Genomic DNA, 72,089 nt, shown 5'->3' on the forward strand with positions numbered 1-72,089 from the left:
CTAGGGCTAAAGCTTTGCAGAATTCTGTGGTCAGTAGACATGGTGTGTGTGGGAGGGTTTGTGCTGATTTTCTGGGGTAGGGGTCTGCTATACTGGTTCTCTGGTACACTCAGGTACACACAGAAAAGTAGTACCAGCAGAGCTCATTGGAGTGGGGCTTGATGTAAGCAGTTTAGCTAGCCAGTATTGATGTTGTGTTATTTCCTGAAGTTAGTTTATGCTGAAGGATTGGGGAGGGAAATGGCACTAGGCAGCTCCTTTGTCCCAGAGAGAGGAATTCATGCTTGCTGCTCTCAGGGGAGCCCTCCCAGAGAAGCCAATAATTTTCTCTTTATGTGTCCTAGGTGTTTTTCAGTTTACTGTTCTCACATCGTCTGTGTCCAGGTTGCTTGCCTGCTTAGAGCAGTTCAGTACACTTTGGGCTTTATCCCAGCCAGGTTGGCTAAGTTTCAGAACTCCAAACTTTAGGGATCTGGTGTACAGGGATCTATGATTGTCTTCTGGGGTAAGGTTCTGCTCTAGTAGGATTGATGCATGTTTGATCTAGAAGGGCAGAGCACAGGAGTATGGGTTTTGGAACAGAACACACTAAAGAGTCAATCTCCAGGTTATCTGATCTCAGCAGGTGTCTTTGCACTTATGCTGAGGAGTGGAGGAAGGAAATGGCACCCACTGGCTCTTTTTCCCCATTGAGGATGATATCTCTCTCAGATATGCTTCAAGAAGAAGGAACCATTTCTCCTGGTTCTTCGTAGGTGATCCTCAAATCATACTGTCTATCCCAGGTTACCTGCCTGCCTTCTCTATAGGAGCACCACAGCACCCTCATGACTCTATACTAGCCAGGCATTAGACCTCTAAGTCTCCAGTCTTTGAGCCCTGCTAGTTGCAAAAACTCATGAAAATCAGCCACTCTTGTTTTCCCAGTTGATAGCTTTTTTTTAATAATAAATTTATTTTTTATTGGTGTTCAATTTGCCAACATACAGAATAACACCCAGTGCTCATCCCATCAAGTGCCCACCTCAGTCCTCGTCACCCATTCACCCCACCCTCCGCCCTTCTCCCCTTCCACCACCCCTAGTTCGTTTCCCAGAGTTAGGAGTCTTTATGTTCTGTCTCCCTTTCTGATATTTCCTACCCATTTCTTCTCCCTTGCCTTCTATTCCTTTTCACTATTATTTATATTCCCCAAATGAATGAGAACATGGCTTTGAGGACGTGTTTTCCTGTGCCATCTTCTGTGTGCCTCTCTCTCTGTCTCTCTGTCTCTGTCTCTGTCTCTCTGTCTTTGTTTCTCTTTTGCACATGCTTGTCTGCTTGTGCACCTCTCTCTCTGCAATCAGGGCTCCCTCCTTTTCATAGCAGCTGTGATTAGTTTCTCCCACAAACCATATCTCTGCATGTCCTATCTTCCAGGGTGTGGCCTCTTCTCTCCCTTTAATTGTGTGGTTTGTGCTGTCAGTCCTCAGATCAATTTTTTGAGCATTCAGAATTATTTGTTATTTATCTAGCTGTGTTTGAGGGACAGGCAAGCCTAAGGTCTTCCTACTACTTCACCATCAAACCTCCTCACCCCTCAATCTGCTGTCTTTTTTATCTTTGTTCCTCTTGATGTAATGTGTCTCTTTTCTCTGGATGCTTTGAAAATTTTCTTTTTATCAATAATTTTGAATGATTTGATTCTCTTTATAAATGGTTTTGACTGGCTGTTGTTTTCTTCATATTTTTTGTTCATGGAATTTTTTGAGCTTCTTGGATCTGTTGGTTTATAGTCTCCATCAAATTTGGAAAATTCATAATCATTTAAACAAGGTGTTATTTTTATTTTTTTATTTTTTATTATTTTTAAAATATTTTATTTATTTATTCATGAGACACACACACACACACACACATACACGCACACAGAGAGAGAGAGAGAGGCAGAGACATAGGCAGAGGGAGAAGCAGGCTCCAGCAGGGAGCCTGATGTGGGACTCGATCCTGAGACTCCAGGGTCACACCTCGAGCTGAAGGCAGATGCTCAACTGCTGAGCCACCCAGGCGTTCCCAAGATGTTATTTTTTAGAGCAGTTTTAGGTTCATAGCAAAATTGAGGGTATGGATTTCCTATATGTACCTTGCTCTCTCTACACCCCTGATGGCCTTTTCCTTAATCAATATAATTATTACTGTCCGCCCCCCCCCCAGAGTGCTACATTTGTTGTTACAATTGATTAACCTACCCTGACACATCATCATCAGCCAGTGCATAATTTATGGTTTATTCTTTGTATTGGACATTCTATGGGTTTGGGCACTGTATAATAACATATACCCATCATTATGGTATTATACAGGTATTTTAATCCTTAAAAATCTTTGTGCTCTGACTATTCATTCCTGCCCCCTCTCAACCCTGGCACCACTGATCTTTCAGTATCTTCATAATTTTGCCTTTTCCAGAATGTCATATAGTTAAAATCATACAGTATGTAGTGTTTTCATATTAGTTTCTTTCCTTTACTGATAGGCAGGTAAAATTCATCAAGCTTTTCATAGCTTGAAGCTCTTTTTTTTAACATTGAATTCCATTGTCTGGATATACCATAGTTAATATGTCCATTCCTCTACTGAAGGACATCTTGGTTGTTTCCACGTTTTGGCAATTACAAAGATAGCTGTTAAAAACATCCATGTGCAGATTTGTGTGGATATAAGTTTTCACCTCCTGTGAGTAAATATTAAGGAGTATGATTGCTGGATTGTAAGATATGAATATCTTTGTTTTGGAAGGAACTATCAAACTATCACCAAAATAACTGTATCATTTTGTATTCCCAACAGCAATGGATGGGAGTTTCTGATGCTTCGTACTCTCACCAGCATTTGTATTGGTGGTGAATTTGAAATTCTAATAGACATATAGTAATATGTCATTGTTGTTTTAATTTACATTTCCCTGATGTCATATGACAAAGAGCTTCTTTTCATATGATTCTTTTCTTTCTGTATATCTTCTGTTTTACTCAAAAGTGTTTGTTTTCTTATTTGGAGTTTTAAGAGTTCTCTATATGCTTTGAATAACAATCTTTTATCAGATGAGTTTTTCACAAATATTTTCTCCTAGTTTTTGACTTGTCTTCTTAATCTCTTAATATCATTTTTCATAGATCAAAAGTTTTAAATTTAAATTAGTCTAGCTTATCCATTATTTCTTTTATGGATTGTGCCTTTGGTGTTGTATCTAAAATGTTATTGTCAAGCCCAATGTCTTCTAGGTTTTCTCCTATGTTATCTTCTAGAAGTTTTAGAGTTTTGCATTTTACATTTAAGTTTGTAATCCATTTGAATTCATTTTTTTCTTTTAAAATTTTATTTATTTATTCATGAGAGACACACACAGAGAGAGAGAGAGAGAGAGAGGCACAGACACAGGCAGAGGGAGAAGCAGGCTCCATTCCATGCAGGGAGCCTGAAGTGGGACTCAATCCCAGGTCTCCAGGACCACACCCGGGACTGAAGGTGGCACTAAGCCACTGAGCCACCCGGGCTGCCCTGAATTCATTTTTGTGAATGGTGTGAGGCTGTATCTGGATTCCTTTTTCTCTTTCTTTCTTTTTCACATGTGATGGTCCAGATGTTCCATCATATTTATTTTTTTATTTTTATTTTATTTTTTTAAAATTATTTATTTATGATAGTCACAGAGAGAGAGAGAGAGAGAGAGAGAGAGAGAGCGAGGCAGAGACACAGGCAGAAGGAGAAGCAGGCTCCAGGCACCGGGAGCCTGATGTGGGATTCGATCCCGGGTCTCCAGGATCGCGCCCTGGGCCAAAGGCAGGCGCCAAACCGCTGCACCACCCAGGGATCCCCATCATATTTATTGTAAAGAATCTCTTTGCTCCATTGTACTACCTTGCTCTTTTGTCAGATTAGTTGACTATTTTATTGTGGGTCTTTGAGCTGTCTGTTCTGTTCATTGATCTATTTGTCTATTCTTTCACCAATACCACGCTTTTTTTGTTTGTTTTTTTTTGTTACTCTAGCTTTATACTAAGTCTTAAAGTGAGGTATTGTTGATTACCTGACTTTATTCTTCTCCTTAAATAGTGAATGGATATTCTGGGTCTTTTTTCCTCCCCATATAAACTTAGAACCAGTTTGTTACATCCACAAAGTAACTTGCTGGGATTTTGATTGTGATTGCATTGTATTTGTAGATCAAGTTGGGAAGAACTGACATTTTGATATATTTTGCTATATTTATACCTTAGTATTTAATTTTTTGATGCTAATGTAAATATTAATGTTTTTAATGTCAACTTCCACTCATTCATCACTAGTGTATAGGAAAGAGATTGACTTTTGTATATTGACATTGTATCCTGCAAACTTCCTATAATTACTTTTTAGTTCCAGGATATGGTTAATCAGTTCTTCTGGATTTTTCCCATAAAATTATATCATCTTTATGAATAATAGTTTTATGTTTTCTTCCAAATCTGTATACTTTTTGTTTCCTTTTCTTATCTTATTGCATTAACTAAAACTTCCAGTATGATGTTAAATGGAGAGATGAGAGGAGACATCCTTGCCTTGTACCTGATCTTAATGGAAAAAAATTTGAGTTTCTCACCATGAAGTATATTAGTTGTAGGGTTTTTTTTGTAGATATTCTCTATCAAGTTTAGGAAGTTCCCCTCTATTTCTAGTTTACTGAGATTTTTGTCATGAATAGGTATTGGATTTGTCAACTTTTTTTTCTGCATCTATTGATATGATCATGTGATCTTTCTTTTTTAGCCTGTTGATGTGATGAGCCACATTAATTTATTTTGAAAAGTTGAACTCATCTTGCATATCTGGGATCTACTGTCATGTTATTTAATTCTATTTATACATTGTTGGATTCAATCTTCTAATAATGCTTTGAGGAATTTGAATCTATGTTTATGAGAGATGAGATATTGGCCTATAGTTTTCTTTTCTTGTAATGTCTTTGTCTTGTTTTGGTATTAGGGTAATGGTAGCCTCACAGAATTAGTTAGGAAATTTCTTTTAATTTCTATCCTATGAAATAGATCGTACAGAGTTACATAATTATATATATATAATTACTTCCTTCAGCAGTGAGCCTAATTGGGCTTGCTTATTAATTGTTGATTTAATTTCTTTAATACATTTAGGCCTATTCAGGTTTGTTTCTTCTATGATTTTGGCAGATTGTGTCTTTCCAAGAATTTATCCATTTTATCTAGGTTATCAAGTTTGTCAGAATAAAGTTGCTTATAATATTCTTTTATTATCCTTTTAATGTCCATGGAATCTGTAGTGATGTTCCTTCTTTCACTTCTCATTCTAGTAAGTAATATTCTATTTTCTTAGTTAGCATAGCTAGAGGCTTATCAATTTTATTGATCTTTTCAAATAACCAAATTTTGTTGATTTTTCTCTATTGATTTCTGCTCCAATTTTTGCATTAATTTTCTTACTTACTTTGGATTTAATTTGCTATTTTTCAAGTTTCTTAAGATGGAAACTTAGATTATACATTTTATTTTATTATTTTTTTAAGGTTGTATTCATTTTCATGAAAAGCACAGAGAAAGGAAGACATAGACAGAAGGAGAAGCAGACTCCCTGTGGGGAGCCTGATGCAGAACTTGATTCCAGGACCCTGGGATCACTTGAGCCAAAGGCAGATGCTCAACCACTGAGCCATCCAGATGCCCCAGATTATTGATTTTAAATCTTTCTTCTTTTCTATTATATACATTCAATGCTATAAATTTCCTTCTAAGTAAGTACTTCTTTGGCTCTATTTTGCAAATTTTGAAAATTGTATTTTCATTTAATTGAAATATTTTAGAATTTCTCTTGCGATCTCTTTGTTGACTCATGTGTGTTGTTTAATCTCCACATAATTAAGATTTTCCAGTTATCTTTCTATTATTGAGTTCTAGTTTAATTTCATTGTTGCTTAAGAGCAGACATTTTATGACTTTTATCCTTTTAAATTTGGTAAGGTGTGTTTTATGGACCAGAATGTGTTCTATCTTGGTGAATTTTCCATTTAACCTTGAGAAGAATGTGTAATCTTCTATTGTTGGATGAAGTAACCTATAGATGTCAGTTATATCCAGTTGATTGGTGATGTTAAATTCAACTATGTCTTTACTGATTTTCTTCCTGCTGGATCTGCCAATTTTTGATAAAGTGGTGTTGAAATCTCCAACTATGATAGCTGATTCATCTATTTTTCCTTGCAGTTTTGTCAGTTTTTGTTTCATGTATTTTGATACTCTGTTGTTAGGGGCATATACATTAAGGGTTATGTTTTTTGAAGTGCTGACTCCTTTATGATTGTGATGTCCCTCTTTATGGTAACTTTTTGTACTTTAATGTCTGTTTTGTCTGAAATTAAGGTATCTACCCTACCTTCCTTTGATTATTGTTAGCATAGTATATCTTTCTGCCTCCCTTTACTTTTAATCTGTATGTGTTTTTGTATTTAATGTGAGTGTCTTATAGACAACATATATGTGGGTCTTGTTTTTTGGTCCACTCTGACAATCTGTCTTTTAGCTGGTGATCTAACCAATGTTGTTTATAGTGATTATTAATGTTTATAGTGATATTAAATATTGGTTAATACCTACCATATTCATTAGTGTTTTCTATTTGTTGTCTTTATTATTTTTCTTATTGTCTTCTCATTTTTCTGCCTTTTGTTATTTTACTTTATTTTATTTTTAGATTTTGATTTATCTATTCATGTGAGACATAGAAAGAGGCAAAGAGATAGAAGGAGATGCAGGCTTTCTGCAGGGAGCCCGATGTGAGACTCTATCCTGGGACCCCTGTGTCATACCCCAAGCCAAAGGCAGACAGCCGCTCAACCACTGAGCCACCCAGGCATCCTCCTTTTGTTATTGTAATTGACCATTTTATATCATTCCATTTTCTCTTCTTAGCATATTGGTTATACTTCTTTTCTTAAGTTTCTTTGCATATATTTATAGCTCTCCAAGTCTACTTTCAAATAATACTATCTTCACAGGTAGCATGAGTACCTTATATTACTAAAACCATCCTAGTTTCTCCTTCTCTTCTCTTGTATCATTGTTGTCATTTATTTCATTTATATGTAAACATATGTAAATATCCATAAAATATGTACAATGCATCATAATCAAATACTTGTTAGTATTGTCTTTTAAACAAACTGCTATCTGTTAAGAAAATTAAGAGTTTAAAATTTTTTTTGTTTAAATTCAGTTTAATTAACATATACTGTATTATTAGATTCATCAGTTGCATACAACACCCAGTGCTCATTACTTCAGGTGCCCTCCTTAATGCCCATTACCCAATTATGCCATCCCCCCATCTACCTACCCTCCAGCAACCCTGTCTGTTTCCTATAGTTAAGACTCTCTTATAGTTTGCTTCCCTCTCTGTTTTTGTCTTATTTTTCCTTTCCTTCCCCTCTGTTCATCTGTTTTGTTACTTAAGTTCCACATATGAGTGAGATCATATGGTATTTGTCTTTCTTTGACTTATTTACCTTAGCAAGAAAAATAAGTTTTTCTTTTGCCTTTATTTATTTATTCTTCATTGTTCTTTCTCATTTTATGTAGGAACTGTACTTGGTCTATGTGCTCTCTGATCTATAGTATTTTGTCTCTAAAGAAGTCTTCATATATCTTGCAAGGCAAATCTACTGGAAGCAAATTCTATCATTTTTTTAAAGTCTCTATTTCTTTTTCTCTTTTGAAGGATAATTTCACAGAGTACAAAATTGTAGATTGGTGGTTTCTCTATATATACTTTAATTATTTCTTCCACTTGCTTGCTTGCTTGCATGGTTTCTGAGAACAGATATAATCCTCTCTTTGTTCCTTTCTATATAAAGTGTTTTATTCATTTGACTCTTTCAGAATTTTATTCTTTATCTTTAATTTTCTGTAGTTTGAAAATGATATGTGTGGGTATAGTGTTTTAGGCATGCATCCTCTTGGTATCTTATGAGCTTCCTGCATCTGTGGTTTGATGTATGACATTAATTTAGGGAAATTCTCACTCAGTATTATTTAAAATATTTCTTCTGTTTTTTTCCTCTTTCTTTTCCTTCTGGCATTTGTATTACACATGTTATACCTTTTATAGTTGTCTCACAGTCCTTGGATATTCTGTTTTTTTTTTTTCTTTTTGTCTTTCAGTTTTTGAGGATTCTTTTGATATATCCTTTAGCTCAGAGATTCTTTACTCAGCCATATTTAGTGTACCAATAAGCCCATCAAACACATTCTCAATTTCTTTTAAAGTGTTTTTGGTCTCTAGAATTTCCTTTTGGATCTTTATTAGGATATCCATCTGTCTCATTGCCTATCTTTTCTTGCATGCTGTGCATTTTATCCCTTAGAGTCCTTATCATATTACCAATAGTTGTTCTAAATTATTGGTCTGGTAATTTCAACATCCTTGCCATGCTTCTTCAAATTGAATTTTTTGCTTTTTGGTATGCCTTGTAATTTTTTCTTGACAGCCAGACATTGTGTACTGAGTAAAAGGAACTGTTGTAAATAGGCTTTTATAAAGTGATGGTGAGGTGTTGGGGGAGGGGAAGCAGCCTATAGTTTGATGATCTCAGTCTTTTAGTGAGCCTGTGCTTCTGGATGTTGAACTTCTCAAGCATTTCTCAGTATTTTTCACTCCCTGTACATGGAACAGGATAGTTAGAGTTGTCTAGATTTGAGTATTTCCCTTCCTCTATGCCAGTTATGCTCTGATAATTCCCTAGCAGGGTTTTAACTGTTTTCTTCTGAGGTCAGGCCCTTTTGGGAAGAGCAGATATCTCTGGATATATCAAAATTATTTCTTTTCCCCTCTCCTTCTGGAAGCATGAGGTGTTTTTTTTTTTTTTTTTTCTCTGATATCTACTCTGAGAACCTGGTCAAGTCCCTGGAAATAAATCTCATAATATTTTGGTGTCCTTCTTATGACTAGATCCCCCAGAAGTTTTTAATTCACTTTTTAAAAAAGATTTGTTTATTTATTTTTAGAGAGATAGAAAAAGAGAGATCACATGAGTGGAGCGAGGGGCAAAAGGAGAAGGAGGAGAGAGAAATTCAAGCAGACTCCTTGCTGAGCATGGGGCCCAATGGGGCTTGACCTCACGACTGAGATCATGATCTGAGCAGAGATCAAGAAGTGGACATTTAACTGATTAAGCCACCCAGGTGCCCTGAAGTTTTTAACTCTTAAACTTAACCCTTAAACTTAAACTTCTTTTAACTCTTTTTTTTTAAGATTTTATTTATTTATTCATGAAAGACACAGAAAAAGGGAGAGAAGTAGGCAGAGGGAGAAGCAGGCAGGTGCTCAACTGCTGAGCCACCCAGGCATCCCTCTTTTTTTAAAAACATTTTATTTACTTATTTGAGAGAGAGTGAGAGAGAGAGAGAGAGAGAGAGAGAAGAGAGGGAAAGGGAGAAGTAGACTCCCTGCTGAGCAGAGAGCCTAATGTGGGACTTGATCCCAGGACCCCAAGATCACGACTTGAGCTGAAGGCAGACGCTTAACTGACTGAGCCACCCATGTACCCCAAAACTTCTTTTAACTCTAAAACTCAGCCTCCAACAATTCATCAGTTTTGGTTCAGATTTTCTACCTTGGCCTTGGTTCCTGTGGTGGTTTCCACTTGTGAGTCTCTGCTGTGGTAATCCACAACTTGAATTTGTCTGTCTCTCTAGTCTTTGGGGCAGTGGTTTGCCCTGTGTCCTTCCCTGTTTCACAGATCAAGGAAGAGTTGTTGATTTTTCAATCTGAACATCTTAGAACATTTGAGGTAAAACAATAATTCATGCCTCTTATTCTTTCTTGAATTCACTTTTTAAAAAGTGTAATAGAGGAATGCTTAGAATGACAAGTCTTGGTGTTGAAATTTGGAGAATCTTTAAATGTTATATGGCCTTTAGGAGAGGAAAATATTTATTTATTTTTATAATAAAGAGACATAAATTTGAGAGGGTCCTACCTTGATTCTTGTGGTTCTGAGGGCCCCTCTCTTATACCTTCCTCTTTGAAGAGAAGGAATCTGTGGGGCCAGGCAGCCTGCAACCTCCCACACCTCCTAACTAGACCATACCTAAGGCAATCAGGACCCTAGCATCCTTGATCCAATGGCTCTGAGATTCTAGGGCCTATGTAGGCTTCCTACCTCTATTTACCTCCTAAGGATAGACCATAGCCCTGGTGTGCACATTGCTAGGCCTGAGGGAACACCAAAAGCCTAACAGAGTTTGAACTTGAGGCCTAGCATGTGCATACAATGGAGTGGCTCACAGTGCTTGATGTATAGAGGAAGAATAGAACAGATGAAAGTCTTCTCTTCCCACACCACCATGTTCTACCATGAGAGTCTGTGAATTCTAAATTTAAACCTAGACTGCCATGTTATGAAAGTATGTTTTTAAAGATAGGGTAATGAAAGCTATTTTATTTAAAATTCTGTTTAGTGATAGGGGTACCAGGTGGCTCAGTTGGTCAAGCATCTACCTTGGCTCAAATCATGATCCTGGGGTCCTGGCATTGAGTCCCGAATGGGATCCCTCCTCAGTGGGGAGCTTGCTTCTCCCTTTACTCTTACTTATGCTCTCTCTCACTATCTCTGTTGGTATCCTTGCCTCTCTCTCTCAAATAAATAAATAAAATCTTAAAAATAAATAAAATTCTGTTAGTTATAATGCTAAGATGTTCGGACTTAAAGAAGTAGGTCTTTATTTGTACCCTTGCATTGGGCTCCATAAAGGTTAGATGTGGTCCTCCTACAATAAAAATCAAATTTTCAGAGCCTTATTTCAATAAAAGATTTCAGAAAGGAAGATAGATGGATCCTATAGTGCTCTTCCCCATCTTGCTGTTAATAAGGGATGGATGTAAATAGCCAGACCAATAATCCTGAATATAGTCAAATTTAGTGAGTGATAACCTTTCTCTTAGCTTTTCTCTAAGATTTTTTTTTAAAAAGATTTTTCAATTTATTTCTTCATGAGAAACTCACAGGGAGAAGCAGAGACATAGGTAGAGGGAGAAGCAGACTCCCTGTGAGAGCCCAATGCAGGCCTTGATCCCAGGACCCCAGGATCACATCCTGAGCTGAAGGCAGATGCTCAACCACTGGGCCTTGCAGGCGTCCCAGAGGATTTTATAAAATAAGATTTTAATGTGCTTTGAAAGTGGTCCAATCAGTATGTGTCTGCCATATTTTCACTGGGAATGTGGGAAGAAGGGGTCTAGAGTGAGGGGCGCTACAATAAAGAATGCTATTATTCACTTCAGGAGGTTCAAAGTGACTTTTGAGTGTGTTTTGGCTATTTTTCAAAAGATGGCTCTTTTATTTTAGCAACATGACTATGCTAGTTTTTAGCTGTCCTACTGCATTAAAGTAGCTTAAAAATTCACATCACTTAATAATCCAACACATGCAACCATCTGTTAAAAGCTACATAAATGTATGTGCATGGTTTTATTTTAGTTCAATGGCTTACTGCTTATTATTCTTAACACAACACATACCTACTTACCAAACAAACAGATTTTATGAAATTTTACCCAGAAACTTCAGATATCTCACCAGATCTTTAACTGAAAATTAACAAGAAGTATAACATCCTGACCTAAAAAATTTTGGTAATATGAAATGAAATATAATTCATTTCTGAGATTTTGCTTCCAGTTACCTTGATGCTTAGTTGAAATGTAAAAATAAAGGATAATTAATAGTAAATTTTCAATGATATTTAAGTACTTAGATAAAGGCAAGGTTAAAGTAATTTATAGTAACATAAGGGCCTTTCAAATCATGGGGGTCAGTTTAAAATGACAACATAGGATCTAGAAACAGAGGTCTTGGAATAGATTCCAGACTTTGCCACTTAGCTTCTCTTTGACCTTCAGTTTCTGTCTGTGAGGATAATAAGTACCGCCTATTTCTTAGGATTGACTTAAAGATTAAATAAGACAATTGTGTAAAAAAGTACTTTAATTCTGAAATTTATATCATACAAATGTCAACCTTAATAATGCTGTTCTTTTGGGTGAGGAAGAGAGAAGGAAAAAAAATAAGCACTATCTGTGGAATTATTTTCTTTATGTTATATTTGAAGAAATTAAGAGATGAAGTAATCTTTTTGGGATTACAGTTTGTAAATATATCTGACTCTGAAGTATGTATGTTCTTTTAACACCATTTGATAATTTATACTTTCATGAATTATCTTTTCTTGGAATATATTCAAGAGAAATATCCCTTCCATCTTCCCTTCCTTCCCTTTAATATGTGCAGGGTCAAAAAAACCTTGTTAAAGTAGACTGAGGCTTGAAGAATGAATATGTTACCAAGGCAACAGAGGATGAGAGAGAATTTAAAGAGAAAGAAAAAAAGTTGCACATTCAAAGACTTATGAGAGGTCATGTTGTACTCAAGGGATTGCCAGCAATTTAGTATGATTTGTGCTCATGTTCTGTGTATGTGTGAGGGGAGTGGCTTAGAAGTACAAGGAGTTATAAGGGATGAAGCTCGAGAAGCAGGGAGGGGCTAGATGAAGAATAGCCTTGTAAGTCAAATTAAGAACTTGGGAATGGACCCTGTTGGGGTTGGGGAGCTAACAGGGATTTCTCTCCAGTTGTTAGGGGAAAAGGTCATTGCAGTTATGCATTTTAATAAGTATTATTGGAGGGAGTTGATTACATTTCCCCTATTAATTCTTACAAAATGAATTTACTAAAGCTTACCACATTTGACTTAGAAAAAGTACAGAAGATACAATTTAAAGATCATTACAGCAATGCCCAATGGTCTTTTTAGATTTCCACTGTGTGGTCTCTGTTAAACTCTCTCAACCTCTCTTGGTATTCAGTTTCAAGTCTGCTTATGCAGACTTATGCTTATGCCTCAAATTCATTTTCTAATACCATAGTTCTCTTTTGTAGTCAATTTTAATTTCCTTTGGCATTTTTTTTGTTTTGTTTTGTTGACTTCATTTGAATTCACCCTGGCAATGATGGATCATTTTGGCATCAAAAAAAGTAAGAAATCATTGTCTCAGTGAAAATGAATTCCTACCATTGGAAATAAATGTGAATAGTTGATGAGTCCAGTTGTGCAGGGGATTTGTAGCATACTCAAAAGCTTCAGAAGCTAAATATACAAATGGACAATGGTCAGACCTATATTAAAATAGGACTCTGGCTTACAACCTGTAGCAACCAGTCCAAGATGTCAAATCACAGCTTCTATAGCAATCAGCCCTAAATGGCCAGGATTTGATCAATAGTTGACACATTCTCTAATTTTGCTCCCATTTTCAATGTAATAAATAACTGGAGAAAGGCAAATATCTGTTCTTCTATCCAATCTCATAGGATGCCTCAGATCGAAGTAAGCCTGCTCTGAGCTTCTCCATGCCAACAGCTTCTACTCTGGGAGTACCTGAAGCCTTCCCTTTTTCTATGTTCTTCCACTCCTCTGCCTGCCTTTGAGTCTCTGCCAAAATGTAAATGATGGTAGCTCTCTCCATTCCTTTATCAAGACTGAATAAATAGTCTTTACTCCTTCTGATTTGGGTGGTCTTTGTTTATTTCCATAAAATAAAGGCTCCTTCAGTAAAGGGATATTTGCTGACTTAGGTGGGTGGTTCTGGGCACAGAAATCTTTCCTGCAGTCTCCCTGGTTACAGTATCTTTTACAAGTACTTTAAGGGGTTCTTTAAATTTAGGTTTTGTTACAAAATGATTAAAGAAAGACAATTTAGGGTGATACAAACAGACTTTCATACTTCATGAAGCATACAGTCTCCTTTCAGAAAACTGCAAAATGAGGCAGAAGACAGGAAGCTTTTGCAAGATAAAAAATAAAGAACAAAGAAGAGAGAAATAGAAAATATCTGATTGGCTGGGGTCAAACAGTCAACTTTCTTTGGAGTGAGAAGGCCCAGAGATGGCTTGGTGTTTGGCTGACTGGATATACAGTTGACCCTTGAACATGGGGTTGAACTTCATGAGTCCAGTAACATGTGGATTTTTTAATACTGTAAATGCATTTTTTCTTCCTTTGATTTTTTTTAGAAACATCTTTTCCCCTGTAGCTTATCTTATTGTAAGAATACTGTATATAATTTATAAAACATACAAAATATGTGTTATTTGACTATATTCTTGGTAAGGCATCCAGTCAACAATAGATTATTAATAGTTAAATTTAGGGGGAGCCAAAAGTTATACAGATTTTTGACTGCACAGAGGGTTGGTGTACCTAACCACTGTGTTGTTCAAGAGTAAACTGTACTGCCCCTTTACAGGGACACAAAATTTATCTAAGTTATAGTTTGCTAATGTGATACTTCAGCAGGAGCAGCTCCATCTTGGGCCTAGAAAGCTATTCAAACAGTTTTATGATCACAACAAAAAAGAATAAATAAGATTGAATTCATATTCTGAAGTAAAACTACATGTGTCAATCAAGCAGGTAAAAAAATACATATAGGTGAATATGAAACTAACTGAAATGAAGATACGGTATATATGGTTTTAACCCTTATTTCACTAGGGGATTGGAGGATTGCTAAATTTGTGCCGTTATGTTTTTTTCTCTTCTGTCTTTAATCTGCTCTGTGTTCTCAGGCTGGACTTCCTGGCTACCTTATACTGGATCTTCTCTCCTTAGGTGGTCTCTGGCAAATGCTGTTCCCCTGCCTTATGGGTTCTTTCTGTGACTCATGGTAATAATGGTGGGGTTATATATAGAAAAGGAAAAATCAACATCAAAAACCTTATTGTTGGGATCCCTGGGTGGCGCAGCAGTTTAGCGCCTGCCTTTGGCCCAGGGCGCGATCCTGGAGACCCGGGATCGAATCCCACGTCGGGCTCCCGGTGCATGGAGCCTGCTTCTCCCTCTGCCTGTGTCTCTGCCTGTGTCTCTGCCTCTCTCTCTCTCTCTCTCTGTGACTATCATAAAAAAAAAAAAAACAAAAAAAAAAAACCTTATTGTTTACTTTACTTAAAAAGTGGTTTCCCCACTATTCAGACATAACTGATAATTATTTATTCTCTGGCCCTGTTAACTGGCTGTAGAATTTTGGGATAAAAAAAATCTTTAGGGATCCCTGGGTGGCTCAGCGGTCTAGCGCCTGCCTTCTGCCCAGGGCGTGATCCTGGTCTCCCAGAATCAAGTCCTGTGTCGTGCTCCCTGCGTGGAGCCTGCTTCTCCCTCTGCCTGTGTCTCTGCCTCTTTCTCTCTCTCTCATGAATAAATAAATAAAATCTTAAAAAAAAAAAAAACCTCTTTAAATGTCCACTCTTTGTGGATTATAATATGGGCTTATCTGATCCTTATCTTTCTCACGTTTTTACCTTTTCATCTTCCCCTCTTTTCTTCCTTTACCCTCTGGTCCCTGTTCCCATAAGTCCTTTTTGCCTCTCTCATAATTTCATCATATGCAAATGTTGTATCAGAAATCTGTGTTAAAAAGGGTCAGTCTGTGCAATAGGCTATTCCACTTGACCTAATGATGACAATTCTGAAAAGCTTTTGCTAGAAGAATTTAAAAACTGGAAAACATTTGCCAGAGGAATTTAAAAAGCTAAAATAGACTATTATTCTGTACTCTTGATAGTGAAAATGTGGTTGGTACTTTTAGCTGTTGAAGAGTTTTTTGGTTTTTGATTAAATTTTTAAAAAATATATTATGTCTCTCTTTTAAGAGGATAGCTCCCTGAGGGCAAAGATTGTATCTTATAGGAATAAAGGAATAGTGGAATTGCTAAAAATATAGTGGATATATGCTCTGCTTTCTCAACATGTCTTTCTTTGACAAATCATCTTTTACCTATTTTTTGTGCTTCTTGTGAGAATTTAAAACTAGTAACTTTGCCTTTATTCCTAACAATTATCACCTTCTCCCTTATTTCATCCACAGGGAAAAATACAGGACAAGCTTTGGCCAATCAAAGTATCCCTGTTTCTTGCAATAGTCATTGGTCCTAGGGCCAATCTGAAGGACAGGCAGAGAGAACTGGTAGCTCCTGAGGGCAGGACTATGTTATCCATTCATATGTATATTCATGGTATCTAGTTTGGCACTTGGTCCAGAACTGACACCACATAAATATTTAGGGAATGAATCTTGTAAATTAGAGAATGAATCTTGTAGTGCCCCTACAGATTCAGTCTGTAGGGGCACTTAAGTCTCCCTCCCTATATTTCTTTTCTCATATTTTCTCCATGTCTTCCTGCAATGTCCTTTACATTGCTCATTTGAATTGGCATTTTTAAAAAAAGATTTTATTTATTTATTCATGAGAGATACAGAGAGAGAGAGAAAAAGAGAGAGAGGCAGTGACACAGGCAGAGGGAGAAGCAGGCTCCATGTAGGGAGCCCGACATGGGACTCGATCCTGGGTCTCCAGGATCACACCCTGGGCTGAAGGTGGCGCTAATCCACTGAGCCACCTGGGCTGCCCCGGAATTGGCATTTTTGCTAGAGTCTCACTTTAGAGACAACCACATTGCTTAAGAAAAGACCCACTCTAACATTCTCTTTCTTCTGTTTCTGATTGACTGAAAGGGCCACAACCACTGGACTTGGAGGCTTGGCTTATCCGAGCCAGCATTGTTGGCCAAATTGCTGGTGTTCACTCAGTGCCTGCTCTCCCAGGTGGGGAGAGTGTCCTGACCTTCCTTCCCACCCATGTCCAACTCTAAATTCCAGCCTCATTATCTCCCAACCCTTGGAATTTGCTGATATCCATATACTGCCTCCCACATTGCTAATTAAACTGAAGATAAAGTCTTTTTGTGACTTCTACTTTTTTATCCACATCACAGATTAAATTTCTTTGAAATTTTAAGAAAAGAACAAATGAAAAAGGGATATATTTTTTAAAAGATTTATTTGTTTATTTTAGGTAGAGAGAGCACACGGGCTAGCACTCCTGTGTGTGCAAGTAGGAGAAGAGGCAGAGGGAGAGAATCTTAGACAGACTCCCGGCTGTGCTAAGAGCCTGAGGGGCTCCATCCTATGACCCATGAAATCATGACCTGAGCTGAAACCAAGAGTTGGCTTTTTAACTGATTGAGCTACCCAGGTGCTCCCAGAGAATATTCTTTTTTTTTTTCTTAAAGATTTTACTTATTTATTCATAAGAGACAGAGAGAGAGAGAGAGAGAGAGAGAGAGGCAGAGACAGAGAGAGAGGCAGAGACAGAGAGAGAGGCAGAGACACAGGCAGAGGAAGAAGCAGGCTCCATGCAGGGAGCCTGATGTGGGACTTGATCCCTGGTCCAGGATCTCGCCCTGGGTTGAAGGCAGGCACTAAACTGCTGAGCCATCCAGGGATCCCTGAGAATATTCTTTTAACACACACAAAAAAATACTTTTTATAATTTCTTGCTAACTTACTACTGAACCCAATTTCAGAATGACCTTTTTAATTTTATCGTGGTTCTCATCTTTATGCATTCTGATAGAGATTACAAGACTGAGAAATGATCTAGAAGTATGGAGGGATGAGGAGGTGTCTATGCACCTGTTGTTGGAGAGAATTAATAGCTAAGGTTAGGGACTATTGTAATCCTTCATTTTAACACTGATTCCCAGGGTCTTGTACAGTGCCTAACATAGAGTTGATGCTCAATCTTAGTCCTCACATTACTTCAAGGTTTTTTCTTTTCTTTTCTTTTTTTTTTTTTAAGATTTTATTTATTTATTCATGAGAGACACACAGAGAGAGAGATAGAGACACAGGCAGAGGGAGAAGCAGGCTCCATGCAGGGAGCCCAATGTGGGACTCGATCCTGGGTCTCCAGGATCAGGATCAGGCCCTGGTTTGAAGGCGGCACTAAACCGCTGAGCCACCTGGGCTGCCCCAAAGGTTTTTTTCATGTACACATTTTATGGCTGAAGCAGGATTATTGTGAAGATTAGGAATAATAAATGCAAGGGCCGATGTATACTAGATAATAATTGGGACTCTTAAGGTCACCCAGCCACTAAGTAAAAGATCTAATATTCAAACCCAAGTGTATCTAGCTCTAAAGCTGAAAGAGAGACTGAGGTCTTAGAGATACCACTATCTTGTTAATAGAGCATTTAATTTGTGTGGCCCTGCTGAATGAAAATGCTTTGCAGAAATCATGATGTTTATATTCATGCGCTATTTATCTTAGAGGATATTATAGATGAAAGCAGCTCTTTGTATTGTGGTGCTCTTGTAGGACTTTATGTTTTTTAATTATCATTTAAATGATGTAAGTCTATTTTCTGCACATAGTGGTCAACTAATCCATTGTTTTCTAATAGAAGCATTACAGAAGTTAACTTCCTGTTTACTATTTGTGCCCTGTGTCTGAGTTCAGTATTTCTTTGGCATTTCCTTAGAGAGCCTAGGGTCAACTGAATAGAAAACCAGTTGAGTGTCATAAATTGAGACAGAATGCTACGTCTTTGTATTTTATGTATACATTTAGGAAGGGATAATGACTTTTTCCCAAATAAAGATTATAAATCAATATTCAATGGGCTACAGAAAAGATTTTCTGGTTATGCCAGATACTAGTGTAATTGTTTCTCAAAGGAAATTTAATAAATATCTAAAATTGAATCTGTGCTGGCTGAAAATCTTACTTGGTGACTTGGGAGGCAGATCTTTAAAATTGCATGAAACAATAAAGACTCCAGTGTTCAGACAATAAGCTTGTCAGATAACTACATCATCATACAAAATAATCATCATACAGAAAATCAATACAAAACCAATTCTTTATTATAAAATTTATAAATCAGGAAATAAGTTCTATATGCAAAACTCAAAGACTCACTTTGCACATATTTTAATCCTTCATAAATTCCTTTGTTTCAGAAGATATATTTACCCTTTTAAGTTTTTTCTGACTGAATTTCAGGAAATATTTACCCATGTGATCTGACTATTTCAGTTTAAAATGTATTATTAGGCACCTTTCTTTATCTCTTCTCTCTTTAAACCCACAGTAATTATACCAATTGCTGGAAAAGTCTACCAGGTAAAATAGGAAAGAGGAGTATCTAAAAAATAAAAGAAATTACATATATATATACACACATATATATGGCTATATATATGTATATATACATATTTATACACATACATATATATATGTATATATACATATACACCATTAGTTTAATATAAGTTGGTGGAATTTTCAACTAGATTACACATAGAAGCTGATGGCCTGGGATCCCTGGGTGGCGCAGTGGTTTGGTGCCTGCCTTTGGCCCAGGGCGCGATTCTGGGTACCCGGGATTGAGTCCCACGTCGGGCTCCCGGTGCATGGAGCCTGCTTCTCCCTCTGCCTGTGTCTCTGCCTCTCTGTTTGTGACTATCATGAATAAATAAATAAAATCTTAAAAAAAAAAAAAAAAGAAGCTGAGGGCCTATTGTATGCAATCCATTGTGCTGGCTACTATAGCAATAAAAGATGAATAAAACACGTTTATTGACCTCATGAACTTTGATCTCGCTGGAGGGACAAGATGTATATTTACTAAAAATATGACTGTGTAGTAAGAGATTTTTTAAGGCAAGAAATGTTAAAAGAATTGGATAATTATGACAAATTTCCAAATGTGTGAGAGAAAACAAGAGTGATATAGGGTTAGACTTTACCCTGAGAATCTTCTTGAAGAGGAAGAATTTGAATTAACTTGAAGTGTAGTTGCGTTCCAGATAAATTAAGAGGAGACATGGAGACTGATTTAACTGTTGGGTTTTCATTAGACAAAGGCTTTTACTACCAGCATAAAGATATTATAAACCTTTATCAAAATTTTATGACCAAATTTTGGCATTATTCTATTAGCAAATTATAATTTCTCTCAAGTGTGATTTAAAAATATTTGAAAATAAATGTGTTGTGTGCTTTTTAGTATATTTTTAACTGATTATAAAAGTGATTTGTGTTCATTATAAACTATAAAATGTTGAGAATCATAAAGAACATGTAAATACCTCCTAATTTCTACTGTTTAACATTTTGGCACATTTTTTTCTGCTATATTTTCTTCTAAAATATGTATTTTTTTCTGGTAATAAAAGTAATACTATACACTTACTATAAAAACCTATTACATAAATAATACATAGAAAGTAAAAATTTCCTATAATAACTACACTGATAGTCCTAGACTGGTATTAACCATCTTAGAACAAACTTTTTATTTTATTTTAAAGATTTTATTTGAAAGAGAGAGAGAGAGCATGAACAGGGGGGACGGGTTAGAAGCAGAGGGAGAAGCAGATTCCTGGCAGGGAAGCAGGGAACCAGCCCTGGGGCTCCATCCCAGGACCCCAGGATCCCAGGATCACGACTTGAGCAGAAGGCAAATGATTAACCCCGCCACCCAGGTGCCCCTAGAACAAACATTTTAGGGCTTGCAAACTCAGTGCAGCAGATTTTACAATGACCAGGAGTGGTGGGGATGGCCTCATACTTGAGAAAGCACCCTCCATCTAAGGTGCTTGATTTCAAACTTTGCTTGACAATAACCAAATACAATATATGACTGGGCTGATTTGGACTACAGTACCCTGTTTTGCAGTGCTAATGTAGATAAAACAATATAGACATTTTGTAACTTTTTCCTATTAAAAGTCATATAAGAATATCTCATGTCATTGAAATTTCCTTGTAAATGTATGTTTTGGGCCTCATAATATTCTACCAAGTTACTATATTGTGATCTACTTAAATGTTTTCATTTTACTATTGTTAAGCAGTTCTGTTTTTCAGTTTGTATAACATACATAAAACTTTGCACACCTGGATATATAGCAGGAACCGCAACAGCCCCAAACTGAAGTTTTCACTATTTCTGCTTTAACTATTCCTTTATCAGTGCATTAATGTATTACAGTGGAATGGAATATCTATATCCCCATGTAAGTCCCTATGCAGAGTTCAGAATCTTTCTGAGGTTTATTTTTTAGGGGGTGGGTGAGTGGAGGTAGTACCCGTATTTTTCCTAAATCTACCAGAAAGCAGGCCATTTGTCTTGTGTGGTTCCCAGTTCTTTCATCTCCTATCCCTTACTTAATTTACTTCCTTCTCTCCCTCTTTACTCAGTGCCACACTAGAAGACTGTTATCACACATACATAGCAGATTTTATAGCACAATAAATACTTAAAATTAAATATTTAGACATCTTTGTTTACTGTGATGTGGCCTTACCTGCCTTGGGTATTTCCCACTAGTAGACTTTCCTTTTAAGCCCCCATTCACTTCTCTGCTTGTCCCTGTTCCCAGACAGATGTCCAAGAAAACTCTAAATTTGTCTTACTTTCTTGTACAATAGAATTCAGCCTTTCTTTGTTTTCCTCTCTCTTATGCATAGACAGGTGGTATACTAGGCTTGGGGAGAAAATTTTGGATAAGACACAGAGCCTTGACCTTATAGAGTGTGCATGTGTCTTCTTACTTCTCTTGGATCTGTCTTATTACCATTACTTGTTCCTAAGTCATCATCCTCTCTTGGAAGGTTTTGGTAAGAAACCTTCTAGGTGGATTCTTATGTTCACTCTTGCTCTCCTTCAGATCTTTTCTCTTCTTTCCCCTTGCTCTTACTGCTGCAAGGACAGTCTTTTAGAAATGAAAACTTACCTTGAATCTCTGGTGGTTTCCCATTACATTTAGGATCAAAGTAAAACTGTTTAAATGGTTTTCAAGCTGCTCTGGGGTCTGTCCTTGTCTATTTTGCCTGACTTGCAGATGTTATTCTGTACTTGTCTCACTCAAAATAAAGTAGATATTTGTCATTGCCATAAACCTAATATCTGTACTTTCCCCCAGCTATGCACTATCCACATGTGGTTCTCTTGATCTGAGCTTTCTTCTAGCGTATCTTTGCCTAGCTGTCTCAAGTCCTGTTATAAACTTGACCTCCTCAGGGAAGTTTTTCATTCAAGGCTACTTCCCTCTCCTACATCCTCTAAAGTAGCTTATAATTTCCATTTCACACTTAGAGTTATTTTCTAAATACCTTTTAAGGATAATGTTTAGATTTAACATTTGCCTGTTTAAGAGTTTGAATACTTTATTGACTATTGATACACAGTGTCAAATGCTGTGACAACTCTACACTCAACAATATTTATATATTTTTAGGAAGATTTAGAAAGTTATATTTGTGTTCTCATTCATTTGGGGAATATAAATAATAGTGAAAGGGAATAGAAGGGAAGGGAGAAGAAATGTGTGGGAAATATCAGAAAGGGAGACAGAACATAAAGACTCCTAACTCTGGGAAATGAACTAGGGGTGGTGGAAAGGGAGGAGGGCAGGGGGTGGGGGTGAATGGGTGACAGGCATTGAGGGGGGCACTTGACGGGATGAGCACTGGGTGTTATTCTGTATGTTTGCAAATTGAACACCAATAAAAAATAAATTTATTAAAAAAAAAGAAAGTTATATTTGATCTTGGGATTTTTTTAGATCATATGTCTCTTCTTTAATATTGAAATCACTTCTTGCTGCATTTGTATGTATATGAGAAAATTTAGTATATAGATACATGTTTTATGTTTTTAGAAGTACAATTTTCAGGGCACTTGGGTGGCTCAGTGGGTTAAGCATCTACCTTTGGCTCAGGTCATGATCCTGGGGTCCTGAGATCAAGCCCCTTGGGGCTCAGGTAGGGTGTCTGCTTCTCCCTCTCCCTCTACCTGTCCTCCCTACTCATGTGCTCTCTCTCACTCTGCTCTTTCTCTCAAATAAATAAATAAAATCTTTAAGAAAATGCAATTTTTCTATGAAGTAAGCTATAGTTGCCTATAGAACAATAGAAATGAAGAATGGATTTTCATTTAACACATACTATGTCAGTTTCAAATCTTATTTTTTATGAACTTAATTTATTATTCCTACTAGTGTAGGAATAGAAGTCTGTAACTATTTTCTATGACTTTTTTAAGGTTGCTACTCTGCTTCTAAAAATATAATTTTCAAAGATTGCTTAATATTGTTGGTAGTCAAAATAATAATTTATTGCTTCATTGTGTAATGTTTAGATTATTTCTATTTTTACTATTATATATGGTGCTGAGATAAACATCTTCATGAATATTGATATTGACAATTTTTTATTCTTGTCTAAATGTAATTGCCTACAAGTAAAATTGTCAGTTCAAAGTGCCTGGGTATTTTTATTCCTCTTGATTTATTTTGTCCAGTCACTTTCCTAAAGGAAGTGAAAACATCAGTATGGTTAAAAGATTCTGGGACCAGATAGCCTAGATTTAAATTGTTTCACCAACTTTCTAGTTGCATGACCTGAGGCAAGTTAATTAACCTTGCCTCAATTTCCTCATCTGTGTTCTAGACTTGTGAGGATGAAATATATTAACATATGAAAAGTACTTAGAAAATTCTTGGCCTTGCACCAATAATATATGAAGATATGAATTTCATTGAATTTTCACTGAATTTTGCTTAAAAACCCCATTTTTAAAAAATAAAATGGTTCTGTTTTTGATTTACAGTTTAAGAAATTATTTTTTTCCATTAAGACTTTTTTTTCAAACATCACTTTGGAGAAAATGAAAATGGCTAGGTCCTAGACATTCCTAAAACTTGTGAGTTTCACTGAAATAAAGATCTCCTTTAACTTAAGATGAAACCCCTTGTGAGTTCTTGAAGGTCAGTTTCTTAATAGGGGTATGGAGTGCAAAAGAATTCTAGAAATCTTATTTACAAGAAAGTTGAAAGCAAATCATGTCTTTCTAACCAAGTATTTGTGTAATAATGTTTACAGGAACTCTTGGTAGTTTGAACCTTAATAAGTCTTTCAGATTGAAGAAAAAACTTCCAGAGATTTAGAAGAAAAGACTTGGAAATGTGAGAAAATGAACAAGTCAAAGTTATTTTATCTTGATTTTTATATGTACCTTTTACTTCTTCCATGAATTTGTGCTTCTATTGTATTATTGTGTTTTGCATGCCTCCCCACCTCCCCTTTTTTTTTCCAACTGAGCAATTTAAAACCAAAGATTCCATGAGGGAATAAATCACAGTATTTGGTAGTGGAATTAGATAGCTGTTTAGGAATAATGTAGACTAGTGGGCTACAACTGAGCCTACAGACAGGATAACAGGAAGAACGTAGAACTTTTTTTTTTTTTTTTTTTTTTTAATAAAAACCTCCTCTGGGCATCAGAACATAGAGAAAAGACATGCTACCTTTTTAAAGTGAATGTTTGGAAGGTAAAAGCAGTCTTGCAGACTAACTATTGTTGACACTGAACCAAGACAAAAGGAAAGAAGGAGGGAAAGAAGGAGAGGAGGAAGCCAACAACTGTCTTCTATATTATGCATTCCAGAAAAAGGTGAGAAAAAATGAATAGGGAGTATTGCAGATTTGTAGAATGGCAATGTCAAATTGCTATATCAAATCTTGTGGAAATTTTGTCAAAAATTTTTTTAAAAATTTTATTTATTCATGAGAGACACACACAGAAAGCGGCAGAGACATAGGCAGAGGGAGAAGCAGGCTCCCTGCTGGGAGCCCAATGCGGACTTGATCACAGGACTTTCCAGTATCAAGACCTGAGCCAAAGGCAGATGCTCAACCACTGAGCCATCCAGGTGCCCCATGTCTGAAATGTTCTAGTCTGTACCTTAAGGAATGTATTACCAACCTAGAAAAAGTTTACTGAGGTGCTGTGTGAAAGTTTTATATCGCTGAATATTCATTAGGGCAGCTTCACTGGGCATCTGTAGGTGAACTTGTTTATGGCATAAATAACAACTTTCGATATCTAGTGGGGGATACGCTAGGTTTCCTGAGATTCAAATGGAAGATTAACTCTGTTTAATGGAGGAAAAGCCTGAAGAAGTTTCAGCAGCCTGAGCCACCGTGTCTGTAGACATGTTTTTTTTTTTGTTTGTTTGTTTGTTTTCCCTCTGTTAGGTAGAAGAAAGAGCAGGAGGTGCTGGGGGCTGCAGCAGTGTCTCTGCAGCCTTGGGAGACTGAGAAGTGAGTATGGGAGCTTAAAGTGGAGGAGCAAGTTAGGAATCAGAGCAGGAAAAGCACATCACTGGGAGAGAGCATATTTTAAAGCCCATGGTAGACAGCAGGGCAGTGATGAAAGGGATGACAAGTGTTGTTCCCTAGGATGGACAGATCACAAATTCACGGCAGGCCAAAGAGTTGCAGAAAGTAATCGACCTTGGAGTTGTCACCGTATATTCTGGTCTTGACAGGTTTCTGATCTAGCCAGAGGCTTCTACACACTGTGCTGATTTGAGAGAGAGTATAAGTGCTCTCAGAATATAACTGAGCATTGGAAGATGGCCATTGTAAATAGAGGAGCTATAGAGTTTAAGACTCTACTGCAGCAGGCAGCCTAGTAGGGCACTCTGAAAAGGAAGCATGGTGAGAAGACAGTTTGTTCTGACATTGGATAGCCTAGATCTGGTCCTGCATCTGCCACACACCAGCTGTATGACTTGGAGAAGGTGAACTCTTTTTTTTTTTTTTTTTTTTTTTTTGAGAAGGTGAACTCTTGAGTCTCAGTTGTCCAGTATTCAAATTGGGGATATTAATATGTTTTACTCACATAATATATTGGAAGGCAGTATACGCCGAAAATTTTTTTTAAAGATTTTATTTATTTATTCATGAGAGACACAGAGGGAGAGAGGCAGAGACACAGGCAGAGGGAGAGGCAGGCTTCTCTCAGGGAGCTTGATGTGGTTCTGGAGCCCAATGTGGGACTTGATCCCAGGACTGGGATCATTCCCTGAGCAGAAGGCACATGCTCAACCACTGAGCCACCTTGGTGTCCCTAGGCTGAAATGTTTTATAGTAGTATGTTAATAGTAGTGTACAATACCTGCACTTTGGATTTTAGTGACCAGAGGCTTTATTTATTTGATATACATTTTTATTCAAGTTCTGTCTGATTGCTACTTAATCAAATGTAAATTAAAGAAAAATTTGCTTTATAGGAGAGTGCTGCATGTGAGGACAAGGTCCAAAAGGTCAAAGATCAGGGTTTAAGTTCTAGCTCTGTCACTTACTAGGTTGAGGTGTATGGCATTAACTAAGTTGTTTAACCTCTAAGATTGAATTTTCTTCATCTGAAAATAAGCTAATGATATATGTGCTGACAAAGCAAGCACTTAAAAATAAGAATAATTATAAACATTTTATATGCTTTGGAGGATTATTTTTAGATTTTATTATTTATTCATGAGAGACACAGAGGAAGAGGCAGAGGGAGAAGCAGGTTCCCTGCAGAAAACCCGATGTGGGACTCGATCCCAGGACCCCGGGATCACAACCTGACCCAAAGGCAAATGCTCAACTACTGAGCTACCCAGGTGTTCCTACTTTGGAGGATTGTTGATGGGCTTTCCCAAGATGGATTTCCCAAGGAAATGTTCCCTATCCATCTCTGGTAGAATGATGTTCCCCATCCATCTCTGGTAGAATGATGTTTATCCAAATTTCCCTAAACACAGGTGAGTGATCAATTGCCAGAGTTAATAAGGGACTTCAGCAGCAGCAGGTATAATAATTATGCATTTAGGTACAGATAGCAAATGGTTAACTTAACTCTTTTGTCTGATAGCATGCTCTGTTCTGCTTTGTTCTCTGAGATGTCATTTTGCTTCCAGAAAACCCAAGTCCTAAACTGAAGTATACTTTTGGTTAAACTTAATTTTTGCTTTATTAAAAATCTAACCCCTATACATTTAACTTGCCTCTTCAGTTCTCATAGAGTGACATTTCTGAATACCATATATTTTTTTAGGGTTAGCTCCTGGTATACACTGCCCTTGATTTAAATGAATGAGAGAGCCAAAATCAGAACAAAGAGAAGCAGGGCTTAGCTTCTGTAGGTTTAGAGTGTCCAATTCCAAGATATTTGTTCATTCGTTATTAACTTCCCTTGCTTATTATTTGGTTTCCTGGTGAGATTCGTAGTGTTGTCCTAGCTCATTCCCTGAAGGTTTACATTCTCTCTTTTGGTTGAGTACATTTTTATTTCTTTAGCAACATTTCTTTTGTTTTACATAGCCTCAAATGATATTTCTAATTCTCTTCTGATCTGTTGTATTTTTAAAGGAAAGAAACATTGTGTTAAAGGTAAAGAGACTTTGAAGCAGCATAACATATATAATTTATATCAAGGAGGGGTTGGTGAAACCATCTCTGGGACTGAAAGATTTTAATGTGTTTGAAAAACTCACATTTTTAGGATGCAACTGCATAAATGTTCTTTTAGATTTGCAAGCTCAATCAATTTGCTTAGGTATTTTTAGATGAGAACCATATAAGTATTTTTCATTTCAAAAACACTAAAACAAGATGAAAAGTGGGAGCTTATTGCTCTGGCTTTTTTTGTCTTTTAGTGGAGATTAGCGAGGCAACTGATTACATCTCCTGGCAGAGTACATGCCCAAACCTATATCTACTTCCTGCATCAGGACTCTAAACAGAGAAGAGTGGCACAGAAACAGCGAAGGAGTCCCATTCCTGAACCTGTGGCCCCAGTAGAAATGACTGAGAGTAACAGTAGGGAGGATTTAGGAACTCTTCTTAGACAGAAATTGAGCTGGGGGTGAATCTGAGTGTAAGTGTGTGTGTGTGTGTGTGTGTGTGTGTATGTGTGTGAAGTGAGTCAGGAGTTAAACATTTGCTCTCAGAGGTCATTTGCATTGAGTACTTACTAAGAGTGTTTTAAATGCACAATTTCACTTAATTCTCATTATAACCCTGGTAAATGATTTTTTTTGCTGGTGAGGGAGTTGAAACTCAGGGTGGTTAGGTAACTTGTTCATGGTCACACATGTAGTAAATGACAGTACTAGATTCTGACTTCAAAGTCCTAGTCTTCTTGTGTCACTGCTTTAAGGAAGCTTAAGAATTATCCTTCTCTAACACTGTGATACTTTTCAGGTTTGAAGACTGGATTTCCTCTTAGGCAGAGGGTCTTCCACTTATACAGATTGTCAAGATATTATCACCAAACATACGGTCTCTTATATGATAGAGAAGGCTCCTCTGGTATGGTACTCGATATCTGAATTGCTATGATTGGTACAAACAAACTTGTTATGCCATCTTCTTGCTTTTCCTCCTGGCTTTATCACCCCAGCCCTGGAATACCATTTTTCTATTCTCCCTTCTCTGGCAGACTAACTCCTACTTATTCTTCAGATCCTAGTTTAGATATAATTTAGTTTAGAAGCGACGTGGGACTTGATCCCAGGACTCCAGGATCCACAACCTAAACCAAAGGCAGATGCTCAACCAGTGAGCCACCCAGGTGCCCCTTTACATCCTATTATAATTATTTTACTTATTTTCCTATATACCCTGCTAGCTTGTTGGAAGAGGAAAAATGTCCCTGGGCCCTGTTATAATATCAGGAACTAACATACTGTATAGTACATCACAGACATGCAAAGTATCTGAATGTAGGCATAGCGACGTTAAGGCTAGCTAGGGGAGGGGTATTAAAACCACTATGATCTAGCCATTCCAAGTGATCGTAAGATCTGAGCAGAAACAGTGTGCTCACTATGTTAATACAGCGTCAAGACAAATTCCCTACTTCTCCTTCCCACCAGATGGCTACCCTAAACTCAATAAATGTTGAATGACACTGTGAGTGCATCACTTGAGGAGCTATTTAGATGTACAGAAAGATGAAAGTATGGGCTTTTATCATTGAAAATGCTTTTACCCCTTTCTTTCTCTTCCCTTCTCTTCTCTCTCTCCTTTTTCTTTTTATAGGACGATAGAAAAGAGACAGAAAAGAATTATTGGTTCTGGCTTGTATTTACTAATTTTTATTTAGAGATTATTTAAAAATATCTGAACACAATAGTAAAAAATAGTATTAATGCCAATATCCTAAAATGGGTTCAAATAGATTTTTATGCAAATAACAGCTTTGAACAGGGATCTACTGATAAATGCCCTCCCACTGAGCACTGAATACCACTAAATAATTACTATGAATTTAATTCTTCGTGTATTAGAATTAGTGTCTAGGCCCTGGTTCTAAATAGTTCCAGTTAATGGTTCAAAAATCTAGAAACAATTGGGATTCTTGATTTTGTTTAGAGGTAATGATCTTGTCTTCTGTGTACAAATAATAGTTTACGTAAATATTTCTTCAGTGAAGAAATTGATAAGCAGTGTCTGGGAACCCAATCCCACTCATTACCTAGATTAAATGTTTTTCCCTCTATGTGTCTTTGATGTTATCTTTCTGCCTTCAACTTTAAACTTGTGAGAGGATCCTTATTATTTCCTGGCTCAGAGAAAGGTAGTTTACCTTCTGACAGTCACAAAAACACAGGAGCTAGCTCAGGGAAGGAATACAAAGAATAGGAGAGTGTAGAAACATATAATCTTTAGCCATTAAGATGCTACCATCTTTGAATGAAACTTGAATTGCTTGACTTGACCAGATTTTCTTTTCCACCCATACCAATATTCCTTTCAGAACTATTGATAGGGACACTGATATCCAAAGGGTTAATGTTTAGTAGGCTATAGTAATTGGTGCCATCTGTGGATCTGGGTATTAAAATCTCAAGGATTTCCTCATCAATCTGCAGGATTCAGTGTTTGGAGGAAATCCTTACTCCTCTGATGGCACCACACTATCCCTCCAATAGGGAGAGGAACAGTAAACAGAGGTGAATTTGAACACTAACACTGGGGTTCAGAAGTGGATGGAGGCAGCATCAAGGGGTAACTACCCTGGAGGGAACCTGAGAATGATCTTAATGATTCACAAAATCATGGGTTTTGAGTTTGTAAATCGAAACATGGATTTTTCCCACCTTAGACTCATAACAGGAGAATGATGATGTTGATGTTCAATTAGGAAATTAACATCAAACACATTTCCAGGATGTGGAGAAATGACATGAAATTTTACATGCCATTTAGAAATTCTCAGATTTGGGTGTACCAAGACTTCCCCTGGGTATACCACCAATCTTTCAGAACACGGTTTTCCTTCATTGACTTTTTCAACATGTTGGCTTGAATTTTATGTGCTAAAAGCCTTGTAACTGCAGAACAAGGTCTTTTTTCCTTTTATAATATGTTGTCTTCTATTTTTTTCAGTTATAGCATTATCCCTGAATGGTGTACTATAGATTGAATCAGAATGTCACAGCCAATAGATGGCATCCTTCCAGTCTGACTTGGCGTGACCTAGCACAGCACCCTATAAAAACCTGGTGGTCAACATCTTCCTAATTCTCTGCTCAAATGGGGCTGTCATTTGGGGAACTTGTTACTATTAAAGAGGCTATTTTTGTGGGGGTTAGGAGCTGGTTCTTGGGGACTAATATATATACCTGGATAGAATATCCCTGCTCTGTGTTTTTTAATCCATCTGCCAGGATGGGGTGCACACTGGACCCTGGGACCAATCAGCTACAGCTGTATTTCCCTCTGATGGCAAATTTCAGTGGCTTACAATATCCAAGGTTTATTTCCCACTCTCATTTCATTGAGCATTGGTTTCAGCTTTGCTGCCCAAGTTCCCATCCCAGGACAGACAGCCCGCTTCTGGGACACAGCAGTGTCTTGACATAGGGAAGGAGACTGGGGTAAATCCATGATGGCCTTTAAAGTGCTGAGATGTGACTCATGTTACTCTCTCATTTCATAGGACTTAGTCAACATGGGAAGATTTATAGTCCTCTTGTACAGAAGGGCTGATAGTACAGCAGTTATTCACACACTAAAACAAACTACCACAGGCTTTCTCTAATTTTATCTCCTACCTCACTTTCATATATGAAGGATTCTAGTCCTACATAGCTATTTTCACTTTGTGAATGCACCGTGTACTCATCATGACTTTCCATTTGCCTCTCCACTGCCTAGGATTACTCTTCCCTTATTTGTCTGGTATCTTTATTTTCTTTTATGTGAGCTCTCCTGGGAAGTCTCTCCTAATCCTGTCAAGGAGTATGAAGTACTCTTTCCTCTCCCTCATGGCTCCTGGTACCCAATTTTGTCCTACTGCTTTTTAACCATAATGACCTCTTTTTTCTCAGACTGTGAGGTTCTTGAGGACAGGATATATGTCTTATTTACTTCTCATCTCTAGCACTTAGCTCAGAACCTGACATGCACTTGGTACTCAGCATTTTATTGAATATTAAATAAACAAATAAATACATGAAATAATACAAAAACAGATACAGAAAGAAAATTTCCACCCCAGTTCATTTATGCTAGTGCTCTCAGGCTATCTGTGACAGAAGGACCATGTTTAAAATGCTTAATTTTATGCAAATCAATACTATTGTAAACACAGTAAAAATAAAAAACTGGAAAAATGACCAAGTGCACGTTAGATTGCTATCAAAGTTTCCAAATGCTTACTCTTAGTTTCTGTATTTATCTCCTTAAAGACCAGTAACAAACACTTTGTGGTCTGTAGACGCTGTTTTGGATAGCACTGTAGTACTGTTAGATTATTTTTTTCATTCAAAAGTATTTACTGAATTCCCTTGTGTGCCAGGCAGTGTTTGAGTGAAGGACATTCAGCAGTAACCAAGACAGACAAATATCCTGTTCTAAAGAGCCCGTCAGCTAGTAGGAGAAGTGGGCAGTAAGCTAGCCGACAGTTTAATAAATAATTGAATGATTAGTGCTATGAGGGAAACAAAAGAAGGTAATGAAATAGAGAGTGATTGGATAGAGGGGGCTTTTATGAATGGCCAGAACTTTCTCTAAGAAGGTGGCATTTGAGCGGACAGCTGAGAATTCTAGGCAAAGGGAGCAATGTTAGGGTCCTGAAGGAGGAACAAGCTTGGAGCAGCCAAGGAACTGACAGAAGAGCAGTGTAACTGATGTTGAATAAACATGGAGGATTATGTCAGAGATGGAGTCTGAGAGTCAAGCCAAGGCCAGATCACACAGGACTTTGCAGACCGTAGTCAGATATTCTGATTTGATTAAAAGTGTTATGGAAGCCATTGAAGGATTTTGAGCAGAGATGCATCATGGTGTGGTTTACTTCTCAAGGAAATTATTCCTCTCAACATCACTAACCATCGGAGAAATCAAATCAAAACCACAGAGATTTCATGTCACACCTGTTAGAATGGCTATCAGCAAAAAGACAAGAGAAAACAAGTGTTGGCAAGAATGGGAAGAAAAGGGAGCCTTTTCTTCCTGTGCACTGTTGCTGGGAATGTAAATTAGTTCAGCCACAATGGAAAACAGTATAGAGGGTCTTAAAAAAATTTAATACAACTACCTTGTCATCTAGCCATCTTACTTCTGGATATATGTCCAAAAGAAATTAAATCAGAATCTTGAAAATATATCTGCACCCCAATATTCATTGTAGCATTATTGATAATAGCTAAGGTATACAAACAACATAAGTGTCAGGCAATGGATGAATGGCTAAAGATGTGGTACATATATACAATGGAATATTATTTCAACCAGGAGAAAGAAGGAACTTGCCATTTGTGACAACATGGATGGACCTTGAGGACATTATGCTAAGTGACATAAGCCAGACAGATATCATATGGTATCACTTATATGTGGAATCTTAAAAGACGTCAAACTCATAGAAATAGAGTAAAAAAGTGGGTGCCAGGACTGGGGCTGGGGAAGTAGCGAGTGGTTGGTAAAAAGGGTACAAACCTTTAGCTACAACATGAATAAGGCCTGGGAATTTAATGTATAACATAGCAACTGTAGTTGATAACACTGTACTGTATGATTAAAATTTGCTAAGAGAGTAGAATTTAAATATTCTCTCACATACAGATAAATTAATTAATTAAATATGTGATTTAATGGATGTGTTAATTAACTAGATGGGAGAAATCCTTTCACAATGTATGCATATTATAAAAATATCATGATGTACACTTTAAATATCTTACAAATTTAGTTGTCAGTTATACCTCCAGAAAGCTGAAAAAATAAAGCAAATTACTCTATATTAATGTGGCAAATGGATTGTATGGAGAAAAGCAGATCAGTTATGAGGTTATTACAGAAGTTCATATGAGTGATGGAGAAGGCTTCTCTTGGGCAGTAGATGTGAAGATGAATAGAAGTTGACAGATTCTGGATGTAGTTTGGAAAGAGAAAGGATGAGACCCACTGAAGGATTAGATATTGGATGTGAAGGAGAAGTAGAAATCAAAGATGACTGCTAGAGGGATCCCTGGGTGGCTCAGTGGTTTAGCGCCTGCCTTCAGCCCATTCGATCTTGGAGTCCCGGGATCGAATCCCACATCAGGCTCCCTGCATGGAGCCTGCTTCTCCCTCTGCCTGTGTCTCTGTCTCTCATGAATAAATAAATAAAATCTTTAAAAAAAAAAGATGACTGCTAGAGTTTCAGCTTGAGTAAGTGGGTAAATGAATAGTGGTTATTAACTGAGGTAGGGAAGGCAGGAAAGATACTGCTTAGTTGTTAGGGCATTAGGCCTAAAATTAACAGAAATTCATGTAATGTTTTTCTATTAAATATGTTTGTAGTAAGTTTTATAATATGGTCTTTATCAAATTACTGAAATTTCATTCATTTTATTTTTGAGTGATATTTTAAGAATTATAAATAATTGTTGAAGTTTATTAAATGTTTCTTATGAACTTCATAAACAAGTGATTTTCTCTTCTTTAGTTGAGACAAATTTTATGACCTTGAACAATTTTATAATATTGAATCAACACTGCATTTTGTGATAAACCCTCTCAGTCATGATATATAACAGCATGCTGTACAAATAATTGGAGGATATGCATTTGAACATACACAGAACTCATTTAGGAAAATTGACCTTGTTTTAGATCATAATTTTAAAGAATGGCTGTTATACGTTTTGTGATGGCAGTGCAATTGAATTTGGAAAAAAAAACAACAAAATGTTAATAGTAAACTCCACTTTGGTTTGAAGATTAAGAAATGCTTACAAATAATTTAAATGAAAATTAGAAAAATACTTAGAACAGAATAGAAATGACAGTACTACACATCAACATTTGTGCAATGTGGTTATATGAATACTTTGTGGAAAATGTATACCCTTAAATGTTTTTATTAGTTACTAGCTTGTGGATTTTAGACCCACAAGATATCAAAGGTTTAGGCCTAATGCATTTGTAGGTGGGCCTGTCACTTGCCATAGATTCTAAGGGAAGCCTTTATTTGATTTATTTGTTTGCTTAAGCCTCTATGGAGATTTAGGACTATGTAGCAAATTCTCCTTGCTGTCTTCCTCTGGACCATATCTTATTAATTTTTCCATCTTACCTTTCCTCTGAGAGTACAGTTCATCCAAATCCCAACTTTATCTGATGTGGTCTCTAACCAGGCTGGGGACCTACCTAGGGCCTCACACATTGAAAACTAGATCATTGAGGGGCATATATATGTATACACTCTTAAGATAGCTGATGAATTCGGTGGTTCTTTATTTCCCTGGACTGATGTTCTGGCTTTGTACCTGGCCTCATATTTTTTTCTTTCATTCCTTGCAATCTCATCCATTTATTTAAAAAGTTATTTTATTTTCAGGGATCCCTAGGTGGCGCAGCGGTTTAGCGCCTGCCTTTGGCCCAGGGTGCGATCCTGGAGACCTGGAATCGAGTCCCACGTCGGGCTCCCGGTGCATGGAGCCTGCTTCTTCCTCTGCCTGTGTCTCTGCCTCTCTCTCTCTCTCTCTCTCTGTGACTATCATAAATAAATAAAAATAAAAAAGTTATTTTATTTTCAATATTTTTTGAACACTTGAAAGTGTTATGTAGTAGGAAGATTTCAATAATTCTCTTCTGCTCTACTTCCAGAAACTTCAATCTATCCCAGTATATTTAATATATACTGTCTTTCAGTTCTAAATATTTTATTATTTTCATTATGACTTCTTCTTTAGTGTATTTCACTGTATGACTGCTTTTCAGCATGTGAACATTTCCCCCCCCCCTTTTTTATTGCATTCCATTTTTATTGCTTGTGATAGTATAATTTGGTTGTATCAAATAGTCCCTTTGGAACTCATGGAAACTTGGTTTAAGGCTAGTATGCTGTCACTTTTTATAAAAATGTAATTATTCACTTAAAAATATATTTTCTTAATTGTTAGGTGTAGAATTATATATATGTAAAGCTTTTCAATCTAGTGCTCAAATTTTTATACTTGTACTAATTTTTGTCTGCTTGATCTATCAGCTGCATAGAGACACATATTAATATTTCACTATATGATTGTGGATATGTTAATATCTTTTCTTTTTTCTGCCATGTTTTCATTCATTTATTTGAGGCTTTCTTCTTAGGTCTCCTTCTGGACATTCTTTATAATTATACCTCAAGGCAGCTGCATCATTAACTCACTTGCTTACCTCCACTGTTCCACTTCCTCTTCATTTCTTCTACCATTTTTTTCCTCTTAAAACATTGGTTCATATATTCTACATAATTTTGTACATTTTATCCAGTAATTCTAGAGGTTTGAAATGGAGGGTTTTTAGATTCTATTTCCCAGGACCCGAAGTTTACAGATTCCATTTAACCTATGGAACTGGATGAGATCACCTAGGGAGAGTATGAAAATTAGAACAGTGGAGGGCTGATCCACGGGGAACTTCAAGTATTTAGAGGATAAATATATACCTGAGTATGGCCTCCTTCTATTTTAGAATCTCTGCTCACTCTTTTCTCCTTAGAGGGTTCATGAATTCCTAGGCATATAAAAAGCAAATTAAGCAGAGGTAATAAAACAGAGGTCAGTCTTCCCCAAATATTCATTAGCATCTTAACCAAATATAAAACGTAAAAAAACATTGAAAAATATTATATACTTTTGTGCACCAAGGCAGCTTGTTTTTTCTTGTTTATAGATCTGTGTCAAAATCATTCTTTCTTTTATTGAGTGTTAAGTATAAGGAAAACTTATATTGCTGGCTTTTTATAAAAAATAAAGTGATGCCTACTTTTATTTGTTATATATTGAACCCTCTGGCAGAAGACAGCATAGTCATTGTTTTATGTCAATCTTCAGCAAGGGAGAAGAAAAAGCAGAAGGATTTTGAACTAGTATTCTCTGAAAGAAAAGTAAAAGAGAAAATGGCAACAACATATACAAGCAGAGCAGATTTACAATTTGGGGATTTACATTTACATTTTACAAACTTTAGGGATGAGAAAACTTGAAAAGATTAGGGTACATTTGAAAAGTTCTGAAGGATTTTAGAGATCTACTAAACTGCCTGGGCCCAAACAAATTGACCTGAAATGTTATGATATTTTCTTTTACAGTATCTCAAATGCTTCTGGAATTCCTGAGATATATAATCACACTGTGAGTAGACAGAATTAAAAACAAAACAAAATCTAAGGACATAGAGTCAAGGAATAATGAATAAGTGAACTTTGGAAAAGGATGAAGGGCCACAATGCTGGATCGATAGTTTTTCTTTTTTTTTTTTAATTTTTTTAAATTTATTTATGATAGGCACACAGTGAGAGAGAGAGAGGCAGAGACACAGGCAGAGGGAGAAGCAGGCTCCATGCACCGGGAGCCCGACGTGGGACTCGATCCCAGGTCTACAGGATCGCGCCCTGGGCCAAAGGCAGGCGCTAAACCGCTGCCACCCAGGGATCCCCCGATAGTTTTTCTAATGAGAAAATACCTGTAAGTTGCTTCAAAAAAATTTAGTGAACTTTTTTTTGCATTTTGTAATGGTTGAGTTTTCAGGTGAACAATTCAGCTTGTCAACATTCTTAAATATATTAAGCCCAATTTGCATGTGCTTAGTGTTAAAGCCAATTACAAATGATAATTAAAATGTTCAATTTGGAATGTATACAAAAAGCCATCAAGTCTAGAAAGCAAATGAAAAATTGAAAAAAAAAAAGGTAATTCTACCCAGGTATTGCAATCTATTACAGATTTTTTCTAAAGAAAAAAATATTCTGAACTTTTAAATTTTTCTTAGCTTGACATCTGAGCAGCTAGCTATTATTTTACGATTAAAGTATTTGCATAGTCAACTCATTTGACAAAGGAGCCAACAGCAATAATCCATGGGAGAAAAGACAGTTTCTTCCATACATGGTGCTGGAATAATTGGTTATTCACATGTAAAAGAACAAAACTGGATCCATATCTTATACCATTCACAAAAATGGACTCAAAATGGGCTAGGTTTTTATAAGTTCTTTATATATTCTAGGTACTAACTTTTTATCTGATATATCATTTGCAAATACCTTCTTCCATTCTGTTGGTTACCTTTTAGTTTTGCTGATTGTTTCCTTCACTGTGCAGAAGCTTTCTATTTTGATGTAGTCCCAATGTTTATTTTTGCTTTTATTTTCCTTGCCTCACTATCTAGAAAGTTTCTACAACCGATGTCAGAGAAGTTAGTCTATGTTGTCTCCTAGGATTTTGATAGTTTCAGTTCTCAAATTTAGGTCTTTAATCATTTTGAATTTACTTTTGTATATAGTGTAAGAAAGTGGCCCAATTTCATTATTCTGCATGTTGCTCTCCAGTTTTCCCAGCACCATTTGTTCTAAAGACTTTTTCCCATTAGATGTTCTTTCCTGGTTTGCCAAAGATTAATTGACCGTGTAATCATGGTTTTTTGGGGGGTTTTCTATTCTGTTCTGTTGATCTATGGGTCTATTATGTGCAAATACCATACTGTTTTGATCACTACAGACTTGTAATATAACCTGAAGTCTGGAATTGTGATGCCTTCCCTGTACTTTTCTTCTTCAAGATTGCTTTGGCTATTTTTTTTAAATTTTTATTTATTTATGATAGTCACAGAATGAGAGAGAGAGAGAGAGGCAGAGACACAGGCAGAGGAAGAAGCAGGCTCCATGCACCGGGAGCCCCACGTGGGATTCGATCCCGGGTCTCCAGGATCGCGCCCCGGGCCAAAGGCAGGCGCCAAACCGCTGCGCCACCCAGGGATCCCTGCTTTGGCTATTTGGGATCTTTTTTGGTTCCTTAGAATTTTAGAATTGTTTGTTCTAGCTCTGTGAAAAATGCTGGTGATATTTTGATAGGGATTGCATTAAATGTGTAGATTGCTTTGGGTAGTATAGACATTTTAACAATATTTGTTCTTCCAATCCATGACCATGAAATGTCTTTCCATTTCTATGTGTCATCTTCAATTTTTTTCTTAAGTGCTTTATAGTTTTCAGAGTATGGGTCTTTTACCTTTTTGGTTAGGTTAATTCCTACATACCTTATTGTTTTTGGTGCAATTGTAAATGGACTGATTCCTTAATTTCTCTTTCTGCTGATTCATTATTGTTTCGAAAAGCAACAGATTTCTGTACATTCATTTTGTATCCTAAAACTTTACTGAATTTATCAGTTCTAGCAGTTTTTTGGTGGAGTCTTTCAGGTTTTCTCTATAGTATCCTGTCATCTGCAAATAGTGGAAGTTTGATTTCTTCCTTGCTGATTTGGATACATTTTATTTCCTCTTGTCGCCAAATTGCTGTGGCTAGGATTTCCAGTGCTATGTTGAATAAAACTAGTGAGAGTGGAGATCTTTGTCTTGTTCCTGACCTTATGGGGAAAGCTCTCAATTGTTTTTTGTTTTTGTTTTTGTTTTTACCCCTTAAGGATGATGCTTGCTATTGGTTTTTCATATATGACCTTATTATGTTGATAGGTGTTCCTTCTAAACCTACTTGTTGAGGGTTTATCATGAATGGATGTTGTACTTTGTCAAATGCTTTTTCTATATCTGTTAAAATGATTATATAGTTCTTATTCTTTTTCTTATTGATGATGTCTTGTGTCACATTGATTGATTTGTGAATATTAAACCACCCTTGCAAAATAGGAATAAATCCCACTTGATTATGGTAAATGATTTTTTTTTCATGTGTCATTGGATTTGGTTTGCTAGGATTTTGTTGAGGATTTTTACATCTATGTTCATCACAGATATTGGCCTATAGTTACCTTTTTTGCTTTGTCTTTATCTGGTTTTGGTATCAGGGTAATCTGGCTTTGCAGATATGAGTTTGGAGGTTTTTTCTTTTTTATTTTTTTAATAGTTTGAGAAGAATAGGTATTATCTCTTCTTTAAATATTCGGTAGCTGGGTTGGGGGATAGAGTGACTGGGTGATGGCCACTGAGGGGGGCACTTGACAGGATGAGCACTGGATGTTATATGTTGGCAAATCGAACTTCAATAAAAAAAAAACATATATTATAAAAAGATAAATAAATGTTTGGTAGAATTCTCCTGTGAAGCCATCTGATTCTGGACTTAGTTCTGGGGAGTTTTTTGATTATTGACTCCATTTCTTTCCTGGTGATTGGTCTGTTCAAATTTTCTATTTCTTTCTGATTCAATTTTGGTGGGTTATGTTTCTATGAATTTATCCATTTCTTCTAGGTTGTCCAGTTTGTTGGCATATAATTTTTCATAATATTTTCATATCTGTTTGTATTTATGTGATACTAGTTGTTATTTCTTCTCTCTCATTTGTGACTTTATTTATTTAAGTCATGTATCTTTTTTTCCTTGATAAGTCTGGCTAAACGTTGATCAATTTTATTGATTTTTTTTCCAGAGAACAAGCTCCTGATTTCATTGATCTATTTTTTTTAACTTCATATATCACTTATCTTTGCTGTCATTTTTATTTTTTTCTACTGTATTTAGGTTTTTCTTGATTTTATTTTTCTAGCTCCTTTAGGAGTGAGGTCAGGTTGTTTAGTTCAGATTTTTCTTGCTTCTTGAGGTAGTCCTGTATTGCTATAAACTTCCCTCTTAGAACTGCTTTTGCTCTATCCCAGAGGTCTTGAACTGTTGTGCTTTCATTTTCATTTGTGTCCACGTGCTTTTAAATTTCACTTTTATTCCCTGGTTGCCCCATTCATTGTTGCTATAAACTTCCCTCTTAGAACTGCTTTTGCTCCATCCCAGAGGTCTTGAACTGTTGTGCTTTCATTTTCATTTGTGTCCACGTGCTTTTAAATTTCACTTTTATTCCCTGGTTGCCCCATTCATTGTTTAGTAGCATGTTTCTTAACCTTCATGTACTAGTGGTCTTTCAAGATTTTTTTCTTGTGGTTAAATTCTAGTGTCATAGTGTTGTGGTCAGAAAAGATGCATGGCATGACTTCAGTCTTTTTGAATTTGTCAAGGCTTGTTTTATGGTCTAATATGTGGTCTATTCTAGAGAATATATCATATTCACTTGAAAAGAATATGTGTTCTGCTGTTTTAGGTTGGCATGTTCTGAATATATCTGATATATATATATTAAATCCATCTGTTTCAGTGTGTCATTCAAAGCTTGTTTTCTTGTTGATGTTCTGTTTAGATTATCTGTCCATTGATGTAAGCAGGGTGTTAAAGTCCCCTACTATAAGCATATTATTATAAGTTAGCTACGTTATGTTTATTATTAACTGTTTTATGTACTTAGGAGCTCCTATGTAGTTGCATTAATATTACAATTGTTATATCTTCTTATTGGATTGCCCCCTTTATTATTAATAGTGTCCTTTCTCTCTTGTTACAATCTTTGTTTTAACATGTATTTTGTTTGATATAGAAATTGCCACTCTGGTTTTCTTTTAACATCATTTGCATGATAAGTGTTTCTCCATCCCTCACTTTCAATCTGCAGGTATCTTTAGCTCTAAAATGAGTCTCTCTCTCTCTCTCTTTTTTATGATTTTATTTATGTATTCATGAGAGACAGAGAGAGAGGGGGGGGGCAGAGACAGAGGCAGAGGCAGAGGGAGAAGCAGGCTCCATGCAGAGAGCCTGACATGGGACTTGATCCCAGGACCACAGGACGACCATGCCCTGAGCCAAAGGCAGCCGCTCAACTGCTGAGCCATGCAGGCATCCCTAAAATGAGTCTCTTGTAAGCAGCATATAGTTAGATATTGTTCTTTTTTAAAAATCCATTCTGTTACCCTATATCTTTTTATTAAAGTATTTATTCCTTTTATATTCAAAGTAGTAATTGATAGATATGTATTTATTACCATTTTATTACCTCTTTTGTAGTTATTTCTGAAGTTTTCTTCTGGTCCTTACTTGTCTATTTCTCTTTCATAGTTTGCTGGTTTTCTTTACTGTTGTATTTGGATTTCTTTCTCTTTATTCTTTGCATATTTATTATAGTTTTTAATTTGTCGTTACCATTAGGTTTGTATATAGCATCTTCTGCATAAAGCAGTCTATAATAAGTTGATGATTTTTAAAGTTTGAGTCCTTTCTTTATTCCTCTCCTCCCTACATTTTAGGTATATGGTGACATATTTTATATCCTTTTATTTTGTGAGATTCTTGACTGATTTTTTATGGAAATATTTACTTTTATTGCCTTTGTGTTTCTCACCTTCTTACTGTCATTTTTTTTTTGTCTTTCCACTCAGAGTCCCCTTTAATATTTCTTGCAGGGCTGGTTTAGTGGTTATGAACTCCTTTAGTTTTTGTCTAAGAAACTCTTTATCTCTTCTCTTGTTTTGAGTGATACCCTTACTAGATAGAGTATTCTAGACTACAGATTGTTCCTATTCAGCACTTTGAATATATCCTTCTAGTCCCTTCTCGTTTGGGAAGTTTCTGCTGAAATATCCACTGATAACCTTATGGTGTTTCCTTTGTATGTAACTATTTTTGTCTGGGTGCTTTAAAATTTTTTTCTTTAGCACTATCTTTTGTTATTTTAATTAATATATGTCTGGTGTGGCTCTGCTTTCTTGATTTGTTGGGGGTTCTCTGTACCTTTTGATTCTGGATAGCTCCTTCCTTCTCCAAATGAGGGATTTTTTTCAGTAATTATCTTTTCAATTAAATTTTCTGTACCTTTTTCTCTCTTCTTTTGGGACTCCTATAATGTTAATATTATTATATTTGATGGAGTCTCTGAGTTCCCTATATCTATTCTTGTTTTACACAGTTCTTTTCTCTCTCTTTTGTTCAGCTTGATTATATTCCATTATTTTGTCTTCTGGGTCATTAATTTGTTCTTCTGGTTCTTCGAATCTGCTGCTCTTTCCATCATTGTGTCTCTCATTTTGTTTATTAAGCCTTTTATTTCTGTTATGTTATTCCTTATCTCTATGTTACAGGTCTTACTGATGTTTTCCACTCTTTTCTCAAGTCCAATGAATATCTTTATGATCATCACTTTAAATCCTTTATCAGGTATGCATGTTAGTTATATCTGTTTGACTTAGATCTCTGGCCATGGCCTTGTCCTGTTCCTTAATTTGGTAGTAATTCCTTCTAATTTTGCCTAGTCTCTGTGTCTGCTTCTGTGAGTTAGGAAAGCCAGATATGTCTTCTGTTCTTGAGAGTAATGGCCATATGAAGAAGAGGTCCTATAGTGCCCTGCAATGTAGTATCCCCTGTTCTCCAGGCCTGACATTTCAGGGGGTTTCTTCAAAGTATGCTGTGTTCACTCTGCTGTTATGTACTGGCTACTTTATTCTTTAGGTTCATTGTCCACAGAGGCTCTTTTTGCCTATTATAGGCAGTATCTGGTCCCGGGCCTGAATGTGGTACATTTTAATGAGATATGCTCTGATCTGTTTGTGAAATGAGACCAGTCACCACTGCTTATAAAACTGAGGCCGTGCAAAACTATTGGGTTGGGAGACAGTGTAGGCAGGGATTTGGACCAGTTTTCTGGGGGAGGGGTCCTGCCAGGCTGGGACTGAAGCAAGTGTAACTGGGATGGGTGGTTACACCACAATGCAGGGTGGGCAGGGCTTGGTGTAAGCAAGTTATGTAGTGAATATCAGTCCTGCGCTTGTTCCTGAAGGTGGCTCTATGTTTACACTGGGAGAGTTGACTGATGCCTGTCAATTTCTTTGTTCCTAGTTGTATCTCTCCATGAATGCTGCCTTTCTTGAACAAACTCCAAGATGAGCAAATAACCTCCACTGTATGCCCCAGGAACTTTTAAGATTGCTATTTCCATGCTATATGTGTATAGGCTATCTTCCCTGCCTTCTCTTTAAGAGCAGCCCCAATGTCCTCTGAGCTGTCCCATAGCCAAATATGCTGACATTTAAAACCCCATGCTTTAACCACCTGACTGCATGAACTCAAAAAATTTGCCCTTCTTGCTTTCTAAGCCAATTGCTATGGGGATTCATTTTCCCCATGTGAACCCACCTGTGTGCTAGTCTACCTCTTGCCCTTTTCTGAGACCAAGGCTCCCTCCCCACCAGAGCATCTATGATTTGTTTTTCTCCAAAATCTCTCTGCACTTCCTGTCTTCTTTGATGTGGCCTCTTCTCTGCCTTTAGTTGTGGGCATTGTTCTGCCAGTCTCCGGGTCAATTTTTGGGGTATTTAGGATGTTTTGGTAGCTATTTAGTTGTATTTGTGGGACAAGGCAAGCCTAGGGTCCTCCCACCTAACTGCCATCTTCCACTCCAGCAGTCAAAACGAACTCTTGTGCACTGTGGGTGGGGACATAAATTAATACAGTCACCATGGAAAACAGTGTGGAGGGGCCTCAAAAAATTTAAAATAGAATCATATGATCAAGCAATTCCACTTCTGAGAATATATCCAACGGTCACAAAAACACTATTTCAAAAAGATATCTGCATGCCTATATTTATAGCAATATTATTTGCAATAGCCAGGAAAACATGGAAAAAACCTAAATGTCCATTAGCAAATGAGTCAATAAAGAAGTCATGGTATATATAAATACAATAGAATATTATTTGGCCATAAAAACCGAGACAACTTTATCATTTGCAGCAACATGGATGGACCTTGAAGGCATTATGCTATGTTAAAGAAGTCAGAGAAAGACAAATACTATATGATCTTACCAAAAAACAAGCTCATAGGAAAAGAGATTAAACTTGTGGCTAATAGAAGCAGGGGGTAGGGGAAGAGGGAATAGGAAGTAGGTGGTCAAAAGTACAAACTTCCAATTATTAGATAAATAAATATTAGGGATGTGCTTTAAAGCTCCTGGATGATATATAAGAAAGTTGTTAAAAGAGTTAAAAGTTGTTAAATCTTGAGTTCTTTTCACAAGGAGAAAAGAATTTTCTTTTTTCTTCTTTTTTAAATTGTATCTATATGAGAATATGGATGCTAGCTGAACCTATTGTGGTAATTATTTCACAATATACGTAGATCAAACTATTATGCTATATACCTTAAAATTATACAGTTATATATGTCAATTACTTCTCAATAAACCTGGAAAAAATTTAAAACTGAAAAACATTGCAGAAAATGTATAGAATTGTGCATTTTCATTTAGAGTTATCGTCTGATTAAAATGATGTTTTCTCAGTTCATAAGTCTTTGATATCTTAGTGGACTTAGATGAGATTACTAAACTGCCAATGCTGGAGGCAGTATTTAGACTTTAAAGGCTGGATTCAAATAATGGCAGGTAAATATAAAAGTCTTATATTTAGCATCACATGCCATTATTGCACTTCTGAATTTTACAGTATTTTTGTGACTCCTTCTTTTTTTGTGATGCACACTCCTTGAGAGGACCATTTCTATTGATTCTTTTACCATCTATGTTAGTGTTCTGTAGAGTTCTGTCCTAGGATAGTTTTGCTTTTCATTCTACTCTCTTCTCCAGGATAATTTAATTTATTTCTATCTTCAATTATCATCTGTATGGTAATTAATTTATGCCATACTCTTTGGATTATTTCCAGAATTACACACCCGACTGCCTAATATACTTTTCCATTTTCCCACCTTTCAAACTTTGTCTAAGCTTGAACCCACAGTATAATCTCCCAAAACCATGTATTAGCCTTTATTCTCTCAATGAGTGAAGGTCTTTTGTTGTCTAAAATAATAATAAGAAAAATATAGGTTTCATCATTAAATCTTATTTTTCCCTCACTTCTGCCCCTGTTGATCACTAAGTATAATTGATTCTACTTGTTATTGACTCTGAAATATATTTATTTCTCTCTATTCTGACTGGTCCCAGTGCAGTAGGTATCCTTACTTTTGTGCCTAGACCACTGCCATAATTAGTCTTCCTTAATCCTGCCTTGCCAGGATGGTCCTCTACTATGCATATCTGGTCATGTGACTTCTTTGCCTAAAACTCCTCCCACATTTTTTAAGGTCATAATGTAAACAACAAAACTATTAAAGAAGTAAAAATATGGAAGAATATATTTTTTAAAGATTTTATTTTTTATTTATTCATAAGAGACACAGAGCGAGAGAGAGAGAGGCAGAGACACAGGCAGAGGGAGAAGCAGGCCCCATGCAGGCCCCAATGTGGGACTCAATCCCGGGTCCCCAGGATCACACCCTGGGCTGCAGGCAGCACTAAACTGCTGCGCCACCGGGGCTGCCCATAGAAGAATATTTAGAACATCTTATAGCGATAGAAGCTTTTAAGTTTCTGAAAAACCCGGAAGCCAGAGGTGAGTGGATTTGTTTATTGTACTATAGAAGCAAACTTGCCTTCCTGATTCACCTTTTGATGTTGTCCATTAGCAACATTGCAATATGTTAGTTCATCTTTTTTCACTGAGTATGCATGCCATTTGTGGGAGAATATAGTGGGAATTAGAATACCTAGGCTCTGTCTGGGCATACTGTTCTTATCTGAGTAATGAGGCAGGTAGATTGGTAAAAACTACTATCTACCATATGAAGAACTTCATTATCACCTAACAAAGTTCAGGCGTATATGTTATAATAACGTGAAATTGAAAGGGTAAACACTCTCCAATCACCTTAGCTTTTCTGTGTACCATTCGTCACATTGTCTCCTGATTATGACTATTATGACCTGGATTGTGTTTCCCAAAATTCATATGATGAACCCCCAACTCCAAACCTCAAAATGTGATTCTGTTTGGAACTAGGGCCTTCAAAGAGGTGATTAAGTTAAAATGAGGCTGTTAGGGTAGGCCCTACTCCATTCTCACAGGCATACAGACACCAGGGATGTCCAAACACAGAGGAAAGACTATATGAGGACAGTGAAGGAGGTGTTTTCTGCAAGCCAAGGAGAGAGGCCTCAGTAGCCAACCCTGCCATCATCTTTATCTCAGGCTTCCAGCCTCTAGAACCGTAAGAAAACAAATTTCTGTTAAGCCACCTATGGCAGCCCTGGCAAACTAATACTTTGGTGAGCTGATGATGATTTCTAAGACAGTAGTCATCATGCTTCATTTTCCAAGGAGGACATAATATCTTCCTTGTAAGGACTCACCTGCTCCCTGATGCTCCTTTCCTGGCTTACATTTCCCAGCACTGCAGTCAGTACCCATACCCATTATTATTTTGTCTCCATGACCAAAGGTGATAGAATTTAACAAATACTGAAAGGAGTTAGTATCAAGTCCTTTTTGAAGTCTGGGAGTGGAAGCTTCTGCTAACAGCTGCTGTTTTCCTAATGCTCGTGCCTGTCTCAGTGTTGAACACTCCCACCCTCTGGTTTTGAGCTCCATTCACTTAAGCAACTTGGTCACTCCAACTCCATGAATATTGTGGTCATCAGAGATAACGATCTACTGTTTCGTGCAGTAGGGCCCACTTTGCAGCCCTTGCTTCAGTCCTATGAATGTATCTCTTTCTAGGTTGTAGGCTCTTACATTCTGCCTCATCTCACTGTCAACAGTCCTGGGATGGGTCATGTTATTAGATGCAAAGCCTTTGCATTTCTTGATTCCTTTGCTAGCATGCTTGTCCAGCCACTTCTTTCATTAATACCAGCTCTTCCTTTGGATCTAAGCTCAAATTACTCTTTCTCCCAGATAAGGCTTGGTTCTCTTACTATCATAGCAGCCTGTGTCTTTCCTTCATAGATCTCTCCCATTTATATTATACTTTCTTCAATTATTTGATGTATACCTCTCTCCATTAGTATACTGTGACCTCATTAAACCTAATGTTGAATGCTATCATATCCCCAATGGCTAGTACCAAGGCTGCCACATAGTAGGTAAAAACATTAATTTGAGTGAAATGAATGAAATAGGACTTTTATTACTGGCCATTTATGTCGCATCATTTAGACTTGTAATTCTAATCTCCTATTTTCTGTCTGAGATCTTTCTGAGATCTCTAACTCACCTTCTTCTCTTTTTTGTCATCTACTGCCACACTCTGGAACATCTCCTTTGGCCAGCTACTACATTATATCTTGATTGAAATGTTTCAAAAGTTTATGCTCAAAAGATGATCTATAATTTTCTACTGCAAGCTTCTACTTAGGCTGTTATAGTCATTTACTCTCTCAAGCCTCTAGAGTACTTTTTCCCCATAGAGCAGATTCATGAAGAAATTTTATTAGATTTGATTTTACAAAAGGGAAAACAGTTGTGTTTGGTTTGCAAGGAAGCCAGTAGACTCAGGTTGATTAAAAACCTCTTTTACAAGTGCAGGAGCAAGAATGGAAAATGTAATAAAGCTGAAATCAGAGACATAACTTTATTTTTACTCTTTTGTATCACTATAATTTCCCTCCTGGAGATTACTTCATTGAAGTATATAGTTTAATCTTCTTTCTATAATGACTGATTCAGGCCAATATGGCTGACATGTTCTGCTACTCCCTCTCAGTAGCAGAGTAAAAGATGTTATAATGCAAGCAGGTGGCAAAGGTACTAGGACCAATAGGGCTGAGCACTAGGTTGACACCGAAGGCTATAGGCACTGCTGAGGCAATTCACTTCTTGGCTGATCACAGCCAAAAAGCTGAAAAAAGCTTTCATTGTTTTCTTTTTCATGTGGAAGAGAACCTTAATTATGTAAGCCATCCCGAACTGTTGACAGTAGTGCCTCTAGTAGGCAGAATTATGGTTCTCCAAAATGCCCGCATCCTAATTCTATAGACTGAATGTTTGTTTCCTCAAAACTCACATGTTGAAGTCCTAACTACCAATATTATGGTATTAGGAAGTGGCTCTTTGGGGAAGTAATTAGATCACAAGGATAGAGCTCTCATGAGTGAGATTAGTGTCCTTATAAAAGAGACTCCAGAGAGCTTCTTCACCCTTCTGTTATGTGAGGACACAGTGAAAAGATGGCCATCTATGAACCAGAAAGCAGATTTTCACCAGGCTCCTTGTGTCCATTCCCCTTCACTGAGTTTGCCCATCTTTCCTACTCCCCTCCTCTCTATTTATGGGTTTGTTTCTACTTTTTGTTTGTTTATTCATTTGTTTTGTCTTTTAGATTCTAATATAAGTGAAATCATATAGTATTTGTCTTTCACTGACTTATTTCACTCAACATAATATCCTTCAAGTCCATCCACGTTGTTGCAAATGGCAAGATCTCATCCTTTTTTATGGCTGAGTAATATGCTATTGCATATATGCTACATCTTCTTTTTCCATTCATGTATTGATGAACACTTAGGTTGCTTAAATATCTTGACTCTTATACATAATGCTGTAATACACAAAAAAGTGTATTAGTGTTTTTATAGTCTTTAGATAAATAGCCAGTTGTGGAATTACTGGGGTCACATAGTAATACATTTTTAGTTTTTTGAGCAACCTTTATACTTTTTTCCACAGTGGCCATACTAGTTTGCATTCCCAACAACTGTGTACAAGAGTTACTTTTTCTCCACATTCTCACCAACACTTGTTATTTCTTTCTTTCTTTCTTTTTTTAGTTTTTGATTCTAGCCATTCTGTAAGGTGATGTCTCATCATGGTTTTGATTTACATTTCCCTGATGATTAGTGATGTTGAGCATATTTTCATATGTATGATTACTGATTTTAAATGTTAATTTTGTCAGTTAATTTTGACACTAAACTCTATTTGTTTTCAGTCATGTTGTACATGTAGCATGGTTTCTGCTTAATTACAAAGCATCATAGTTACTGGCTAATATGATAGGTTAATATTTACTTACTTTGGACAAACTGTAGGAGAGTGGCTACTGACCTCAATCTTACCTGACTTGAATATGACTGTGATTTATAAAGCGTACTTATTTAAGAAATAATGGCATTGCATTTCAAGGAGTCAGGGTCTAGAATTACATAGACCTAGGGTTTAATTCTATATTGCCATTTATAAGCTATATGAGTTTGGGAAACTTACTTCACCTCTCTATGCTTTTTAAAATGTAATTAACAGGGGGCGGGGCAAGATGGCAAAAGAGTAGGTTCCCCAAGTCACCTGTCCCCACTAAATTACCTAGATAACCTTCAAATCATCCTGAAAATCTATGAATTTGGCCTGAGATTTAAAGAGAAAACACCTGGAATGCTACAGTGAGAAGAGTTCATGCTTCTGTCAAGGTAGGAAGATGGGGAAAAAAGAAATAAAGAAACAAAAGGCATCCAAGGGGGAGGGGCCCCTGGAGGAGCCGGGCTGAGGCTGCGCCAAGTGTCTCCAGGACTGGAGAGCCCCATCCCGGAGAAGCAGGAGCTGCACCAATCTTCTCCAGGCGGAAAGGGGCTCACAGGGAGTTGGAGAAGGACCCCAGGAGGGCGGGGATGCCCTCAGGCTTCCTGGGACACTAACAGACATCTGCGCCCCAGGAGAGTGCCCTGAGCTCCCTAAGGGCTGCAGCGCTCACGGCTGTACCCAGAGCAGCTCGGAGGGGCTCGGGTGGCGGCTCCGCGGAGGTGGCTGCGGGGCGGAGCGCAAATCCAACAGCGCAGGCCAGGGAGCACTGGGCGCCGGGCACACAGCCCAGGATCCAGCCTCCCCGGACAGGCAGAGGTCGGGAGGGCACAGGACAGCAAGGACGCTCCTGCCCCGAGCTGAGCAGATCAGCGGCCCGGCTCCCGGAGCATCCAGGCCCTGCAGACTGAAAGCTCCCTAGTTACTGCGGGAGCTGACTCCAGGGCTCCGGAGCTGGCCGCCACCACTATGGTTGTTCCTCCTGGGGCGTCACAGGATAAACAACCCCCACTGAGCCTCACAGTGGCCTCACCAGATAAACAGCTTAAACATCTTTCACTGAGCCCTGCACCACGCAGGGGGCTGAGCAGCTCCCCCAAGTGCTGACACCTGAAAATCAGCGCAGCAGGCCCCTCCCCCAGAAGACCAGCTAGATGGACAGGAGAAAAACAAATTATTGACCAAGCAGCACTGGAAAGATCCAGGGGAAGTCGAGGGACTTACAGTATAAAGATCAGAGGATACTCCCCCCCGCCTTTTTTTGTTGTTGTTGTTTGTTTTTTTGATTCCTGTTTGCTTCCCCCATATTTTTTCTTTTTTTTCCTTCTCTTTTGTTTTTTTTCTCTTTTTTTCTTTTTTTTCTCTTTCTTTCCTTCTTTCTCTTCTTTCTTTCTCTCCGTTTCCCAATACAACTTGTTTTCAGCCACTCTGCACTGAGCAAAATGACTAGAAGGAAAACCTCACCTCAAAAGAGAGAATCAGAAACAGCCCTCTCTCCCACAGAGTTACAAAATTTGGATTACAATTCAATGTCGGAAAGCCAATTCAGAAGCACTATTATACAGCTACTGGTGGCTCTAGAAAAAAGCATAAAAGACTCAAGAGACTTCATGACTGCAGAATTTAGATCTAATCGGGCAGAAATCAAAAATCAATTGAATGAGATGCAAACCAAACTAGAGGTCCTAACGAGGATGGTTAATGAGGTGGAAGAACGAGTGAGTGACATAGAAGACAAGTTGATGGCAAAGAGGGAAACTGAGGAAAAGAGAGACAAAAAATTAAAAGATCATGAGGATAGGGATCCCTGGGTGGCGCAGCAGTTTAGCTTCTGCCTTTGGCCCAGGGCGCGATCCTGGAGACCTGGGATCTAATCCCATGTCGGGCTCCTGGTGCATGGAGCCTGCTTCTCCCTCTGCCTATGTCTCTGCCTCTCTCTCTCTCTCTCTCTCTCTCTGTGACTATCATAAATAAATTTAAAAAAAATTTAAAAAAATATCATGAGGATAGACTAAAGAAAATAAGTGACAGCCTGAGGAAGAAAAATCTACGTTTACTTGGGGTTCCCGAGGGCACCGAAAGGGACAGAGGTCCAGAATATGTATTTGAACAAATCATAGCTGAAAACTTTCCTAATCTGGGAAGGGAAACAGGCATTCAGATCCAGGAAATAGAGAGATCCCCCCCTAAAATCAAAAAAAACCATTCAACACCTCGACACTTAATAGTGAAGCTTGCAAATTCCAAAGATAAAGAGAAGATCCTTAAAGCAGCAAGAGACAAGAAATCCCTAACTTATATGGGGAGAAGTATTAGGTTAACAGCAGACCTCTCCACAGAGACCTGGCAGGCCAGAAAGGGCTGGAAGGATATATTCAGGGTCCTAAATGAGAAAAACATGCAGCCAAGAATACTTTACCCAGCAAGGCTCTCATTCAGAATAGAAGGAGAGATGAAGAGCTTCCAAGACAGACAGGAACTGAAAGAATATGTGACCTCCAAACCAGCTCTGCAAGAAATTTTAAGGGGGACTCTTAAAATTCCCCTTTACGAAGAAGTCCAATGGAACAATCCACAAAAACAGGGACTGAATAGGTATCATGATGACACTAAACTCATGTCTTTCAATAGTAACTCTAAATGTGAATGGACTTAATGACCCCATCAAAAGGCGCAGGGTGTCAGACTGGATAAAAAAGCAGGACCCATCTATTTGCTGTCTACAAGAGATTCATTTTAGACATAAGGACACCTACAGCCTGAAAATGAAAGGTAGGAGAACCATTTACCATGCAAATGGTCCTCAAAAGAAAGCAGGGGTAGCCATCCTTATATCAGATAAACTACAATTTACCCCGAAGACTGTAGTAAGAGATGAAGAGGGACACTATTTCAAACTTAAAGGATCTATCCAACAAGAGGACTTAACAATCATCAATATATATGCCCCGAATGTGGGAGCTGCCAAATATATCAATCAATTAATAACCAAAGTTAAGACATAACTAGATAATAATACACTTTTACTTGGTGACTTCAATCTAGCGCTTTCTACACTCCATAGGCCTTCTAAGCACACATCTCCAAAGAAACGAGAGCTTTAAATGATACACTGGACCGGATGGATTTCACAGATATCTACAGAACTTTACGTCCAAACACAACTGAATACACATTCTTCTCAAGTGCACATGGAACTTTCTCCAGAATAGACCACATACTGGGTCACAAGTCAGGTCTGAATCAATACCAAAAGATTGGGTTCGTCCCCTGCATATTCTCAGACCATAATGCCTTGAAATTAGAACTAAATCACAACAAGAAGCTTGGAAAGACTTCAAACATGTGGAGGTTAAGGACCATCTTGCTAAAAGATGAAAGGGTCAACCAGGAAATTAAGGAAGAATTAAAAAGATTCATGGAAACTAATGAGAATGAAGATACAACCGTTCAAAATCCTTGGGATGCAGCAAAAGCAGTCTTGAGGAGGAAATACATTGCAATACAAGCATCCATCCAAAATCGGGAAAGAACTCAAATACAAAAGCTAACCTTACACCTAAAGGAGCTAGAGAAAAAAACAGCAAATAGATCCTACACCCAGCAGAAGAAGAGAGTTAATAAAGATTTGAGCAGAACTGAATGAAATGGAGACCTGAAGAACTGTGGAAAAGATCAACAAAACCAGGAGTTGGTTCTTTGAAAGAATTAATAAGAGAGATAAACCACTAGCCAGCCTTATTAAAAAGAAGAGAGAAAAGACTCAAATTAATAAAATCATGAATGAGAAAGGAGAGATTACTACCAACACCAACGAAATACAAACGATTTTAAAAACATATTATGAACAGCTATATGCCAATAAATTAGGCAATCTAGAAGAAATGGACGCATTTCTGGAAAACCACAAACTACCAAAACTGGAACAGGAAGAAATAGAAAACCTGAACAGGCCAATAACCAGGGAGGAAATTGAAGCAGTCATCAAAAACCTCCCAAGACACAAGAGTCCAGGGCCAGGTGGCTTCCCTGGGGAATTCTATGAAACGTTTAAAGAAGAAATAATACCTATTCTACTAAAGCTGTTTGGAAAGATAGAAAGCGATGGAGTACTTCCAAACTCGTTCTATGAGGCCAGCATCACCTTAATTCCAAAACCAGACAAAGACCCCACCAAAAAGGAGAATTATAGACCAATATCCCTGATGAACACAGATGCAAAAATTCTCAACAAGATACTAGCCAATAGGATCCAACAGTACATTAAAAAGATTATTCACCATAACCAAGTAGGATTTATCCCCGGGATGCAAGCCTGGTTCAACACTTGTAAAACAATCAATGTGATTCATCATATCAGCAAGAGAAAAAACAAGAACCATATGATCCTCTCAATAGATGCAGAGAAAGCATTTGACAAAATACAGCATCCATTCCTGATCAAAACTCTTCAGAGTGTAGGGATAGAGGGAACATTCCTCAACATCATAAAAGCCATCTACGAAAAACCCACAGCAAATATCATTCTCGATGGGGAAGCACTAGAAGCCTTTCCCCTAAGATCAGGAACAAGACAGGGATGTCCACTCTCACCACTGCTATTCAACATAGTACTAGAAGTCCTAGCCTCAGCAATCAGACAACAAAAAGACATAAAAGGCATTCAAATTGGCAAAGAAGAAGTCAAACTCTCCTTCTTCGCCAACGACATGATACTCTACGTAGAAAACCCAAAAGACTCCAGCCCATGATTGCTGGAACTCATACAGCACTTTGGTAGTGTGGCAGAATACAAAATCAATGCCCAGAAGTCAGTGGCACTTCTATACACGATCAACGAGACTGAAGAAAGAGAAATTAAGGAGTCAATCCCATTTACAATGGCACCCAAAAGCATAAGATACCTAGGAATAAACCTAACCAAAGAGGTAAAGGATCTATACCCTAAAAACTATAGAACACTTCTGAAAGAAATTGAGGAAGACACAAAGAGATGGAAAAGTATTCCATGCTCATGGATTGGCAGAATTCATATAGTGAAAATGTCAATGTTATCCAGGGCAATTTACATGTTTAATGCAATCCCTATCAAAATACCATGGACTTTCTTCAGAGAGTTGGAACAAATCATCTTAAGATTTGTGTGGAATCAGAAAAGACCCCGAATAGCCAGGGGTATTTTAAAAAAGAAAACCATAGCTGGGGGCATCACAATGCGATTTCAGGTTGTACTACAAAGCTGTGGTCATCAAGACAGTGTGGTACCGGCACAAAAACAGACACATAGATCAATGGAACAGAATAGAGAATCCAGAAGTGGACCCTCAACTTTATGGTCAACTAATATTCAACAAAGGAGGAAAGACTCTCCATCGGAAGAAAGACAGTCTCTTCAATAAATGGTGCTGGGAAAATTGGACATCCACATGCAGAAGAATGAAACTAGACCACTCTCTTGCACCATACACAAAGATAAACTCAAAATGGATGAAAGATCTAAATGTGAGACAAGATTCCATCAAAATCTTAGAGAAGAACACAGGCAACACCCTTTTTGAACTCGGCCACAGTAACTTCTTGCAAGATACACGCAGGAAGGCAAAAGAAACAAAAGCAAAAATGAATTATTGGGACTTCATCAAGATAAGAAGCTTTCGCACAGCAAAAGAAACAGTCAACAAAACTAAAAGACAACCTACAGAATGGGAGAAGATATTTGCAAATGACATATCAGATAAAGGGCTAGTTTCCAAGATCTATATAGAACTTATTAAACTCAACAGCAAAGAAACAAACAATCCAATCATGAAATGGGCAAAACACATGAAGAGAAATCTCACAGAGGAAGACATAGACATAGACATAGCCAACATGCACATGAGAAAATGCTCTGCATCACTTGTCATCAGGGAAATACAAATCAAAACTGCAATGAGATCCCACCTCACACCAGTGAGAATGTGGAAAATTAACAAGGCAGGAAACCACAAATGTTGGAGAGGATGTGGAGAAAGGGGAACCCTCTTGCACTGTTGGTGGGAATGTGAACTGGTGCAGCCACTCTGGAAAACTGTGTGGAGGTTCCTCAAAGAGTTAAAAATAGACCTGCCCAGGACCCAGCAATTGCACTGTTGGGGATTTACCCCAAAGATACAGATGTAATGAAACGCCGGGACACCTGCACCCCGATGTTTCTAGCAGCAATGTCTACAGTAGCCAAACTGTGGAAGGAGCCTCGTTGTCCATCGAAGGATGAATGGAATAAGAAGATGTGGTCTATGTATACAAGGGAATATTACTTAGCCATTAGAAATGACAAATACCCACCATTTGCTTCGATGTGGATGGAACTGGAGGGTATTATGCTTAGTGAAATAAGTCAATCGGAGAAGGACAAACGTTATATGGTCTCATTCATTTGGGAAATATAAAAAATAGTGAAAGGGAATAAAGGGGAAAGGAGAAAAAATGAGTGGGAAATATCAGAAAGGGAGACAGAACTTGGAAGACTCCTAACTCTGGGAAACGAACTAGGGATGGTGGAAGGGGAGGAGGGTGGGAGTGGGTGTGACTGAGTGGCACTCAGTGGGCACTTGACGGGATGAGCACTGGGTGTTATTCTGTATGTTTGCAAATTGAACACCAATAAAAAATAAACTTATTATTAAAAAAATAAAAAAACAAAAAATAATAAAATGTAATTAACAATGGTACCAGCTTTATAAAGGATTTGTTGGGAGGATTAAATAAAATAATGCATTTGAAAGACTTAGCACAGAGAAAATAGTATATGCTATATATGATGATGCAAGATGATTGCATAGACAATGCTCAGTTAAAAAATAATGGGAGAAGCATGTGACAGGAAGTGGTATGTGCCTCCCAATATCTATATTTTTAGTCAAATGAGCCTTGGTTTTTAGCTGGCACATTTCCAATGATGGAGAGCTAAAATCAGGGTACAGGTAATAGTGAACAAATTGCAAACAATGAATTTCCTAGAGACTTAAATTCCATTCTAATGATGCTGATGGAGTCCTCTGCAAGTAACACTGGGGAGAAAAATAGAAGGGGCGGGGAAAACCCAAACAGAAAGCCTGGAGAATGAGAAGTAGCCACAGATCAGATGAGTTTCGGCTGGAACACTCTATTGAGTGTATGTCCAGTTGTGGGCATAAGTATAATGGTGTGCATTCCTTTCCTTTCTATCATAGCGTATTTGCCTTTATTTCTGAGGCTTAGGAAAATGCTTGGTTTGTGTGTATTATTAGACTCCTATAATTTAGGACGGTTTCTGTTTATTTTTCTTGTTGGTTATAGACTTATTGCAGGAACAGATTATGGTATTGGCAAAGGGCATAGTTTCATTTTTTCAGGTATCTTTAAGGGATCAGAATGGATGAGTTGTAGGCAACATAATGCAGGCAATACAGTAAGCATGGACTGGCTGTCAGTTGGAGTCTGGTTATTAGGGAAATAACTTTCATTTGAAAGATCAGAAAAGCTTTAAAATGGAGAGACAATGGTGGATTACTGTAAGAAAATAATTGGGTTTTATTTAGTTGAAGATGGGGTATAGAGACTGAGGGATGTGGAAAGTAGACCAGCTCTCTTGTTTATATTCTTGTTTTGTTTTGTCTTTTAATTATTAGGCTTACAATTTAAACAAAGGAAAAGGGAAAACCAGATGCAATTCTGGCTTTTTGTATCCTTTCTTTACCACAGGTAAATATATTTACTTCAGCTGAGATGACTGAGTCATAGTTTGAGCTTCCTTTGTAGCTATTTGTAAACAAATAGAATTAATTCCCAGCTTCCAGGAAACAATATATATAGAAAAATAGGCCAATGTGTTTTTTGTCTTTATACCTTTCCTTCCCACCTCCCAATACTCAAACCTTATACAAGTAGAAACGATATCTCTTCCTGTTATAATAGCATGGGTGCAAAAAAAAAAAATAGCATGGGTGCTAGGTCATTCAATCTATGCTTTCTTTCAGAGGTGACTCTCCATGGAAGCTAAAATCCAAATATTTGCACACACATTTCTCTAATATTGATGGAGAAATTTAACCAAGGACATAAGAATATATGGTTTTGCAAGCTCTCAATGATAGTGTATATCATTCAAAACATTTAAAGGGCCAAAGGCCAGGGGCCAGTTATTTTTCTTTTTAAATGACCTTAAGTTTCAGTTTTCCCTAAGATAATGCTTTTTGTGGCCCCTGTTTCTCATTTTCAATTCACTCTACCATTTTTATATTGCCAGTCTCAAGTTCCACAATGCTGTCAGCATGAAACACATTTCAGATTCTCTGATTTCCTCTCCTTTTTTAGAACTAGAACTATTACTTGGAAATTAAAAAAATATCTATTCATTAGACATTGTACATCTAGTTCTTTTGAGGCTTCGAAGGACTATATCATAAGTGGACATATGGTGCATTTCTTTTGGGGCATTCCATTTGGAATCAACAGTTGATGAACAAGAGAGATGGCCAGCTTTGAGGGAAGTAGTTTCAGTTGTTATTTTTAATGTGAGGATTATTATAATGACTTTGTCATCTGTGCTTTCAAGATTTAGAACAATAAATATTTTAAAGCATCTTTTTGGAAAATGAAACTTTGGAACTCCCCATATGCATCTGAGAGCTAATATGGCATTTTATAAATAAGTATATGATATCTAGATTACTTGTAATATAAACTGAAAGCATCCTTGGCTTTTCTGATGGTTGGATATGATCCAGACTTATAATGATGAATAATGCATTGAGTTTTGTTTTTCTCTATGATTGCCTACTTTGTTATATGGGAGGGATTTCTACTACAGTGTCCCATATTTGAATTGTATAGTTTCTTTTTGTAGCAGATGCCCCCAGAATTACATGAGCTCATTGAGAATATTCATAGAAAATAGAAAACCTCACTCCGTATGCTTAATGGATACAGTATCAGAACTTTCTCTAAGAATTGGCTCATCAAGTGTAATTTACATGTATTCTGACCTGGATCCCCCGTTTTAGACAAAGCTTGTCAAATCACAAATCCTTGTATACTTGATACATTTCAACAAAGAGGAAATTATTTTATTCATCATCTGGAAATGAGTAAAGCTGAATTTTTATAAAAATAAGACAAAGCATACAAAAGGATGGGGCTAACTCTATGTATGACTTAAAATAATTTGTATGATATTCTAGCCTTCTAGGTTCCACAAGAAACCTGTGTTGTCCTTAGTCTCTACTAGACTCAGGGTGAGGGTTTGTTTCTAGGACTGTGTAAGAAGAAAATGGACTTTGGAACCACCATGCTAGATCAGGTGATAAACAACATTAAGGATGGCTTATGCCATAGCACTTTGTATTTTCCCCTTCTTTTTGGCTGAATAGGCTCCAGAATCTGGACCAGTTCTAGTCTACAGGTAGAATCAGGTAGATCCTACCATGGAGGTTGAAGAAACACAGAGCAGGAAAGTAGGCTGGTGATGATACTGTTGGGATGTGGGTTGGTGGTGATGTCAGTTGTGAATAAATAAATGGCTTCTGTCACCCCTCCCCTTCCAGTGCAAATTTGGAACCAAGTACATGTAGATCAAAGCACCAGATTTATTATTGACAACACCTGGGTTGGAGAAAGTGGTTTATATTTACAGAAAAATGAGATTGTTAATGCTCCTCTGCATTAAACTTGAGATGGGTTGGATATAGACGATGAGTGGGAAAGGGGAAGCAAGAATAACTCCTAGGAAACAACATTGCATGTCACCTATACTCCGATGGAAAAAAAAGAATAATTACTCCGATGGAAAAAAAGAATAATTCCTAGTTTCTTTGCTTGGATAATTGGATAGATGCTGGTGATGTACTAAGATGGGAAAGGTGTGAGTTTTGGAGAGCATGAGAAGAATCAAGAATTCTATTTTGGTTATGATAATTCTGAGAGGCCTATATGACTTCTTTGTGGAAATGTCAAGCAGAAAGTTCGTCTTTGATATGACAACTTGTGCTAGTTCTTTATGGTTTAGGGAATTCAGAAGGTACAGAGAATAACTAAATTTCAGAACCTTAAAAAGGCATATAGTTCATTTTATCTGCATTCAGATTAGTGCAGGCCTCAGTAAGTATAGCTAGCATTACTATGATTATGACCTTGGTTGTCTGATATCGAGATCTTAATATAGGACTTAATTTTTTTTAATTATAAATTTTAGTGGACACATTCTCTCCCCATATACCAGATTAACTTCTAGTAAGCATTTCAATCACTATTCAAAAGCATAGACAGCAAGAAGTAGTTTAGGTGTTAAGAGATGATGTAATAAGGCAGTAGATAGGAATATTCTTACTTCCAGGGTAGTTTCTTCCCTCTTCAAGGGACCATTCCCAGAATTGGAAATGAAGAAAAAGGAAATAAGAATATGTGACACATCTTTTACTTGTTAACTATATATTTTTAGCCATTATATGTTGAGTCTGCCCCCCAAAAGCCAATATATTTGAACCAGTTTTCCCTAAACAATTGTTTAACCTAATATTTGATTACTACTTACTTTTTACAAGATATTGGACTAACCATACTATTCTGAAAAGCATTCACACTTTAGTCAGATGGCTAAATGAAATTTAAGACTGAGAAAAGAGAAAGAGTATGAATCAGCTATGAAGTAAGTAAATATTCTCGATATACCTGGGGAGCTGAGAAGATGCTTGCCCCAAGAGGGCATGGTTGTGCCCCTTGCCTCTCTATCTTGTGTTGCCTATTTCATAGACAAAAGACAGGACAGGCTAGCTGAAGAGCAAAAAGGAGACAGTATTTCTTTTGCAATAAAGAGAATTCTGAGACATTTTAGTGTCAGAATGATGACTGAATTAGAGAGAGATGAGCAATTCAAATGCTTTCCCTCATAAATCTCACTCAGCAAGGAAATACAAGACAGATAGTTTCACTTAGAGATAAGAATACACCAATCCTAAGAGACAGGGCACATTGATACCAAAGTGACAAGTGCAATTTCAGCTACAAGAAAGCTCTGTCATCTGCCAACTGAGCCAGCAAGTTGGCTAAAATATTGGAAAGAGTAAAGAATTGAAATGAAAACTCTAGCAGAGGGGAAAAAAAGGGGTTTGCAGAACAAAATGTGAAGTTAGCTCAAGTTGTAAAGTCTTGGACTAATAGTTTCTCCCTTAATTGTTTCTAACATTGGTGTAGCACATAATAGCATTTTGTATTTTATACCAACTTGTCAAGTAGCTGGTTTTTAAAAGGACGAAAAAAATTAGAAAAAATGTTGTGAAGTTATATTGCCTGCTTCTGCAAAGGATTACTACATGACATTTAATCTCTATAGCAATTCAGTGTCACTGTAGATCATTTATACCTGCCTTTATCAATAATACCTGTCTTAGATTGAAAGCTGCATGTTAGAGATTTGCCTGCTGCCAAACTGTGAAGCAGACACAGTCTTATTTTGTTGCCATTTCTTCACCATTTTTTGGGTGCCAGGTGCTTCATTCATTCATTTATTTGTTCAGTCATAAAACTTTTATTGATTATGGCTATGTGCAAGACACTGTTGATTGTTAAGGAAGATGCAAATTAAGTGACGTAAATGATATGATGGATGTATACAGCAATCACAAGAAAGCATGAAGAAGGAAGAAACTAACTTGCTTATGGTTCTCATAAAATTGATTTTCATTTGCACTTTGATGTAATTTTATTCACTTCTGATAATTGACAGGAAAAAACTAACAAAATGAGACAAAATGCAAACTGTTGGAGATGCTGCTAAATAACTCTCTCATTGTATTTTTTATGAGGATCCCTAGAAGATATTCCCATCAGCACTTAATACCAAGAACAATTATACTTCTCCTGAATAATTGGTAAAACTTTATTTAATGGACAGTGTGAATACTGTAACTGACAAGCTTCCATTTCTATTTAGCAAAAGCTAAAGATGTATTTTGTGTGTCTGCCTATCTATCATCTCTTCTCTATCTCAATCTTGATTCACTGAATATCTTCATATTTGTTTGTCTTTTATTCTCACTTAAAGTATAATATATATGTAGAGACGTACATGTGTTGAGAATAAATGTCAATGGATTTTCACACAGTGATTTCACGCTATGTAATCACATCCAGATCAGGAAATAAAACATTACCAGCACAGTAGAAGCCTCCCTTGTTCTTCCTCATAGTCGTCACCTGGCCCCTCCTCAAAGTGAACCATCATCTTGACTTCTATTACTGTAGATTAGAGTTTTTGAATTTTATATAAATGAAATGATACATCATGTGCTTTTTTATGTCTGACTTCTTTCATTTAACATTGTATCTGTGAGATCCATTTATGCTGTTTCATGTGGTAGTTGGTTCATTTTCTTTGCTCTGCGGTATCCATTATACTGTTAATAGACATTAGAATATTTTCTGTTTGGGGCTTTATGAATGGTATTTCAATAAACATTCTTGTATGTATCTTGATGAAAATACATATTCTTGTTGAGTATCTGAGGAGCACAACTGCAAGATCATAAGGTAGATATTATCAAACATTTTTAATGTTTTTGTAACAGTTTTCTCTCATATTGATGTGTTCCATCTACCTCACCACCATCATTTAGTATTGTCTATCTTTGTCATTTAGGTTATCCTGATGGATAGAGATGGCATCTAACTGGTTTGAGTTTGCATTGCCAGATGACAAATGATTTTGAGCATCTTCTCATATATTTACTGGTTAATTAGATATATATTTTTTCTATGATGCTCCTGTTTTCCACTAATTGTTTATGCCCACATTTAAAATTGGACATTCTGACTTTCTTTTATTGGCTTGTAGGAGTTCCTTTTGCATTGCGTATGTAGAATCTTTGTCCAGAATATATACTGAAAATAGCTTCTCTTACTCTATGGCTTGCTCTTTTATTCTCTTATTGATGCCTTTTCATGAGCAGGAGTTTTTAATTTTATAAAATCCAACTTAGCAGTTTTATATTTGTCCAGAATGAGAAACCTTTGCCTAGTCCAAGGTTGTGAATATAATTTACTCTTTGTTATGGGACCTTTATATTTAAACCTATAAAACCTCAATCTATTTAGTATTGATTTTTATCTATGGTGGGGGTAGGGTCAGCATTCATTCTTTTTTACATATATTTGTCTAATTAGCCCAGCACTCTTAGTCATATTTTCCTCAATGACTTATCCTGACACTTTTGTCAGAAATTAAGTCACTGAGTGTGTATGGTCTTTTTATGGACTTGTTCTGATTGTTATTTATTTGTCATTCTGCCAATATCATATTGTTCTTATTACTGCAGCTTTTTAAATGTCAATTTGGTATCTGATAGTATAAGTACCCAAAATGTATTATTCTTCAATATTGTCATGTTTGTTCTTGGGTTCTTTGCATTTCCATAGAAAATTAGAATGAGTTTGTCAATTTCCACAAAAATTGAGATTGAATTAAATCTATGGATCAAGTTGGAAGAAAAAAATGACATCTTTCTAATATTGTCTCCCAACCCATAAACTTGGTTTATTTCTTCTATTTCTCTCAATAACATTCAAAGTGTTCTATGTAGAATTTCTGCATATTTTGTGTTAGTTTTATTCTTAGATATGTGAAATTTTTGATACTATTAAAATGATATTATTTAGATACTTTAATGTTGAATTGTTTGTTGCAGGTACATAGAAATAAGGTTTAGTTTTATATAAACTTTGATCAAGGAATCTTGGTAAACTTGCTTTTTAGTTCTAACAGATTGTTTAATCATTCATGGATTATTTTAGTTGTCAACATACAAAATAGCACTGCCCATGAATAATGAAATATTAATTTTTGAACCTAGATTTTTCATCTTGAGAAAGCTTCAATTACAAAAATGATTTCTTTATTGGGTATGAAATTATTCAAATTTTCTACCTTTTCTTGAATCTATTATGTTATACTTTTCTAGGAATTTGCCTATTATATCTACAATTTTATATATTATTATAATCTGTTCAGGTTGTTAAAATACTGCAGACTGGGTAGCTTATAAACAGCAAATATTTATTTCTTACAGTTTTAGAGGCTGGAAGTCTGAGATCAGGGTGCCAGCATGGGCAGGTTATGGTCCTTTTCTGAGCCAGGCACTTTTTGTATCCTTATATGGAAGAAGGGCAAGAGATCTCTGTGGCATCTTTTTTGTAAGGCACTAGTCCCATTTAGGAAGGTTTTATCCTCATGACTTAAGCACCTCCCAAGGCCCCCAACCTCCTAATATAATCTTTGGGGATTAGTATTTCAACATATAAATTTTAAAAGGAGGTAAACCTTCTGACCATAGCGCATATATTGACCTAATCCTTTTCATATCTTTTCATTGTATTTAGATTCCTTTTCCATAATTGGTTATTTATGTCTAGAATTCTAATTTTTGTTTTTAACTAGTGCTGTTAGGAACTTATAAATTTTACTTATTCGTTCCAAAGAAACAAGTTTTTACTTTGTTAAATGTTCTCTGGTTTTGTTTTTGTTTTTTTGTTTTTTGTTTTTTTGTTTTTTTTGCATTTAATTGATTTCTGCTCTTTTTTATTTCCCTTATTTTTTTGGGAGGGGATATAAATTTGATACTATTTTTCTTTTTTCTTGAGATGGATATTAGATCATTGCTTCTTCAGTCTTTTCTAACAAATCTATTTAAATCTTATGAATTTATTATTAAATAAACTTTAGCAGAATTTCTTAAATTTTGATATATAGTATTTTCAATATCATAATTTCAAAATATTTTAAAATTTTATTGCAAACTCTTCTTTGACACATGAGTTATTCAGAGTGCTTAATTAAAAAATATTTAGGAATTTTCTGGTTAAGTGTTGTTGATTTTTAGTTTAAATTTATTTTGGTCAGAGAAAATATTTTGTATGGTTTCAAATTTCTGAGTTTTAATATTACTTTAAAAATAGCTTATGGTTGATTTTGGTAAATAGTCTTTGTGTACTTGAAAAGAGTGTATTCTGCAGTTGTTGGAAATATGCTCTATATATGTCAATTAGGTTAATTTTTTAAAAAGATTTTATTTATTTATTCGTGAGAGACACACAGAGATGCAGGGACATAGAGGGAGAAGCAGGCTTCCTGCAAGGAGCCCAATGTGGGACTCGATCCCAGGACCCCAGAATCAGGACTTGAGCCAAAGGCAGATGCTCAACCACTGAGCCATCCAGGCATTCCACAATTAGATTAGTTTTTAAACTATGTTATTAAATCCTCTATATGCTTATGAACTCTTGTCTCCTTTTTCTATTGGATACTGATAGTGGTGTATTAAAATATCCTACAATGATTATAGATTTGTCTGTTCGCCTTTTTTATTCTATCAGTTTTGTTTTAATAATTTTCAGGATACATTGGATATACACAATTTATAATTTTACCAATGGATCAAAACTTTGTCTTTAAGATAGTATACCCTTAGAGAAAAGATTTCCAGGGGCACCTGGGTGGCTCAGTCAGTTAAACATCTACGTTTAGGTCAGGTCATGATCAGGGTCCTGGGATCAAGTCCCACATTGGGCTCCCTGCTCAGCAAGAGTCTGCTTCTCCCTCTCTCTCTCCTTGCCACTTTTCCTGCTTGTGTTCTCTCTTTCTTGGTTTATTCAAATAAATAAATAAATATCAATTTATTTATCTGTCAAATAAATAAAATCTTTTTAAAAAAAGAAAAGAAAAGAGAACATTTTCCTATAATAAAAAAAAAAAACAAGTAATGCAGGTAAGCCATTGTGTAGAGTTCACATGAGTGGAATGTGGAGGAAAAGTTTGGGAGAATAAAAATGTTATTGGATATTTTTAGTGACAGGGTGATTATAAGCAGAGCTGAGCTTTAAGAATCTTAATGTGGCTGGTTGTATCATGCAATGTGGATTGCATAGAAGAGAGAGAAGCAGAACAAGTGTTTTGGAGCCTATTGTGGTAATCAGTGTTGCCCAGTAACAGTTAATAATTCACTAGGGGGTTCATTCTAAAGGCAGTATTGGAGTCTATTTATATATATTAATGGAAAAGCTAATTATTTGAATTTTTTATTTTATGTGGATCAATTTGAAAGCCTCCTAGTTTCTATCCACTGAACATGTGAAGAAATTAATGGAAAGCAGATGAACATGCTTATGACTCAGTTACTCAGATTTTCATTTGGTTTTATTCTTAATCATATGTTGTTTAATTCATACCCATAGTTGAGCATTGCTTTAAGTCAGGACATAGAGAATGTTTACATTGAAATACAATAGTTTAATATAAAGGCATACATTATAATATGCAAAGTCATTGCAACGTGATTTTTTACAAATCTGTAATTTCACAAATCTACAGCTAATCAAAGATCTTACAAAGGACGCCAAAACCTTACCAAACATGTCACTAAATAATATTAAAGATAGAAATATAGTGATAATTTTATTTCATTTATCATGTCAGTTATTGGGAATAATGACTATTCACTGCCTTAACATCTTATTTGTGGAGAAGTTCTTACAAACAGGATGCTGAAAACATATTTCTCCTATTACTATATATAAATAAAATATAAGAATTATGAATTTACAAATGTGTATCAGGAAGTATTTTAAAACCTATTACTGATATTATACCACATAGTAAATTTCAATGCATATTTTAATGTATAATTCATTCCCAAACTAAATATGATTATGAAGAATTGACTGTAAACTTTATCAGAGGACCTGTTGGTAATTATATTTCCTAACTTATTCAGTAGAATAAGTACAAAGGTCTGAGAGTTGTGCTGTGCATAAAATGCACTTGGTTCAGTATCTGTTGGTGTGGGACAGCTATATTTCTGAGTGTACTTTATTCTTTAGGGGTTGGAAGTTATATGCAATATATTCATAATACAGAGGCTGATGATATGTCCATGACTAGACCAACGGTCCCTGTCACATATCCAGTTAGTGTATAGGCATGTTCTTTTTTAAAGCCTTTTTTTTCCTCTAGAGGAATTAGTTAACTTTTCCAAAAAGTCTGTTGTGACCCTCATTCTTTAAATGTTATCATTTACAACCACATTCTTCTTGGTGAGATTTCTGTTCTAGAGTGTATTGCTTATCTCTCTGTTGTGTCTGGAAACATCTTATTTTGCCAGGTATATAATTATAGGTTGGCAGTTATATTCTCCCATTATTTTAAAGAGATTTTTTTCCATTGTGTATTCACCTCCATCATTTCTTTTGAACAGTCAACTATAAGTCATATTTTTCCTCCTTTTGAAGTAATGTGCATTTATTTTTCAGGCTTCCTATAAAATTAGTTTGTCTTTGTAGCAGTTTTACTTTAATGTGGGCAGGCATGTTTATTTTATGGTTTATCCCGATTGTAGATCATCACACCTGTTGAATATTATCCTTGATGTATTTCATTATTTTGGGATAATTTGAGTTTATCATCTCATATATTCCCTCAGTCACATTATTTATCACTGTTTCCTATTTGGGACTCCTTTACATATATGCTAGAATTTCCCACAGTGTCCTTTATATCTGTAATGTTCTTTTATCTATTATATTTTATTTTTCTCTGTGCCTCAGTAAGGATATTTTACACTGACCTATTTTCCAATTCATTAGTTCAGTATTCCACTGTGTTCTGGCTGATGTTATAATTTTTATTTTGTCTAAAACTTAGTTTTTCACTTTTAAAATTCCAGTTTCGGGATCCCTGGGTGGCGCAGCGGTTTGGCGCCTGCCTTTGGCCCGGGGCGCGATCCCGGAGACCCGGGATCGAATCCCACATCGGGCTCCCAGTGCATGGAGCCTGCTTCTCCCTCTGCCTGTGTCTCTGCCTCTCTCTCTCTCTCTCTGTGACTATCATAAATAAAATAAAAATGAAAAAATAAAATAACTAAAATTCCAGTTTCATATTTCTATGCATTCTTCATCATATACTTCTTTGAAACTTTACTTTTTGTCAGATAATTTAAACAGAAGAAGAGCATTTTATTCTAACCAGGGAAAAATTGATCCAAGTCTGTGCTTCAGTCCTTTTAAGGTATGGTATATTCTGGTTTGCCCTTATTCCCATGGTGTAGTCTTTTAGGGGTCCCAACTGAAAACCTGAGATAATAAACCAGGACCTATTCACCTTAATGGGCCCTGGATTCCAATTCTTACCTTCCCAGTTCCATGAGACTGTCAAATGTTTTATTTAGTTTTTCAACTTCTTAGCTAAGTTATTTTGGAAGGGCATTTCCAGCACATAGCCATGTTGCTTAGAAATAAACAAACACTTTAAAGAGAAAAGCAACAGTAAAATGCTTGCGGTTAACTTTAGTGTTTTTCTTTTCTTCTTGGATCTTGGCTTCTGGCTGTTTTGGTGACTTTATGAGGGTTTCAAATGTGTGTGTGTGTGTGTGTGTGCGTGTGCGTGTGTGAAGTTGTTCTTGATGGATTTACATGCTACTAGAACTTCGCTGTCTTTTGTCTGTGCCCTTTATCTGTCCTTGTAAGCTACCTCAAATGTTTTCTGTAACAGAGTTATATTGTAGAAATGCAAAGGCAAATCTATAATAAATAAGACAGTATAATATTGGCAGAAGGTTAGAAAGATAGTACAGTGGAACAAGATAGAGTACAGACACAGACTCATAAAAACAGTTAATGGATTTCTGGCAATGGTATTGTAAAAGTACATTTGGGAAAGGATGATTTCTTCTATAAAAGATGCTGTGTTAATTGGATGAAATGAAAAAAATGTTGATGGTTATTTCACATCACACACAAAACTCAATATTAGAGAGTATACATAATTTTTATAGGTATAACTGTAAAAATTCTTTTTTTAAAAAAGATTTTATTTATTTGAGAAAGAGTGCACTAGCAGGGATGGGGGAGGAAGGGAGGAGAGGGACAGAAGCTCCTTGCTGAGTGGGGAGCCCACCCTGGGGCTTGATGGGATCATGAATTGAGCTGGAGGCAGACACTTGACTGACTGAGCCACACAGGCATCCCTAAAACTTCTTGAATAAGATGTGTAAAAATTTCTTCATGATCTTGGTGTAGGCAACAATTTCTTAAGCAGAGCATCAAAAGCCTAAATGATAAAAAAAAATCATAAAACCTCTTACAAACAGTGAAATATACCAAAAAGGAGATTGTATTTGTAATGGATACAAATGGATGTTTATAATGAGACTTGTATCTTGAATGTAAAGAAATCATACAAATCAATAAAAGAAAGAAGAAATACAATGAATAACTTCACAAAAGAGGATAACCAAATTGCCAATAAACATATGAGAAGTGCTTTGCCTCACTAGTCACCCCAAAAATCCAAATTAAAACTATGATGAACCGTGCACTCAAGAGGATCAATAAAAAGAAAAAGATGGAGAACATCGGGTATTGAAAAAGGTATGGAGCAACTGGAATTCTTGAACTCTGCTAAAATCACTTGCAAAAACTGGTAGCATCTCCTAAAGCTGGATCTCATTTAAATAATATAAAAAATAGGTAAAACTAACTATTGTATTAGAAGTCAGAATAGTGGTTACCTTTGGGTATAGTGTTTTGGAGGGGACATTGGCTACTGATAATTGTCTTGATCTGGGTGCTGGTTATGAGTGTCTTCGCTTTGTGAAAAATCATTGGGTAGTTAACTTTAAAACTGTGTAATTTGTTATACTTCAAGAAAGTCCATTCAAGCATAGATTGTAAATAAATGCCATTTTAACAGAAAAAATAATTTCAGTGAAGTTTCAATAAAGATTTGACACTTGAGTTGCAGTATGAAGAATACTTTTGAGTTCTCCAGGCAGATCATTTCAGGCAAAAGGAAACATCATTGTAGTACTGCCCTACCATATTACTCTTCTTTCTCTCCCCTTTTTCTGTATTCCATTCAACCATTACAACTTTCCTATTTTGCATATTTCTCTTTAGAGACTACTTACCCCTTGATAGTTTAATATGTTAGCACTCACAGTTGGGTTATAGACATATTCTAAATCGAGCAGAACCTCAGGAGGGGCAGTGAAGCCTCCAGTCTCCCGGAGTCACTAATAGGAGAAATGTGCCCGCCGGGAGAGCGCACCACAGACAGTGGGCCGAGCTCGATAAAGGGCTGGCGCGGGCACCGGGGTGGGGGGAGGGTGCTCAGGGAGAAGCCGGTGGGTCAGGCAGGGGCTCCAGGCGGAGGGGGCTGCACCCTGCTGCCTTCAGGAGTAGTGGCCCGACCCAGAGCGCGATTCCAGCAGCACAGGCCCCAGATTCCAGGGCACCCAGGGACACAATCCCCGGTCCTGCACTCCTGCCGAGACAGGCAGAGGTGGGGAGGGCCCAGGACAGCCGGGACTCTCCTGCTGCTTGGCGCCCCCCAGCTCTGTAGAGCAGGCCCTGCCCTGGGAGCACCTAGGCCAGTGTGGACTGGGAGACTGCTGTAGTTACTGCAGGAACTGACTCCAGAACTGGAGGCCTGGCTGCCGCCAGTGGGGTTGTTCCTCCTGGTGTCACCCTGTGCCTGGGATGGGGCGGGGCTGCCAGGGAACAGGGGCCTCACGGAGTAAACAGCTCCCACTGAACTCCTGAGAGTCAGCACAGCAGCTCCTCCCCCAGAAGACCAGCTGGAAGGACAGAGGAAGAGCAAATTCTTGACCCAGCGGTGCTGGAAAGTTCTAGGGGAAGTCCAGGAATTTATAGTATAGAACCAGAGAGTACCCCTCCTTTTTTCCCCCCTTTTCCAGTACAACTCATTTTTATATCAGACTAAAAATTTACAATATTTTTCTCTTTTCCCACCTTAACTACAATATTTTACCACCTCTTCATTTTTAAATTTCTTCTTTTTTGGTTTTTCATATTTCTACAATTACAGGTCTTAGATATATTTTCCACTTCTAGATTCCCTTCAACATACTCAATTTAATTTTGGGAGATACACAAGATACGGTTCTTCGTTTTGTCTTGTTTTCTCTGCCTCATGTTATTCTACAATGGTGGAAGTTAATGCTTTCTAAAACATGACCAGCATGTACCCAGAACCAAGTGGAATACTGTGCTGGTTCATTCCATGAGATTATATTCTCTCTTCATTCCCATTCTGCCCTGCTCTTTTATCTTGTTTATGTTTTTGTGGTCAATGTTGGGGGTCTCTACAAGTATTGCTGTTTTATATAAATTTGGACTGAGCATCTTCTAACATACAGAACTTAATACACTCAGAACCAATAGGATCACCCTCTAGCACCCCTCAGGTAGACTACATTCTCCCTCTACTACAACTTCACCACCACCACATCCCAGTCCCCCCCCCGCTCCCGTTTTTCCTCTTTTTTTTTTTTTCTTTTTTTCCACTTTACTTTTGCTTTTTTCCTCTTCTTTTTTTCTTTTTTCTTCTTCTTCTTTGGGATTCATGGCCTTTTATTTTTTACTACTTTGTTTTAAAATTTGTTTTTCACTTAATTAGTCCTTTGGTTTTATTTTGTTCTGATCTTTGTTTTCATTTTCTGGTCTCTGACCTAGTCAGAATCATTTAGGGTGAAATTTACTTAGGTTGTGGTTGATATTCTGGACTCAGCCCACTCATACAGCCACTCTGCACTGAGCAAAATGACTAGAAGGAAGAATTCACCACAAAAGAAAGAAGCAGAAACAGTACTCTCTGCCACAGAGTTACATATGGATTGCAATTTGATGTCAGAAAGCCAATTAATCCAAAGTCTTAACTTATATGGGGACAAAGCACAATTATAAAGCTACTGGTGGCTCTGGAAAAAAAGCATAAAGGATTCTAGAGACTTCATGACTGCAGAATTTAGATCTAATCAGGCTGAAATTAAAAATCAATTAAATGAGATGCAATCCAAACTGGATATCCTAAAGACAAGGGCTAATGAGGTGGAAGAAAGAGTGACATAGAAGACAAGTTGATGGCAAGGAAGGAAGCTGAGGAAAAAAGAGAAAAACAATTAAGAAACCATGAGGAAAGGATAAGGGAAATAAATGATAGACTCAGAAGGAAAAATCTACATATAATTAGGGTTCCAGAAAACACCAAGAGGGCCAGAGGGCCAGAAAGCAAATTTGAACAAATCATAGCTGAGAACTTCCCTAATTTGGGGAGGGAAACAGGCATTCAGATACAGGAGATAGAGAGGTTCCCCCCCCTAAAATCAATAAAAACCATTCAACACCTTGACATTTAATAATGAAACTTGCAAATTCCAAAGATAAAGAGAAAATCCTTAAGCAGCGAGAGATAAGAGATTCTTAACTTATATGGGGAGGAATATCAGATTAACAGCAGACCTCTCCACAGAGAGCTGGCAGGGCAGAAAGGGCTGGCATGATATATTCATGGTTCTAAATGAGAAGAACATGCAGCCAAGAATACCATATCCAGTAAGGTTTTCATTCAGAATAGGAGAGATAAAGAGCTTCCAAGATAGGCAGAAACTGAAAGAATATGTGACCTCCAAACCAGCTCAGCAAGAAATATTAAGGGGGACCCTGTAAAAGAAAGAGGGAGCCCAAAGAAATAATCCACAAAAACAGGAACTGAATCAGTAATACAATGACACTAAATTCATATCTTTCAATAGTAACCCTGAATGTGAATGGGCTAAATGATTCCATCACAAGATGCAGGGTTTCAGACTGGATAAAAAAGTAAGACCCATCTATTTACTGTGTACAAGAGACTCATTTAGGGACACATACAACCTGAAATGAAAGGGTGGAGAACCATTTACCATTCAAATGGTCTTCAAAAGAAAGCTGGGGTAGCACTCCTCATATCAGATAAATTAAAGTTTATCCCTAAGACTGTAGTAAGAGGTGAAGAGGGACACTATATCATACTTAAAGGGTGTATCCAACAAGAAGACCTAACAGGGGCAGCCCAGGTGGCTCAGTGGTTTAGCGCCACCTTCAGCCCAGAGTCTGATCCTGGGGACCCAGGATCGAGTCCCACGTCGGGTTCCCTGAATGGAGCCTGCTTCTCTCTGTCTGTGCCTCTGCTTCTCTCTCTCTCTCTTTGTCTGTCATGAATAAATAAATAAATAAATAATCTTAAGAAAAAGAAGACCTAACAGTCATGAATATTTATGCCCCTAACGTGGGAGCTGC

Source organism: Canis lupus, chromosome 6 (assembly GCF_048164855.1).
Source record: "Canis lupus baileyi chromosome 6, mCanLup2.hap1, whole genome shotgun sequence".
Classification (NCBI taxonomy): domain Eukaryota; kingdom Metazoa; phylum Chordata; class Mammalia; order Carnivora; family Canidae; genus Canis; species Canis lupus.